Below are 72,089 nucleotides of genomic sequence, written 5' to 3' on the forward strand. Positions count from 1 at the left end.
TCTTATCCCAAAGAGAATGAACAAAAATGCCTTCCTCTCATATCCTTGCCCATCTCTTCGTGTCCCTGAGTAAGCCGCAAACCCCATCCCCCTTCTTTCCTGCTCCAAACCTGACACAACACCTGTTGGGCCTGTGCATCTGGATCGTGGACATCCCGTTGGCTGAATAATAAATTCAACATGCAGCCGAGGATCCTACAGCCCTACAGAAGCACCACTGAGAGCAGCCTGACACATCACTGCCTGGCATGGAACTGCACTGCCCTCAACCACAAAGCATTGGGAGGTACGGATAGCCCAGAGCATCATGTAAGCTTCTCATCCATCCAATAGTGTATGTTATGTTTCGGACAGTGTATGAGCAAAGCCCGCACGATTAAGAAAGACCCCAGTCACTTCGTATGCACATGAGAGATCAGAGGGAAACATGGAATGCGATATCTACACAAATATCCAGGCCCGTGTTCATATACATACAGTACATCCTCAGTGGATTCTAGGAAACCGGACAACATCAAACCACTTGCAAGCAGCGAGAGAACGTTCTGACAGCTCATTATAGCACTGCGGTGCAAAAGGTAGTTCTGACCGGTGGAGATTCTCAGCCAACCTGCATGCAGAACTTATACTGTATGCATGTACTTCATACATATACTGTATGAAGTAATGTATGTCACTGGGTAAAATCTTACAAAGACAAAAGGCAAATAATCAAATGAATTGCAGTCAGTGTCAATTAGTCGTCATCCCAAAAGAATGAAAAACGGATATAAAGATTTGAAAGTGATGAAAATATTGTGGGAAAAGTGGAATATATAATTTAGGCTGGTTGTAACTGACAGCAGCTTACTCAAGAAAGCATCCGCTAAATTTACAGGACTATAAAGTCTTAAAATGAATAATAAATCATCATACTTTTCCAGCATCAAACGACAGCAAGTACTGACACATAAAAGCACACTTTTGAGAGTTGTTGTAGATCTGCCATATTATTTAGCATTTTGAAGTGGTGTTTTTCTTCGTATTTAAAATGATTTTGTTGCTGTGATAAAGGAGATTTCCCGATAACAATTTCTCTGAACAAGCAAGTGCCTTCTCTTACATTTTAATCTGACATAGGATGTACCGGTATATGATCTGACCTCTTATTTTACATTGACAAATAACAGTGTCCTCAAAGTGCTTTCCAAAATGGCACTGGTAGGGTAGTTATCAAGGGACACATTTCCTGGGGTCGGATAAGGAGGCTCCATTAACTTCCCAGCATGCACCGCCATGCACATAAAGAGAGAGACAGTCAAAACCCACGCTGCGCTGTGCACATTGAATAATCCAACAGCAGGTAAATGCGGCAAGGACATGTGCCCTTTTGCAGGACAACAAGGCTCAAGCATTCACTGCATGGCATGTTTACATCAGGGAATTAGACTGTATGTGTTAACCCCCAAAATAAAATGGCTGTGTTAGTAAGGATTATATAACTTGCTGATCGAACCTTTATTCTTATGTTGTTGCAGTTTGTAAGTAGTAGTAGACGTAGTAGACGTAGTAGATGTAGTAGTACTAGTATTAGTAGTAGTAGTAATTGGGTGAAAGCCACTGTTAAACGATGTTTTTTTCTATGACCGTTCTATGGAAATTCCCATATATGGAGGAAGACAGCTCATATCAGTGTGGCTGGTTCAGACAGGGATCTCCATGTATGAGCATAAAAGGGTACAATGTCAGATAGACATCATACTTTCACATAACAAATAACTGAGTAAGCATGTTTGGGCTCTCACAGCATATCTCCATATACAGTACATGGATCTCCATATATGGGTATCAGGGGTCTCCATATATGGGTAACTGGCCAGATGGCCAGTAAAGGGAGAGGTTGCAAGTCGCCCTGAGGCGTCTTACTAGTGGTGATGTATTAGGGGAAATGCTCTTATTCCGTAGTTCACCAACTATGGAAGACAAAACATGACACTTGAACAAAGCATTGCCACAGTGCTGAAGACTGGGAACTTTATTTGCACAAAAGCACTGAACCACAGTTGTTGACAGACCCGTCACCCGTCAACTCCTTGCAGACACAAACAGATTTTGGATGTGTGATTTATCATCACAATGTCATGTGGCTTAGTCGTGGATCTATGCAGGAATGTTTTTCTTTTAATCCTTGAGAACAGAAATGGACCCATTTCTGACAAGAGACTGAATGGAGGGAACTATGTGACCTTGCCTGGCTGACAGAGCCTGTATTTCAGGGGGATATTACAGGCCATTTGAATGCACTCATCACCAGCCTGCAAGGAACAAACACAGTGGTGATCCAGCAATAGACACACAGGGTTAGGGGGGACTGAGTTACTAGGGCCCAAGGTGTAGGGGCCTTAATTATGTTAATCTTTGAATGTGTATTTTTTAAGCAAACATTTGTAACTAAAATGTTGCTTCTGGGGGGTCCCTGGAACTAAATATTTTTAGATGGTCAAATACATATCATTTTGGGGGTTCTTCACATGAAAAGGTTTGAGCACCACTGACATAGAAACAGTTTAAAAAAAAAGGTTTGAAATATTCAGACTTTTTTTTCCAAGATAAAAAAAAAAATAGCAGATCTACAAGCTCGTAGCGCGGCACTCGGTGCCGCAGTGAATCCTTGTACATAGGGCCCCGAATTTGGTGCGACACCCCTGTAGACACACATACCAAAACCATTTTCTGACAAGCTTTGACTGTTTGACAGACATGCGACACATTCAATCCATTGTCACACGTCCCTGTCTTGCAAGAGGTAATGGACAGTTTTCTAGACAGAGAATGAGAAAACATTGCTGGGGAAATAGGGAAAATCACTGCACATTACTTTGGAGTTGTGTGATCAAGATGTACAGTATCAGTCAAATCTTTCATATTCCATTACAATTGATTAATATAGCTGATCTGCTAGCTCACAACTTGTCATAATATAGTTCGGCTAGTTCGGTTCTCGGGGAGACAAGCTTAAAGGTTTAGGAACCATTGCTCTATTGTTGCGAACGTCAGGTCGCAGTTACTATCAAAACCTCCGACGGCTGTCAGTCCGTCTGTCTGTCTGTCTGTCTGTCTGTCTGTCTGTCTGTCTGTCTGTCCGTCCGTCACATGATGTGACGTCACGCTTTTGCCCTACTCATTTCTCCGCCACTGTTGCCCCTATCCATGCCAAACTTTGCACACACACTCCTTGGCTGCCAAACCACAACCTCCACCCCTCATTTCTCACATGGCCCTCTTCTAGCGCCAACATGAGGCCGATTCTTGCAAACACATTTTTGGACACTACTCCTACAAATGTTGCCCTAAAATCACGCAAAGCGGTACACAGTATCTCTACAGTCATGTCATCAACATGGATCTGTCCCATTTCCCATATTCCCTCCTGATTGGCTACAATTGCCTGCCTTCGTATGTGTATGCGATCTGACGGTCGCTTATCTCTCGATTTAGGGAGTCTTACTGGTATTATATTGAGTGTGTGTTAACCAGTAAGACTCCGTAATCGGGAGATAAGCGACTGTCACTTCACATACAGTACACAAACCTTAGAAAGCAATTGTAGCCAATCAGGAGGGAATATGGGAAATGGGACAGATCCATGTTGATAACATGACTAGAGATACAGTGCACCACTTTGCGTGATTTTAGGCCAAAATCTGTAGGAGCAGTGTCCAAAAATGTGTTTTGCAAAAATCGGCCTGATGGTGGCGCTAGAAGAGGACCATGTGAGAAATCAGGGGCAGAGGTTGTGATTTGCCATCCAAGGAGTGTGTGTGTGTGCAAGTTTGACATTGATAGGGCCAACGGTGCCAGAGATAAGTGTAGGGGCAAAAGTGTGACGTGATGGACAGACGGAGGGACAGCCGGGGGAGCTGAACCATTGCTCTATTGTATTATATTGAGTGTGTGTTAATCATTCAACCTCGCTCATTATACTGTATCTGCAACCAGGATTCATTTGAAGCATGAGTTGTGTCTTTGACAACATTCTGTCAATTTATCAATTGATTTACTTGTGTGGTGTATGTTGAGGTTGTTAGCTTACATCAATAGGCCTACATAGAAATAGAAGATTCAGTAATTACCATAAGCTTGTGATTATAACACTGGCTGTATTCTGCCTTTTATTGTATTACTTGGTAGCCTATATGCTGCCAAGAAGATATCATTTAGCTAAGCAACTTTTTCAGTGCTATTATGCACGTCTGAAAGGACTTTGTTTATATGAAATACAGTACTTGGCATATAGATTGAGTCATTATTGCTTTTATCTGGAATTTGGCCAAGGACTATTGGGTGGAGAAGATGGAAGTCTCCTACATTTGTTTTTCTTTTCAGTTTTTCTATAAAGCACTTTGTGACGAATATGATCATCAAAATCACTTCATAAAAGGTTTTCGTGTCAAAGGTTAGTAGCTAGGGTTCATGTCATTTTCAATTCATTAGTTACAGGTAAACTTTATTGCCCACATGAAAGAATTATAGAAACAGTCTTGAAAAATGTTATGTTCCCTATAGATAGATTATAGCATTAGATAGAAACCTATCATAATAAATATGTATTAGAATTTGAAGCATAACTATGACTTTCAAACATCCTCACGCGTACATTTATTTGGCAGCCTAACTTTTGTGATACTGACAGCTTTTTCCTATCAATCTAGTTATATCCATAATGTATATTTGTATGGTGTATATTGATTGCTGATGTCTTGGCGAGATCTCCCTTGTCAAAGTCAGGTCTTCCTGTTTAAATATACGATAAATAAATCCATTGGTTTCTATCACTGGGAAATCGTTGCGCATGAACAAAACTATTGACTTACTGCAGCAGGACTATTTGTTATTATAAATATAAGAACTGATCATGTTAACAACTGAACGGCTAGACAATTATACACAAAAGCATCACATACAGTACTGTAAGGATTTCTGTTTTGGCATAAACATTTAATTTCATTTTGAGTTAAATAATATCTTGAATGCTAATTACAATGGCACACATGGGTGCGTATGCCCACAAACAAACACTAGAAAAGTGTGCTCCTCAGAGTGCAGATCCCGGCAGGCTGGGTTGCCTACCGTGGGCTGTGTTGCAAACTGTTTTAGCGCCACCATAAGGCTGATATGAAATATATATATATATATATATATATATATATATATATATATTTTTTTTTTCATGCTTATCAGTCCAGCTGTTCCCCAGATTAGCTGTTACTGTAACATGCCGCCAGCCAGATGCACAGACTCACAGGAGTGAAAACAACATAATCCCCGCCATCGGACGTTCTGGCCTGGCGGGGATGATTAAAAAAAAGAAGAAAAATAAAAGAATACTAACAATTATGATATTTTCTAGCAGTATTCTAACATTATTTAAACAATTGGAAAACACAAAAAGGTACAACAAAATGTACAACACTACTGTACTACTGTATATCCCATAATTAAACCATTGCACATACCATTCCAATGCTTCCAACCAAACGATAATTTTGCTTGCTTCTTAATAACTGATAAAAGAAAATCCTCTATGCAGAAAATGAATATTTCCGTCTCTATTTGAGTGAAGTTTGAATCAACACCTGAATCATAAACAACACATCCAGGTTCTAGTACTTCTAATATACACGGCTGATTTGAGTCATTCATTGCAGCGATAGTTAGAAGACTGACACATAATATTAACATGAAAACCAATGCGGGCAATCAAGCTGAAAGTGAATAAGTCGGCTACTTGTGCGGAGGCCGATAAAGCTCCCGACGGTGCTTGATTGATGAAATGATCAAATGAAATGTTGCATTATATATTGAACTTGCACCTGCAGCTATACATGCATGCACAATCACTAATTTCCCTCATTGTATACAAGAGATGCTGCTCAGTCTATCACCGGGTCATGATTGCCACCAAATTGAAAGCAAAGGTTGCCAGTGGGAAGAGTGGGGATTTGTGATGAATGAGCTGACTGCAGCCTGCAGCATGTAAACAAGTAAAGCCCACTTGCTATATCTCCAATCCATTAGCTCTGATCCACCTCTCTTCGTTGGACATGTTTGTTTGTTTTCTCTTCCCCTTCTTCCCTGGAACCCTCCAAGAATCGGCAGCTTTTTTCCCCCCCCTTCTTCTTTTTTAGTTTTTCCAATTTCAGCTGCTTCCTCTGGTGCGCGGTTTGATGAATGTCGCTCACGTCAGGGTGACCTCTGAGATAACCCCTCCTTTCTTCCCAGAGGAAATTCATCAGGCAGAGTCAGCCCAGCCCCGGGGATGGGTGATTCAGCACTCAAGGTGAGTGTTTGTCACGGAAGGCCTCAGATGGCCAGATATTAGTGCGGAGTGAGAAGGACAGAGATGCTGTTTCCGGGGGCCCCTAACCTAACAGACCAGCTCATGATACCTGCTCTGTGTAGTACATACAGTAACGGTGTATGTGCTGCATGCGGCTACTGCAGCCCAATTGATTCTACTACGAGAGGGGACTTCAACGTTTTCAGGCCAAGGACCCCTTAGCTGTGAGAGAGATGAAGCAGGGACCCCCACAACCTTGTCATAGATTCCATATGGTTTCATCGTTTGACAGCAAGATCATCAGTGTATTTTGGATTCATCAATCAATAGGTTCATCAATTTGTGTTTTCAGATATTTAACCACTTGAGCCGTCATTACCTAATAAACGTAACTTTTTCCCCTCTACACCAAACCTCTTTGCCGAAAATAGCCGATCTACAAGCTCACAACGCCTCGCAGCGTGAGGCGTTGTGAGCTTGTAGATCTGCTATTTTTGGCTACAGCTCTCAGAATATGGACACTAGGGTTCAAGTTGTTAATATAAAAAGGATTGGAAGATTTGGATGACCCTAGTAACTCTGAGGACCCCCTGGGGGTCCCGGACCCCCTGTTGAAGACCCCTATACTACGTCATACGCTCCAGAAATGTTGATTCTCGGGTAGTGCAGCCATTCCTCAGTGTTTTTACAATTTACAATATAGGCATTTAAGCAGACTCTCTTATCCAGCGCAACTTACCGGTACAAGCGCGAGATCAGAGTAAGCATGAGTAAGCATGAACCCTAGTCAACAAACAACAAGGTATAGTTTCATTGTACAAGTAGAGTGCAAAGAGAAAGATGTAGTGCCTCGTATAAACTATACCAGTCAAACGTCAAACTTACTGTAGCATCTAAACCAGGGGTTTTCAAAGTGGGTGACGGGGCACCCTGGGGTGCCGCGACGGCAGTCCAGGGGTGCCGCGAGATCATTTGATAATATTTGGAATTGAAAAAAATATTTAGTAGGCTATCATTTTAAGTACAAAGTTATTTTCAGTCAGTTCTTCTAACCAAAATGGCTATTATCTCAACGTTTTCCTCGCAACATACTAAAATATCGTTACTGTCGGGCAGAAACCTCGTATCTCCAAGTTTCAAATGTGTACGGCTTTTGGTAAAGCAAAGCCCTGCTTCATCGTACAAGGCTGTCGCACAAAACGAGTGAAAACAGCCGATCTACAAGCACACAACGCCTCGCGATGCGAGGCATTGTGTGCTTGTAGATCTGCTGTTTTCACTAGTTTAGAACATTTTATAGATGATAAATACAAAACATACGGTTTTGGACATACAAGGTTTCCACCCGACAACGACGATATGCTATAAATATAAGGTGCTAGGGGTGAAAATTATAATGTAGGGGTGCCTCGGATTTAAAAAATATTGATGGGGTGCCCTGAGACAAAAAGGTTTGGGAATCCCTGATCTAAACAACATACTGTATAGCCAATAATCGTATTTTGTCGTCAAGAAAATTAACTATTGAATTCATAAAATCATGTGAGCACGTAATCAACTTATCTGCATAGCTAAGTAGCATCTATTAAAAGGTAAAAGGGATACAAGGAGAGAGGAGTGCTACAGAGGGTTAGGTGGATGGTGAAATCTGTTTACATTCCACATTTTAGAAGGCAGCGGGGAGAAGAGCACCGTATGCAGTATAGGAGCATTAGGAGCGTTGGCCAGGATGGGAGGATCGAACAGCCTTCCTGTGGCAGATTTTGTCTGCTTTAACCAGTATAAGCCTATATACCGGTACATTGTTGAACGTCAAATACTGTAGATCAAATAGCCAATCTACAAGCTCACAACGAGTTGCTTAGTGAGTTGTAGATCTGCTATTTTTGGAGAATGTTCGCTTATTATTTCTGAATGTTTGACTATTATGACATGCCCAGAACAGGGACGCAAGAGTTCTTATGGTTAATGTTGCGGTGTTACATTATGATGTGAATAAGCCAGATGTGAGTGACGTTCCTGTAATCAGCAGATTCATACTAATATCTAGAAAACCTCGACCAGGCTGGGTAAGTCATGGGTAAGGCAAGGGCTGTGTAAGTCATGGGAAGCATTTGAAGCACCCCCCGGGCAGAAGTTCTTTTGGAGGTCAAAACATTAGAGGCCCCTGAACATGTGCTTTCAATTTGCGGTTGATTAGATGTTGCGTTCATGATATATGGTGTGTTTTTTTGTAAGATATAGTTCCCTACAGGGCATCCCATGGGTGCGAATGACCATTTATCTCTCTTGCTATGAAATAAAGGCATGAAATAAAATACAATAAATGAAAAAGAATTCATAAAAATAAGCCAATTACAGGTAAACTGTGGAAAAAAAACGTCTATTCGGCAGTGGCTCAGGGGCAGAGTGGCAACAGTGAGCCTGTGGCTCAGGGGTAGAGTGGCCGCTTGGCAACCAGAGGTTTCCCAGTTCGACCCCGGGCTCCCCAGAGTTTGTGTTGACGTGTCCTTACCTTGAGCAAGACACTAAACCCCTAATTGCTCCCGATGAGCAGGTTGGTGCCTTGCATCATTTCCTCCCAAATCGGTGTATGAATGTGTGTGTGAATGGGTGAATGTAATGAACAATCTCTGTAAAGTGGCTTGGATAAAGGTGCAATATAAATGCACCATTTACCATTTTGTTTCTGCAACAAACAGTGACATTTGTAATATTTGAGGTGACATCTACTGTATGATGTATATGTAAATCCCATTTGGCTCTGTGTTATTGAGTCCACTCAATGTGTGATTCAAATTAGGGTAAATTGGATACTGCATTTATGAGTTTTTGGCATTGTTTTGCAAACTTTGGAAGGCAATCATACTGTAGCTAATTGGAATGGAATTTAAAAAAAAAAGGTGGTGAAGGTGCATGTACCGAGGAAGCTGGAGGCCATCAGGGCCAACCACTCCCACCCCCTCCACATGGTGATCAAAGAGCGAGTGAGCAAGAGGAAAGACTTAAAGGTAGGGTAAGTGATTTCACCAAAGTTTCAGTTTTCATGTAGGTGACAGGCGGGGGCCTTCCTCCAATCATGATCAAGTGGGGGCAGGCTTTGGTGCACGTAAGGCCCGCCCCCACTTGACCATGATTGGAGGTAGGCCCCACTCTATCCTGATTAGAGGAAAACTTGTCACCCAACAGTTTTTGAAACTGCATTTTTCTCCTCACAGGAGATAAGGCTCCAAATATGGATCAAACACTCTAGTATAGCAATTATTACTACCAGTAAGACTCCCTAATCGGGAGATAAGCGACCGTAGGTCTCGCTAGAAGAGGGCCATGTGAGAAATGAGGGGTGGGGTCTCCGTGTTGCCTTGGCGGACGAATAGATACCGGCCCCGGCTCTCCCGGACGCTCCTAGGCCGAGTTAGGGCATTTTATGTGAGCTGCAGTGGAGGGGGTCCTCCACTGGGGGCGCCACCACTTTTGCATCCGTTCTGGAGTAGCAGGAGTGGGTGGTCCCCGGGAATTCCCCGTGAGCAGCCCCGTGGGGGTGGTCATTTGGTCATTTTTGCACATTTGGTATTTTTTTTACACCTGGGGGTCCCCCAGGGACCTGGGGGTCCCTGGAACTCCGGGGGTCCTTGGAGGTTGTAGTTTGGCAGGTAAGGAGTGTGTGTGCAAAATCTGGCATGGATCGGGGCAACGGTTGCGGAGATATGAGCAGGGCAAAAGTGTGACGTCTGACGTGTGACGGACGGACTGACGGACTGACTGACTGACTGACGCACGGACACCTGGTGGAGCTTTCTGTAGTAAGTGCGACCTACGGTCGCAATCAGAACATAGACCGATTTTGTTATTATTTGAATTAAATGAGATTACACTTACCCTACCTTTAAGTTATTCCTTCATCAGATTGAAGGGACTTTTCCAGTTCATTGTGCTGTTTGGGGGCAGCGGTGGCTCAGGGGTAGCGTGGCCGCTTGGCTGATCCCGGCTCCCCCAGAGTTAGTGTTTAACTGTCCTTGAGCAAGGCACTGAACCCCTAATTGCTCCCGATGAGCAGGTTGGTGCCTTGCATGGTTTCCTCTGCTATCGTTGTATGAATGTGTGTGTTAATGTAAAGCGCCTTGGATAAAGGCGCTATATAAATGCACCATTTACCATTTTTGCTATGAGAATGTATGACGAAGCACGCATGGGGAAATCAATCAATAGTAATACAAGTAGACGTGTACACCCTATACAAACATCCTGCCTGGTGCAAGTAAGACACCATCAATAATGATAAAATGTATACAAACGTATTCACCCTGTTCAATCATCCTGACTGATGCAGAACAAGAAGGGAGTAGCAAGGTTAAGCCTCGTAATGACATCAGCTCAAACCACAGGCAACGTTACAGATGAATCGGGTGGATGTTACTATCGTTGCATACCTCCCGGGATATCAGCCTGGTGGAGGCAATAATTGTAAAAAAGAAATGTGATTGATACAGTGCCTTTCCAGAGCTCAATGATGACTGCACTCTACACATGCAATTCACAAACAGATGATTCCTTTCTTATAGAGTTCTGCATCTACCACTCATGTCTGTGTTTTCTGCATGTGAGCACAGTACTGTACTGTATATGGCCTGCAGATATACAGTACTCAATCCCCCATGTGCATGTCTGATTGATCAACTGGGCTTGTTCACATTCAGCTAAAAACACTGAACACAGCACTAACTGCCAACCGGTCTTTTGCACTTGTTGCATTTTTTGTTTTATGAGACAGTCTCTTCTCTTCTCCTCTATTCGATATCTGTCTGGGCTCTCCTTGTTGCTGGATTATCTTACACTATGTCAAAGGAGGTTTTGAAAAAAAAAAAAAAAGAAAAAAATCTACAGTACATCCATGTGTTAAACTATAAACTGGAAGATCGATGGCTGACTTAGCAAATCTTTTGGCACAGTGCAGACAGTGCAAATGCGATTTGAGTCTTTCACCTCTACTGTGCAATGCTGTGTCATATCCAGGTTCACCAGATAAGAGAGTGCTTCTGCTGACGTAAAATAAGGATTATTCAGAACATGCACACATGCTCAAACCTTCCCTGGCCTTCTGCAAAATGCATCATTTAGACTAGTGTAACTAGACATGGGTAAAGCAATGGTTACAATTAGCAATTCAGAAATTAGAGATAGGCAAACACAATCTAATTACACAAATTTACATCTAATATTTCTTTTTTCTGAAAGATTTGCTCAATAAATAAATTGATCAACAAAATGTGATTGTGATCATTGTTTTGAAGCTACAGTACATGTATTGTTGTACATGTAAAATTAATGCCAGTACTGTATGTTTGTGGGTGTATTTGTAGCCAGGATACATATTTGTTTGAGAATATGTAATTATGGGTGTGTCAGCACGTGCTTATGCACAGCATGTATTGGCTCCATCTGTATAATGCTTTGCAAAAGAGGCTCATTAGGTCTCCATCTGCCGGATCGGATAAATGCTGCAACCAGAGCTGTTGCAAGGCCAATTGAGCAGTAAAAATATGGATGCTTTTTGGGAGTTCACAATAAATATATTCTCTGTAAACTGTATGCTGTCATCTACCTCTCTGCTTATTCAGTTGCCTCAAGTCATTGGGACCTCAGAGTCACAGGACATTCTTCAGCCAAGGCCAAGTGGGTGATATTTACAATATTTCCCTCATTTCCTACCGTATGTTGTACATTTCTCCCCTTGATGTTCCCTATCCTCCACAGCCACATACATCATCCAAACAGAACACAGACTATGTCTTGTCGCCTTTCAATTAAGTTGTCCATCATCATCTGTCACCCAGCATACAGTAAATAGGCTCTCTTTGCCTAATGCAGTTTGGGATGGATTTAATCACATTATGCAATCCAGTAAACAAACATCAATTAAACAAATAGAACTTTAGAAAGAAAACAATTTCGCTACACCTTTCCTTTCCTTTTTCTTCCTCTCTGCAGCCAGTGAAATGATGACCACGCAGACCCAAATTAAACATGTGCAAGGTTTCTTGACTTGACGAAAACTTGAAAATGAAGAAACCATTAAATGGTAACATACTCAGACAAACCTTGATAATATAATAATTCAATATTTTAATGAAACTCTAAAAATTGAAATAATTGTCCCAGCTTGGCCGAAGACAGGGGCAAAGTCTCTCTGTCTTCTAGTGTGCTTGCGTGCATGCGTGAGTATGTGTGTGTGGTGGTTAATCTCACAAACTACTACACCGGTCAGCATCAAACTTTTTTTGCACACTACCAGTTGGTTAAGGAACTCAACCCCTGACTTTTCTTTTACCATCCATCAAACTATGTTACTTTTATGAATGCATTATCTGATCTCACACCCACATCCCACCAGGCTATGGGATACGTTTCTGCAGGGCTATGGAGTGGAACCAGCCAATTGAGCACCATCTGTCTGACCAACGTATGGGATACTAGCGAGGGAGAGTGTGTGTAATCCAACTGTTTTGCAATTCCTTTGAGAGACACAAAGACAGACACTGCGTGCAACGCACACAGATAAAGAGAGATACACGCCGCACACAGAGACAGTGAGCGACAGAGATACACCTATATTATATAGTAGCTTACTGCAAGTCTCGCATGCACCCGCCCCCACAACACAAACAGAGAGAAAGACACACAGAGAGAGTGCAGCACCTATACGTATGACGCATGCAGGTGCACTGTTGGAATTATTAATAAAAACTTAAATAAATATGGATATGGATAAATCCATAACCAAAACTAGAAGCAGTGCTCTTCCGAGCACAGGTCTCCACCAGGCCAGGCGTCCTGGTGGTGCTATAATAGGCCAATGTAAAAAGGGTGGCATCTGTTCTTCGCCAATGTTAGACCTTTCATGGCAGTCGGACACTGCATGCATGATTTGAGGTATTTTGTTCAAAAACGGAGCAATCCTGCAAACTTTGGAAGCCAATATTAGCCAATTAGGATGGAATATGAAATATCAGACGGATCGGACTTGATCACATGACTATAGAGATACTGTGTACTGATTTGCATGATTGTTGGCGAAAATCTGATGGAGTAATAGCAAAGAATGTGTCTTACATAAGTCGGCCTCCTGGTGGCGCTATAAAAGGCTGATGTGAAAAATGCAAGGAAAGGGTTTTTCCTTGGCCTCTAGGGAGTGTGCTTACAAAGTTTGAAACTGATCGGTGGAGTTATAGGTAAAACCACAAATCAGCCTGTTATAGGGCCACCATGAAGCTGATTTAAAAAATTTGAAGTGGCATTTCTTCCTCGGCCTAGTGGGAACGTGTGTGCACGATTTCATGATAATTGCACTCTGCGTATGTGATTTGAGGCATTTTGTTAAAAACGACCCAATCCTACAAACTTTGGAAGCCAATCTTAGCCAATCAGGATGGAATATGGAAAATCAGACAGATCTGTGTCGATCACATGACTGTAGAGATACTGCCTACCGATTTGTAGGATTTTTAGTATCTCTAAGAGTAGTGTACAGAAATGTGTTTTGCAAACATCGGCCTCATGGTGTCGCTAGAACAGGGCCATTTGAAAAATGTGGGCAGAGGTTCTGAATTGGCATCCAGGGAGTGTTTGTGCTTATTTTGGCAGTGACCGGGCCAACGGCGCCGGAGATTAGCTGGTAACAAACTCGAAGGATGGACGGACGCACGAATGGGCGCACGCACGGACGGACAGGGGCGAAAACATACTCTCCTCCTGCATTCAGACAAAGAGACAAAACAGTGAGCGTACCATCCTAGTGGCAGCTTGCTAATTCTCTCTTCCAAAGATGGAAGTTAACATACAGTATATAAGGAATACAGATTATGACAGTTAGATCGTGGGACTCATTGATTCGTTCCCATTATCATAACAAGAAGACAGAGACACGTAGTGTTGGTAACTTTCCACTAGTGACATACAGTATAACCAAAACATGATCTCGTAGTCAGGGTAACCACAGTCACCATGACCTGTAATCCACTAGCCTGAACTTACAGTACAACCAAAACATGGTCTCCTATACTGTAAGTTCAGACAGTTCAGACAGTAGTTCACATAATATAACCTAATAAATGAATCATATAATTATGTATCATAATTCATATCTAACAATCAATATGAATTGATAAAAGGATGATATTAACCATAACACAATACCTATCATGCACACACAGTTTGGTATACGTTTGACATGACGTTGTTGCATCTGACATAATATTACTGGTGCATGTGTCCTGGCAGTTGACCATGCTGTGTGAATTATGTAACATTGTAAATTAGAACATTATGTAACATGTTACATGTAATAATGTAATTTCTGTCATCAAATGCTGCTATGAAATACAGTTGCATTTATTCTACCATTCTGCTTTGAGGGCCGTTACTCAAACAATGCCACTGTCATTATGTCGGCAGCTTTGCGCTCCAAGATTATCACATCCCATCGAATAACACAGTATCAAAACATGCTGTATAGTCTATACTGCCTAGTACACAATCCTGTCATGACATAGGCAACCCAGTCATTTTACTCATTGTTTACTATTTGTAATAATTGCATATCTTTGCTGCTGGGCAGAAACCTCTTGCATGTTTTACATTTTCGTATTTTCCCCCACATAAATGAAAGCCCTACTCCTATACTCCATCATACAGAAATAGACGATCTACAGTACGAGTTCAAAACGCATGTGTCGCATTGCAACATATTTTGAGCTTAGAATAGAATTTTTGAAATTGAATCCTGAAAGTAACAGTTTTGGACATAATGGTTTCTACTCTGCAACAACATTATGCAAGTGTATGCATGCATACCACAACATTATGATGTTTGGGTTGGTCCAGTGCCAGATATTGTCCCTGCCAAAGTCACATTCGTCTCTTACACAGTCTGGGGAAGTCACCCGGCTATTATGAAGAGCTTGCTACTTTTCACTGAACACAAAAGTAATCATCCAAAATCAGAAGACCGGTAATGCCACCATTGGTAATCTTCATGGTACATGTCCATGGCTCAGTACCAACTACTACACAGTTAAATCCTGAGTGTTAATGTATCCATTTGTATAATTGTACAAATGTAATGGATCCATTTTTTTGTACACTCTGTAACGATCAGGATTATAAAGTGTAGCATTGCTTTCCTTGTTTACTACTGTGTAGGCCTACAACCTGCCTATGTTAGTATCACCCAAAGTGTATAGTTGAAAGCAAAAGCCATTGTAGTCATTTCACAGATTTAGGATGTACTGTAGTGTTTAGAGAAATTGCATGTCTCTATCTGTCTAGACAACTGGTTCTCGAGGTGGGGTCTGGTGACCCCCACCCAGGCGTCCTTGAGGGGATTCCAAGGAGATCCTAACCATAGACTGTAAAAGATATGGAGAAGATTGGTTTCTACAGACCTGTTTGGAAGCCACTTTTTCAGAGAGGAAAAGGTCTTCGACCTTCTGGCGATAAATTAAAGGACATTGGTAGGTCGATTTCTTTTAGGCTTTAAAAAGCTATTGGTTTATATTTTGTGGGTTGGACAATTACCGATTATCTCTTTTATGTGGGTAAAAAAAAATTAGGTAGCAGAAATGAAGAAATGTTGAAAAAATATGAACTGTGTGAATTTGTTGATTTTTATTTTTCCTAGTTTATCTCGTTCCCACAAGGTAGGAACTCATTCCCAGGAACTCGTTAAGAGTCCCAGTGAATAATAAAAATAATCTTATCAAAATCGGGGTCCATGAAAAAGAGTAATCTAGAGTAATTTAATTGTAATCCTAAATGTGTTCAGTGGAGCCCCAAAAGTGCAACCCTATGGGCCAATCATCCCTCTTTCATGTTCTTCCAAAGACAGTTCCTCCAGGGCCAAATGTGGGAAGTGGGTCAGCACTTTTTGGTGCAGCTCTTTTCTGATGGTACAAAATTAATATTTGATGTGTACAGTACATTAAGTCCCCTAAGGATAGAGGCGAATACCAACCAGAGGGAGAGGACTGTACAGACTATGTAAACACAACCTTACCAGGCATAAACACTGTGACATGGTAATTAATATGATTACTTAAAATGGGAAGAAACAATATAGAAACTAAGGTTCTTACGTGGCAGACGTGACACAGTATAGTCCGCCAATTGCGATGCATTGTGAACATCCTCCCCAAATCCTCTCCCCCAAATGTAACTGATCGATTCACAGATTTACTCAAATAGAACCATATACTGAGATTGGAAAATAATGTGAAACAACCCAACAGTATTTCCTTTAGGGCAGGTAGTTTGTAAGGTACCAAAAAGCTTCTCTTAGAAGTGGAAGGGCTTTATCTTTGAGTTTCTATAGGCTGAAATCACAAGGAACACATGTCATCATGGCCGATATGGTTGAACTGCCTTGTGACTGGGGACTCATTATTTATTATATTAGCCTACTTTTATGCTTGGATATCCAGATTTGTAGCTCACATAACATAATCTGCATGAGCATTTGGATTTTTTAACTCATTTACGTCCATATTTTGCAGGCTTCTCTTCCTTTATTTATAGTTTAAAGTGGAGATAGACAGTAAACAGTTGGAGAGAGACAGGGATAGACGGAGGAAAGCAGGAAAGATTGCCGGGAACGGGACTATGTGCCTAGACCCAGGCCAGAAATTCTACTCCTTACCTGTATGTGGATGAAAAACATTTCCTCTAATAGCAGTATTACATTGAACAAAGTTACAACATTGCCAGCAGGCAGGTCAGATAAGATAAGAAGTTACAGTACATCAAATAACAATCAGCTTTTTAGCAAAGTATTTCTTATGTTTTCAGTGCTTTTATGCAAAGATAGGAGGATCCCTATAAAGGTGACTTGGATACTAGATAACATACTATAATGGCCACATTGACGATTTTGGAGTATCTCAATGAGGACATTTTGGCCAGTAAGCTTGTTCTTTTCATGCACATTTCTCATTCTCTGTAGACATTTTCATCATAACCTTTAGCACAGAAACAGAAAAGTCTGGTTCTTGTTTTTCAAAGGTGTTTTCAGTATTGCAAATTCTCTTAACCCCAAGTGACTATATTGTAACTAAGCCCCTCTTTAAACCTAGAGGGTGGTAACTAGGCAACTAAACAACATTCCCACTTGCACACACTGTAAAATATATACAAATCTAAAGGGCAGAATGCCATGAAACCTTCTGATGCTCCTGATGAACCATTTGAGTGACCTCATGACCTTAACTCCAGCAACACCCTAAGTCCAAAGTCAAACTGTGAAACATTCCTTTTTGTAGGCTTTTTTTTTGGGGCGACACCTCTGGTATAGCTCCACTAGCAATGTTAGTCAGTTCAAACCATTCTGATGGTTGTGTGTAAGGAGCAGCATACAGTAAACTCTGGGGACTGCTAGCAGAGCTTTTTGGCTCTAGGGCCGTATTCTGAGGAAACAGGTAAATGATGTGCAGTCAACGACGGCGGGTCATGGTGACTTAATTGTGATATTTTCAGGACCAGAAAAGAGCAGGATAGTGGTGCAGTGGTAAGATGAGTTGGATTAGAGTAAATACATACAGTATAAGTGGGTGGATCGCAGAGGAATTCAATCATTGCTAATGAAATGATCCCTTTTCATTACCTTTAAGACAGCAGATACTGGTAATTTCCAGGGTCCCAGAAGAAGAAATGCAATTTCTCCAGGAGCAAACTGATTTCCTTTCACAGACAGGAGTTCAGAGTCATCAATAACAAATCTGCATCTTCAACAGATACCATCAAGAGCATATCATGTATGTAGCTTGCCGCCGTTAATCCATCTGGCACTTGTACTACTTGACATTTTTCTCAATGTAAAACTCAATGTAAAACAGTGATAGTATACTATAAATACTGTACATAATATTGTAGGAGAAACCTATATGGGTACATGCCTTTAATATTCAGTTTTGTTGGATACAACATTGCCATGTGATCATTTGGAATCTCAATGCATATAACAAGGATGAGCACATACCGCTTATACAGTAGGCTATATGGCTTTGCTGGCCACTCCAGTTCACACTAGCCTCTATGCCAGTGTTTCTAAATTTCAAGGTCTTTAACTGTTTTACTGCTACGGACGTTACCGTTCGCCCCAATTCTGAACGTCGCTCGTCGCCAATACGGCCGTTCGTTCGTTTACCTAGTTGATGTCCGTAAGCTGATGAGGGGTCGCGCCGCCGTGTACAGTGAACACATCTGCCGCAATGATGCTCTAAAAAATCCATTATGCGTTAACATCAACGGAGACCAATTCCCTTCCTTGTTGATTTCTCTGGCCCTGTGGCTTTGTGGCGAGTGACTGGTCTCAATGGATGGCAACTCAGAACGGCCAAATTCACATTAATTCTTGCATGACGCCGCCCTCTGCTGCCAGGTCCGCCAAGTGCATGTTGCGCAATAAAAAAATAAAAAATAAAAATAAAAAACGTCTATCTATCTACTATAACATCGCAAAGGTAAGCCGCTTTTTGCTGGCAAAAGACCCAATAAATAAATAAAACATCTAGCAGTAAAACTGTTAACTCTGACAGTTTACAAATGGAACCAAACGAACCCGTTAGGGTTCATTTGGTTCCATTTGTACACTTTGCCAACCCCAGCCTTTGCTTTGCCGTTTGCTCTCTGGTTGAGCGATCAGTTAAAGAGGTGGTGCCATAGTTTTGTACTTTTTCTGGTTTTCATGTGTCTAGGAGATTGACAGTAGTTCATTAGACCCCCTGGTGTGGTTGTTATGAGCAATTATGCATTCTCTTTTTATTTGGGTTTTTAGCTGGAGGATGCCACCTGCTGGGTCAGACGTGCCGTTCCAAAAACACGCATCGAGGACCTTCCTAGGAAGGCACTCGGGGGGCATCCGTACTAGATGCCCGAACCACCTAAGCTGACTCCTTTCCAAGTGTAGGAGCAGCGGTTCTACTCCAAGTCTCTCTCGGGTGACTGAACTTCTCACCCTATCTCTAAGAGAGATACCAGCCACCCGTCTGAGGAAACCCATTTCGGCCACTTGCACCCACGACCTTATACTTTCGGTCATGACACACACTTCATGACCATAGGTGAGAGTAGGAACGAAGATTGCTCGGTAGACAGAGAGCTTTGCCTTCCGGCTCAACTCTTTTTTCTTCACAACAGGACTCGGGCGGCACCAAAGTTGTTCTGGAAGACCATACGACACCTCAGGAGGGGAAAGTGAGGAACCATCCAAGCTAGGACGGGGATCTGCTGACCTCAAATGAGGAAGTCCTAGGAACAGTCTGAGGAACTCCTAAACCCAATGGCATCAGACCCATCCTCCCTGACAGGAGCAGAGCCTGAGATGATGGAGGGTCGGTGTCGATCTCCCGGAAGGAGGCAACTCTTTTCACCCATTTTCCAATTTGGCTTAGCACTTAATAAAATCAATTAACACAACTTTGTTTTGTCTTTGGTTGTATAGCTGTTTTTTAAGTGTACCTAAGGGCAAAGAACACCACTTTATGATGCAACGTATTGGTAAACCCACGATTAATTTGTTTTTTAAATTCATTTATTTCTACCGGTATAAAATGTGTACATGATTAGTGAAGGCATACAGTCAGGGGCGTCACAAGGGGTAGGAAAGTGGGACTGAGTTACCAGGGCCCAAGGTGGAGGGGCCCTAGTAACTTTAGCTATTGAAAAATAGCAGATATACAAGCTCACGAGCTTGTAGATCTGCTATTTTTGAAAAGTCGTGAAAATGTGCGCAAATCTTTGAATATATGTATTTTTTAAGTGAACATTTGTAACTCAAATTTTGTTTCTGGGGGTTCCCTGGAACTAAATATTTTGAGATGGGGGGTCCTTCACATGAAAAAGTTTGAGCATCACTGACATGGAAACATAGATTTCTTGGCACACATTTTCACGATTTTTCAAAAACAGTAGATCTACAAGCTCGCAGCGCGGCACTCGGTGCCGCGCTGTGAGCTTGTATATCTGCTATTTTTCAATAGTTAACATTCATGGGGGACCCGCAGTGAATCCTTGTACCCAGGGCCCAGAATTTGGTGTGACGCCCACGCATACAGTGCCTGGGCCTCAGTTTTGTTCCATTCCCTTATGAGGGTTGAGAGAGTTGTGAAATTAGCAGGTTGATATAGGAAGCAGCTGCTTGAGGGAAACAGCGTGACCACATGGTTTACAATAGCAGCATAATCTTTCACCTCCACTGGAGGAGCAGCAGGTCGAGAGGGATGTGGTGTGGGATGGAAAGGTCGAGGGTCGAGAGTTACACTTACCCCGACACGTCCCATCCACACCTCAGCTGATCCCCAGATTGATTCCTGCTCTGAGATGTACGATAACGCTGTTGTCGGGGTGGAAATCTTGTATGTCCAAAACCGTTTTCTATTCATCATTTTAAAACATTATGAATAGTGAAAATAGCCGATCTACAAGCACACAACGCCTCGCGATGTGCTTGTAGATCTGCTGCTGCTGCAAAACTGTGCCCTAAAGGGTGAGGTCACGCCATGTCTTGACCGTCTGGCCATTGATGTATCGGACCAGTTACCCATATGGAGACCCCTGTACCCATATGGAGATCCATGTACTGTATATGGAGATATGCTGTGAGACCCCAAATATGCTGAATATATGCTGAAATATGTGAAAATCCCATGACGTCTATCACATGTCTGACATAGATATGGGCTTAATATTGATGACATCAGGGATCTCCATGTATGGGCATAAAAGAGATTCTGTTAGAGTGACATCACAACATACAATCCCTTTTATGCCCATACATGGAGATCCCTGTCTGAACCAGCCACACAGATATGGGCAGTCTCAGGCATGTGCACACATAGACATCTCTAAAAATGGTGAAAGAAATGCAAATGCCTTCTTTCCATGCCATACCAGAGGGCAGCATTCAAGAGAATTGCCTTGTCCTAACTCTCCTGAACTTGAATGCAGCATCTTAGGTTGAAATAATTCATGGGTTGCAACTGTGACCAACACAGGTTTTTCAATTTGTCTGTGAACTAATATTCTATGCCAATCAGAACACCTGTGTTGGTCCTCAACATGGATGTAGGACTACAGATGCAACCCATGAATAGAGGGTATGCGCGTGACATCACTGTTGCTGGAAGTTATGTGGGAACGCCTACTTCCCCAAAATGCTTATTTGAGCATTAACAAAGTAATTATAGTATATCGTTCAGCTTTATTTAATAGCTTTAATGTATTCATGCTTGTGAAACACATCTGGAAAGTGCTCCACACCTCCCACATTGTCCCTATATTTTAGTGAGGTCCTACTTCTAGTGTTGTTTTCTCAGTTTACATGGAGATCCCTGTCTGAACCAGCCACACAGATATGGGCAGTCTCAGGCATGTGCACACATAGACATCAAAAGGGGGCTTGAGCCCCTGCCCTTTTATCCACCTCTAAAAAGTGCCCTCTCAAGACCATGAATGCAGTTTTTGACATGGTGAAAGAAATGCAAATGCCTTCTTTCCATGCGATACCAGAGGGCAGCATTCAAGAGAATTGCCTTGTCCAAACTCTCCTGAACTTGAATGCAGCATCTTAGGTTGAACGAATTCATGGGTTGCATTGTAGTCCTAAACGGCCATGTTGAGGACCAACACAGGTTTTTCAATTTGTCTGAACTAATATTCTATGCCAATCAGAACACCTGTGTTGGTCCTCAACATGGCTGGTGTAGGACTACAAATGCAACCCATGAATAGAGGGTATGCGCGTGACATCACTGTTGCTGGAAGTTATGTGGGAATGCCTACTTCCCCAAAATGCTTATTTGAGCATTAACAAAGTAATTATAGTATATCGTTCAGCTTTATTTAATAGCTTTAATGTATTCATGCTTGTGAAACACATCTGGAAAGTGCTCCACACCTCCCACATTGTCCCTATATTTTAGTGAGGTCCTACTTCTAGTGTTGTTTTCTCAGTTTCTCCATGCGTTTCATTATTATTCTGTCAGGAGTCGGACAGAGAACATACTGTACATGATACAGATGGGAGGTAAGTCAAACTTCCTTTAAGGTGATGCTTGCACTTAGTCTGAACTTACAATAGCTTGTTTAATTTCTTCAGAACCTCCTATACAGGTTCAAGGATGCTTTGATCTGGCAGGTGGAGTCGAGGTGGCACTTTACTGCAAGTGGAAGCAACTGACTTCATTTTGGTGTTCATGAAGCCACAAAAAAAAAATGAGAGTTGTGTATGGAGGCATTTTCGTAGGAAAGCAGGGCCCGCACATTTTGGAAGTAAATCATAGTCATTCGGATTGGAATAGGCTATGTAGGAGTAGAAGCAAAATGGTTGACAATCTTGTCAGGTGAAAATAAGCATTGGCTTGGATGGTGAGTTGCGTCATGATTGCGGAAAATTTACTTTTGAATGCTTTTGAATCTACAGCTCAAGAGTTATAGGCCAAAACATTCTAGGCTTGTTAGAGCGCCACCATGAGCCCGATTCGGAAAAAGAATATTGGGACAGAGGTTCTTCCTTGGCCTACTGGGAGTGTGCGTGCAAAGTTTCACGCCGATCGGTCCAACCGCCCCATATTTGTCTCCTTCTGGCTGCCTGGCCTTTGGCCACCCAGCCTGGCTGAGGCAAATATGAGATGATCATTAGGGAACAGTATTTATTCTGCAGTATATGGTGCATCTACTTATCCTGCAAAATGTCCTTGCATAATTCCCAGGCCATTATACGCAAACATTTAGAGCAATCATTAGACCAACCACTTTGTGTTGTGTTGCAGGCTGCGTCACGCTCTCTCTCTCTCTCTCTCTGCGTGCGTGCGTGCGTGTGTGCGTGTGTGCATGCGTGCGTGCGTGCGTGCGTGCGTAGTGTACTGTATACGCATATATTTCATGTGGTGTTCATTATCCAGCCCCTGTATTGGACCCATGACAAACATGGATAGTGTGATGGTATAATGTAGAATGTAAATGTAAGAATAAAACAAACTATTTAAATATGCAACTTAGAAAGACTACATTATGAAACAGGAACCTTGACTGGGCACAGTAAACAACCCAAAACTTAGGAAAGCCTTGACAGCCTCACAGCCTTGCAGTAGAGAAAGGCCGACACAGACAGACCCCGCTCCCAAGGGAAGATAGACTATGCACCCACTGCACACAAAATGTGGTAGAAACAGAGCTACACTTTCTAACCACCTGCCCACTATACCAAGACATCAGAGACACATACGGTACTTCCCACAGATTACACACACCCGAAGTGAATTTGAAAACTCGACCAATGATGAAAAACTCCCATACCTACTGGGAGAAATACAACAATGTGCGTACACAGCAGCAAGATTTGTGAACTGTTGCGACAAAAGAAGGCTAGCTAAACACAACCACCCTAAGGACTACAAACCATGGATTGACATCTAGACCTACTGCACATACAGTATGAAACAGAGCTGATATCTTTGAATGCATTATGAGAAAAAAAAAAATGCTGCTATTTGTACCCTGTATAATATAAAATGTCACAATGCTACATAGCTCTGTTTACACAATGCTGTACCCCCTCCAACTGTATATACCGGTATGTTATTAATATTTGGCTGCATTTCATGTCAGGGAGTATTTAACTAAACAAGGGTAGTGTCTGCCAAGTTGCTGTGGCATTGGTCGTTTCTGAAATTATCATCCATAGAAATGAGAAAACAACCTGTCCCTAACCACTAGTAACTCAAATCTATGTTTTGACCAAGCTAGTACCATAGATTCCATGCTGATTTTTTTTTATAGGAACTGTCTTTTTTTAGGGGCTAGCCAATACAGTTTCCTGTCCCTATACTCCCCATTGTTGAAACATACATGCATGAGTTATCTGTTCCCTGCTGCATACAGTATGTTTCTTCAACTTACTTTTCCATATGGGTATAGTTCAGACTGATAGTGATGGTTGGCTGGTTTACCTGACAATGAACTAGCCAATCGCAGATCAATCGTCCTCCAGTCTATGGGATGTAGTCTAGACTGAGAGCAGCTTGTCTGGAAATTATCCGTATTTCACAGTATAAATAATAATAATAATAAAAAAATCCATGCAGTTGATCCAATTTTATTAATTTCACTTCTAATCAACAGCAGTCTGATTGGATCGCCCTGTATTAAAATATCTCCAGTGTTTCATAGGGTTAGGGCTGTTCAACTATTAAGAAAGGTTTAAACCAGAAATGGAAATGAATCAGTGTTGAGCCATTTTTTTAAGATATGTTTTTTGGGCTGTTATGCCTTTATTTTATTTCATTGCATTTGATGCCTTATAAGAGGATAATTATGCAGAGCCTGCTTTCACTTATTGTACAGTACACCACTGTGTCATTGGAATAAAGGGTGTTTCTTATATTATAATATTACATGTATTATAATAATTTTCTATTTCGGTACTGTTATAGTGAGCAACGACAAGCACATTTAGCTGTGCACACATGTTGGTGTTATACACGTCAATTCATCAATGTTTAACATGGATCTGTGTAACGTATGGTCAGAAATACTGTAGTCTTTATTCTTTATATGGAGAAATGATTTTGAATAGTAGGATGAAAACAGTATGATGTTCTATAATGTATTCTTTTTTGGTTGTCTGCTGTACACCACGACAGTCGGTGACTTAAGTCAGTCAACAACATCCCTCATAATGGTTGGTCATTTTCAAAATGATTAGATTACTTTAATGAGGTATGGTACTGGAGAAATGCAAAGATAAAACACCATTATTATCAATCATGAGTTCGTTCATGGTTCCATTTTTGGATTCAGAGAGACTCAAATTCCTAATGTACAGTAAGGAAATCTAGAAAGAGCAGCCTTTAATAATTCAGTGTAAGAGCTCCTTTAGGCGTATTGCAGCCCAGTAACCCTGAACACATCTCTGGGCCATACGGCCATTCATCAATTACTGTGGAGCTTTTCAGGAGTCTAACATTAACCCCTAAGAATAATAGCACTCATCCATGAGAAATCCCAGTCACCCATTTAGAACATTAGCCCCGTCTACTTTAGTTCATTGCAATGGCAAGGAAGCCATTTTAGTCTCATTAATAACATGGGGAATAGATTGAGGAGAATATAATAGATAAAGATCCCTTTTGTTTGATTATGTAGAATAATCACACTGGGATTGATATACAAAATGTAATGATAACATTTATAAATGCTATTCATGCATACAGAAGCATCGGTACAAAAATGTCAAACAAAATGCAGAACACCAAACCCTTGGAGGACCAAAAGTGCATTGGTCTTTAAAGTAATGTGCTGTGGAGAATCTTTAAAGCGCTTAGTGTCATGAGCAGACACTAATCCCTCCATCGTCTTGCTTCCTGCAAATACAGATTTTAATAAGACAACACTTGGAGAAGTTGCAAAAATGTACTGCAGTGGAAAGATGAACCCTTTACCTCAGCACAACAAGCTCGCACACACACACACACACACACCAGGAATAACCACATTATCACCTGAAGTTACTGACTAGGCCAGTGCCAGCTGGGAATGATGCCCACTGGGAACGATGCCCGTTGGGGATGTGCCCCTCCGGTTATTGAATATGTATTGTACCCATTGTACCAGTATTTGTCAGAATACTTAGTGCAGCACCCCTTATCATAAGAGTTTGAGTCTATGACGTCAGTACTACAGAATGTTGACATGAGATATTGATGACATATGCTCTACGTGAGCATAAAAGGGACACAGACAGACATACAGACAGACAGACAGACAGACAGACAGACAGACAGACAGACAGACAGACAGACAGACAGACAGACAGACAGACAGACGATGTGCAGTGTGTGGGTTATGGGATGTGCACTGTGCACACAGTATATGAGGGATGGAAAGTAACTTTAACTGGTGCTTGCATGATAATATGTAGGAGCATCAATGTAAGAAATACCCGTTTCGTTTAATGGCTACAGAGATACTGTGTACCGATCTGCATGATTTTGGACAAAATCTGTAACAGGGCCAGACAACCGCGGCCCCCCCCCCCCCCACCCCACCCCACACACACACACACACACACACACACACACACACACACACACTGGTTAAACATGGAGGGACAGCGAATGCATTTCCCGGCAGCGGCGTCTGCCGCGGCGTCGTCGGACTTGCCGACAACAGCCGCGGCAATGATTCCTATGCCGTGGCAATTATACCTAATCCGTGGCAACGCCGGACAGACCGTCAATGTGCAGCAATGGAACTGCATCTGCCGCTGTTGCCGAAACCCCCCCCCCCCCCCCCCCCACACACACACACACACACACACACACACACACACACACGCACGCAGGCACGCACACGCACGAATGCACACCCACGCACACAAGCACCATGATCAGCATGCTCATATCAATAATGTAGGCTATAAATAAATGAATAAAGTATTAAAACAGTCACGTCTGCTCCGGTGGTCGCCTCCGCCTCCGCCGGCCGCCGGACCAGCCGCCGGAGGCCACCGGTGCCTCCGCCGCCGCCGCCGCCGCCTCCGCCTCCGCCGGCCGCCGGACCAGCCACCGGAGGCCGCCGGTACCTTCTGCCGCCGCCGTGCCTCCGCCGCCGCCGGTGCCTCCGCCGGAGCCTCCGCCGCCTCCGCCGGTGCCTCCGCCGCCGCCGGTGCCGCCGCCGGAGCCGGTGCCTCCGCCGGAGCCTCCGCCGCCGCCGGTGACTCCTGACCCACCGCCGGTTCAGAACCGGAGCCGCCGCCGACAGTGTTGCGCTGACGGAGATGGATCTGTCTGTCTGTTTTGCGTGCTGCTGGCATCTACCCCCCCCCTCCCCCTCACGGCCCGGCCTGGCCGTTTAATTATCCATTTCCTTCTCATATCAGTCATATTCCATTTTACCCCCTCACCCCGAATATATATAACCTTCATTTTTCTTTGCAGCTAAATTAACTAAAGGTTCTCCTTAATCGAATTCATCATATGTTTGTTTCAACACATGTTCTTCATTATTATTATTTAAGCATATGGTTTCTCTGCGCTTGTCATGCGTAAATCTTTGGATTCAGGGTTCAGGGCTGACCATGCAGCATTGTTCTACCTGGAAGGCTTATCACCAGCTACTAGCGACGTTTACTTTAAGCTTCATGGTTTGATGGAGGGACAATTAAAACATGATTTATATACAGTACACTGAATGAATACAGACACTTCACAGATATACAGTACTTAAAATTAGAACAATCCTTTGAGAATTGACCGACCTATAAGGCTTTGAGCGCCCACCGAGGCAGCGCCGTATGTTGCTGGCTTAATTTATTAATTATTAGGATCAATAAATATAGTCTATATGTCCATAACGGCTATTTTTCGCTGTTTGTGACCAATCCCGATCCTCCGCGGGTCGTTCTGGCTGCAGGGGGTCTGTCATGTTATCAAATGATATCGCCGGCCCAAAACTAAAGTACATGGAATATATAGGCTACTGACAAGGCGCACATTCGCACAACGCTATAGGCTCTTATTAATCAGAGGACATAATAGAGAAAGGTGCGTGTGGGGACTGAACTGGACCCTCCTGTCTATATACTTTCCTGTGCGTCTTTGACCTACTGTACCAACCACAACAGCACCGCACCAGTGCTTATTACTGCCAATTTTGCTTATTTACGCACGCACGCACGCACCATGATCAGCAGTGGACCAGCGTGCTCATATAGTCGATAATGTACAAATTGGCGGCGGCCGCAGTGTTGCAGCTGCCGGAGATGGGTCTGTCTGTCTGTCTGTCTGTCTGTCTGTCTGTCTGTCTGTCTGTCTGTCTGTCTGTCTGTCTGTCTGCCTGTCTGTCTGTCTGTCTGTCTGTCTGTCTGTCTGTCTGTACAACCCTTTCCTTAGTAGCCTAGTAGTAGACCTATTTTACGCACACCTGTTTTGCGCGCTGCGCGCGTCTAACCCGCCCCACAAACACTCTATCTCTCTCTCACACACACACACACACACACACACACACACACACACACACACACACACACACACACACAGACAAGCGCTCTGGGATTACTTGATTATTTTTACACCAACACCACTTTCTATGGGTTATCTGTTCTTTTGTTACAACTTTTCCCCCCAATGCCCATATTTTCCCTTCGTTTTTATCCCCCCCAGCCTAGTCCCAAATATACAGTATAGGCCTATGCCTTATTGTATTCATTTTAATTGTAGGCTATAATAGTTTACGGACGGACAGATCGCGAGGCGGGCAACAGAGTGTCTCCTTTATAAAATAAATGTAAAGTTTTCATCTGTCTCATATGTGCAGGCCTATTCGAAACCAAACAGCACTGCTTTCTTTTTTTGTCTCCAATTAATTATGTGCATTTGGATTCGGTTTTAACCCAGTCCCAGCACTCAAGCAATTTCAATAGTTCAACTAGAAGTTATGATTTGATAACCCACTCAATAAAATGCTATAACTTATGCTGAAATGTGGTATGTACTTCTCACTTCTACAATCTATCTATCTATCTATCTATCTATCTATCTATCTATCTATCTATCTATCTATCTATCTATCTATCTCTTCTGCCTTGATCTATCGCAAAAAAATAAGAAAAACAAATGGAGAGTGCTGTCCATGGTGCTGAAACGCTTTGGTCAATGTAAAGGGCCCATTTGGGTTAAATGAACGTTGATTTTGATATGGATTACAGGTCCCAGAGATAGAAATGCCATTAAATTGGGGTCCGTAGCTTCATGCATGTCAAACTGGGGGTCCTAGAAATGAAAACGTTTGCTATAGCAAATGGTGGTTCCTGGCATAAGCACTGTTCTACAGAATGGAAACATATGCAGTAACGACTCAACACTCAACAACAGAGGCTTAAGATCCAGACAAAAACGATCTGATCATTTAATTGACAGCGCCAGCATCACATTTTGTTAACTGCTGCTGCTTATTTATTTAGGAAATAGAAACAAATGAGAGAGAGAGAGAGAGAGAGAGAGAGAGAGAGAGAGAGAGAGAGAGAGAGAGAGAGAGAGAGAGAGAGAGAGAGAGTGTTTGTGGGGCGGGTTAGACGCGCGCAGCGCGCAAAACAGGTGTGCGTAAAATGGATAGATAGAAGTGGAGAGAGGCGAGGTTGAGGGAGGGACATTGATTATTATTATTATTAGGTCTACTACTAGGCTACTAAGGAAAGGGTTGTACAGACAGACAGACAGACAGACAGACAGACAGACAGACAGACAGACAGACAGACAGACAGACAGACAGACAGACAGACAGACAGACAGACAGACAGAGTGGCCAAATTGGCCACTTAATTATCTGCGGTGGATCCCGTCATGCACTCCTTTGAAGTCAAAATTGGGCCATTATAGGTTTTTGTAACCTAATTGTTTGTTTGAACGCCCAGCAGGGAGTCCTTGCAGCTGTCAATGGTGATATAGGCAGACAATAGCCTACCCTTCATATTCACTTTATATATTTATTTTATTAACTGTAGGCCTGGTCCTATAGAGCTAGTAGGCTATTGTATGTCTTATTAAACATAAAAAAAAAAACGCGGAGGCGCCGTGGGCCGCTAAAAAAAGAATACGAAATAGATAGATAGATCCAGTCAGCATCATGTCCCAATCCTATACCTAGTAGCAGACATGTCAGTGTTTTGGCCAGGTCAGACGATTGCCTGGAATATAATGGACCCTTATGGACATTTTAATTCTTGTGCGGGTAGGCCTAAAATGAAACCAAATGGACCCGTAAGGGGGGGAACGTTTGGTTTCATTTTACACTCTCTCACTGTGGAAAACACTGCGGGGGGTCGGCCAAAACATAGGCTGCACGACACGCGCGCGCGCACGCACACACACACACACACACACACACACACACACACACACACACACACACACACACACACACACACACACACACACACACACACACACACACACACACACACACACAGAATGAATCCAAATATTTTACGCATGACAAGCGCGGAGAAACCGTATGCCTAAATAATAATAATGAAGAACATGTGTTGAAACACAAACATATCTATGATGAATTCGATTAAGGAGAACCTTTAGTTAATTTAGCTGCAAAGAAAAATGAAGGTTATATTTATATTCGGGGTGAGGGGGTCGGTAAAATGTGCGTACAATGGAATATGGCTGATATGAGAAGGTAGAAATGGATAATTAAACGGCCAGGCCGGGCGAAAGAAATACAAATAACAGACTATTAAGCTATGGTCAATAACTATTATAGCCTACAATAAAATGAATAGCCTACAATAAGGCATAAGCCACAATAAGGCATAAGCCTATATACAGTATATAATATACTGTATATTTGGGACTAGGGAGGGGTAAAAACGAAGGGGAAAATGGGCACAGGTAATCCCACAGCGCTTGTCAGTGTGTGTGTGTGTTGTGTGTGTGTGTGTGTGTGTGTGTGTGTGTGTGTGTGTGTGTGTGTGTGTGTGTGTGTGTGTGTGTGTGTGTGTGTGTGTGTGTGTGTGAGAGAGAGATAGAGTGTTTGTGGGGCGGGTTAGACGCGCGCAGCGCGCAAAACAGGTGTGCGTAAAATAGGTCTACTACTAGGCTACTAAGGAAAGGGTTGTACAGACAGACAGACAGACAGACAGACAGACAGACAGACAGACAGACAGACAGACAGACAGACAGACAGGCAGGCAGACAGACAGACAGACAGACAGACAGACAGACAGACAGACAGACAGACCCATCTCCGGCAGCTGCAACACTGCGGCCGCCGCCAATTTGTACATTATCGACTATATGAGCACGCTGGTCCACTGCTGATCATGGTGCGTGCGTGCGTGCGTAAATAAGCAAAATTGGCAGTAATAAGCACTGGTGCGGTGCTGTTGTGGTTGGTACAGTAGGTCAAAGACGCACAGGAAAGTATATAGACAGGAGGGTCCAGTTCAGTCCCCACACGCACCTTTCTCTATTATGTCCTCTGATTAATAAGAGCCTATAGCGTTGTGCGAATGTGCGCCTTGTCAGTAGCCTATATATTCCATGTACTTTAGTTTTGGGCCGGCGATATCATTTGATAACATGACAGACCCCCTGCAGCCAGAACGACCCGCGGAGGATCGGGATTGGTCACAAACAGCGAAAAATAGCCGTTATGGACATATAGACTATATTTATTGATCCTAATAATTAATAAATTAAGCCAGCAACATACGGCGCTGCCTCGGTGGGCGCTCAAAGCCTTATAGGTCGGTCAATTCTCAAAGGATTGTTCTAATTTTAAGTACTGTATATCTGTGAAGTGTCTGTATTCATTCAGTGTACTGTAGGCCTATATAAATCATGTTTTAATTGTCCCTCCATCAATCCATGAAGCTTAAAGTAAACGTCGCTAGTAGCTGGTGATAAGCCTTCCAGGTAGAACAATGCTGCATGGTCAGCCCTGAACCCTGAATCCAAAGATTTACGCATGACAAGCGCAGAGAAACCATATGCTTAAATAATAATAATGAAGAACATGTGTTGAAACAAACATATGATGAATTCGATTAAGGAGAACCTTTAGTTAATTTAGCTGCAAAGAAAAATGAAGGTTATATATATTCGGGGTGAGGGGGTAAAATGGAATATGACTGATATGAGAAGGAAATGGATAATTAAACGGCCAGGCCGGGCCGTGAGGGGGAGGGGGGGGGGGGGGTAGATGCCAGCAGCACGCAAAACAGACAGACAGATCCATCTCCGTCAGCGCAACACTGTCGGCGGCGGCTCCGGTTCTGAACCGGCGGTGGGTCAGGAGTCACCGGCGGCGGCGGAGGCTCCGGCGGAGGCACCGGCTCCGGCGGCGGCACCGGCGGCGGCGGAGGCACCGGCGGAGGCGGCGGAGGCTCCGGCGGAGGCACCGGCGGCGGCGGAGGCACCGGCGGCGGCAGAGGTACCGGCGGCCTCCGGTGGCTGGTCCGGCGGCCGGCGGAGGCGGAGGCGGCGGCGGCGGCGGCGGAGGCACCGGTGGCCTCCGGCGGCTGGTCCGGCGGCCGGCGGAGGCGGAGGCGACCACCGGAGCAGACGTGACTGTTTTAATACTTTATTCATTTATTTATAGCCTACATTATTGATATGAGCATGCTGATCATGGTGCTTGTGTGCGTGGGTGTGCATTCGTGCGTGTGCGTGCCTGCGTGCGTGTGTGTGTGTGTGTGTGTGTGTGTGTGTGTGTGGGGGGGGGGGGGGGGGTTCGGCAACAGCGGCAGATGCAGTTCCATTGCTGCACATTGACGGTCTGTCCGGCGTTGCCACGGATTAGGTATAATTGCCACGGCATAGGAATCATTGCCGCGGCTGTTGTCGGCAAGTCCGACGACGCCGCGGCAGACGCCGCTGCCGGGAAGTGTATTCGCTCCTTCTGTAAACATGTTGCCTCATGCTAGATGCATATATGCCTCAAGCTAGATGCAGAATAGATAATAGATACACCATAAAAATGCTAATATACAGCATACGATTTGTGAAAGTGACAAACGGGCTTCACAGTTATGTCAGGTGTGTTCATATGCTGATGGTGATGCGATTTCAGATCAATTGCTCCAGCCACTGAGGAGAAACGCTGTGACAGACAGACAGACAATCACTCACTCACTCACTCACTCACTCAGACATTCGCAAAATTATAGTATAGATAGCGTGTGCCATATAGCTTAGAACGACCATACACCTTTCTTCCAAGTGCATGTCAATAAATGATGAATGAAGATACATGGGAAATGGCGAGCGAAAAAGACGACAAAAAGCCTGAATGCGCTTCTGCTTTGACAGCAACATTTCCCATGTTCATATCACATCAATGAGAGGGCATTCAAACTGACCCCCTTTGGCTTCATGTCAATGTGCTCCTTTTACATTGTAAATAGATGGTTCCAGCACAGCTACAGTAGGCAGCAGAACGCGTACTCTTTGCAGCATATCTCGGATGCATCTTTCTAGTCCGAGTCAGACGTGTACTTGAGGTCACACGATCATGCACTGAAGCTCGCTGCTCTATAGCTGACTCTCATCAGGCAGAGCTGGTTAGCGTGCGTGTTCCAGTAAAAGCAGTTTTGCCACCTGAATGTGCGCACGTACACCCAGTAATGTTGTAAACAACAACTAACATGTTTATTAGCATTCCACCACACCTTAGAATCCGCATTCTGGGCATGTCATAGGCATGTCATAATAGGCGAATATTTGGGCGAAAATAGCCATTCTATAAGCTCATGAATCATTGCGTTGTGGTGCTTGGTGAGCTCGTGGAGCGGCTAATTTCGGCAAACAGATTTGGTGTACAGGGAAAAAAAAGGAGGGGCCCACGGTTCATGTTCATATCAGATCACATCAATGAGAGGGCATTCAAACTGACCACTTTGGCTTCATGTCAATGTGCTCCTTTTACATTGTAAATAGATGGGGTTCTGCACACCGTCCGTCCGTCCGTCCGTCCGTCCGTCCGTGCGTGCGTGCGTGTCCGTCCATGACTAATCTGAGAACCCACTACACCAAGCATTGCCAAATAACTTGTGCAGGCTACCAGTAGGCCAAGGAAGTCCATCCCTGAATATTTTAGGGATTAATCTCGCAGGTCTGTATTGTAGGTGACCATCTTTCAGTAGCTGTAACAGGCTTGGTTCTGGAGCCTATAGGAAATATTCTACCTCATTTATGGGTTCAAATGTGGTTATTTTGAGACACACAGAACACATATCGTGTAACATTTTTCTTGTATGTATAAACTGGCTTTATATTTGACGTAAATATTGCCCCATCACAAGTATAGGGCAAATAATCATATAAAGCTACAGATTTAGAATTGAGACTACAATGCCTGCCTATTTTGCATGTAAAGTACCGGTACATGTAAAGTAGGGCTGTGGCAAACTTGTGCGTAAATGCAGGCGATCATCCATTTGCAGTTTCAATAAAGCTCGTTGAAAACAACTATTAACACATTTATCTTTAACCAACTAGGCAGTCCCTCAGTCCATCCCCTTGTGACGCCCCTGATGATGAGTATTGACCGATGAAACGTGACCACGTGGTTGGGTGCCTGCATAGGACCTATGTGATCTCATAGCTGGTTATGGACATAATGCTCTCTCTCTCTCTCTCTCTCTCTCTCTCTCTCTCTCTCTCTCTCTCTCTCTCTCTCTCTCTCTCTCTCTCTCTCTCTCTCATACACTTTCATTGTCTACCTCTCTTTATCTTTTTCAATGCTTTGCCGATTGTCTTTTTTCTCCTGTATAGTAAAGTTAATGGGACACCGACTCTAGCGGCTGATAACATCAATTTAGCTGTGACTCAGAAAGGGTTATCAAACCAAAATGTAATCTACAGATATAGAGCTTTTCAAAAATGCATGGTAACCTTTGCCACCTTTTGGAGACCGACATCTCGTATGGCCCATGCATAGACTATAAACTCTGTAAAGAAGGGCTAGAGACTGAGTTAAGATAATTCGTCTGCAAGAAAAGCATCCCCTGTTATTTCAACCTGGGTCATTATTGACCTGATATTCACACACAGTAGTCGAGCCAAAATGGCACAGAAATGTTATGCTGCAAGCTATTTCATAGGGTTAGACAAGACCAGTGAGTGAAATTCTCAATGTCAAGTCAAAACAACCCAGAAAATGACCTGGTAACAATGTTTGACCCCAAAGTGTCTGAAAAGAAATGTAAGAGTTGGATTCATTATTTGGCAAAACCATATTTGCATCCCTGTTTTTTGTTTTCTACTCCAGCCTAGATGCATGAAATTCATATTGTTTTGTCAAAACAACCTGCAAAAAGAGCTGGCATTCTTCTTTGACCCCAAAGTGTCTGAAAACAAACTTTAGGGATTGGATTAATTATTCGCCAGAACAGATTTTAGAGCTGCCAACATTTGCATCCCCCTCCTTTCTAAGACCAGGTGAGTGTTGCATGTATGAAAATTTCAAGTTGAAACAGACCAAAATATTATCTGGTAACAGTGTTTGATAGTGTCTTTGCTAGGCTAGAAACATAATGACACCAGCCAGCTGACTGTGCTTTGGTTGAGAAGAGTGGATGACGGTGAGACAGGGAAGCGTTCATAATGCTTACGTGATGCTGAAAAATAAATATAACTGATCGATTAAATGCAATCTCTGCGCTTATTTGTCAACAAAGAGAGGCACAATCGTAGTAATAGCCTATAGGCCTACTATGGCCTACACCTACTGACCAAGAAAAGTGGCCTTACTTTTTGACTGTTCGAAAAGCCAAATGAAATGTAGCCTATATTTATTTGGTTATTTGATTGTTTTGAACATAGTTAAACTCAACAGACTCAACTGGTAATATTGACCCCAGTGTGCTAAAACCGAACAATTTCGGTTCTTTTTTTCAATCCAATAAAAAAAATTTTTTGTTGCTATTTTACTTACCCTGAGCTGCTTGTAGAGACGTGGGTGATCCTGGCTCGTCCATCGCTTTCCAACGAGCCATTCTACATGTAGCGACGATTTATTCCATTGAAAATGGTTTAGAATAAAGTTTAGAGCCCCCCCAAAAAAACTCTATTTTTGCGCGACGTATCCGAGGTACCAAAACCGAACAATTCCGGTTTCTTTAATAAAATGAATTAAATAATCGGAGGCCTCGACGAAGCCCCTGTCTAAATTTTGATCCAGGCTGAAAACCGCGAGCTCTTTCCACCGGCCCGTAATCGGGTAACGCCGCCGCATCGCGCCGCCAATCCAATACATTCTCACATCTTTAGAGACCTTTTTCTCTGAACTGTGTTCCTATGGCAGCGAAAAAGTTTTTTTTGCGGCTAAATAGTCTCAAATCGGGCTTCTAAAAAAAAAAAAAGCTGATAGCTAACTGTTAGCTCTCTTCATCCGGTTCACGTTCATAACACTGTTCACACTCACAGTAGGGCTTTCACTTCAAGCATTTTTTACAGATCGACTAGTTGAAGCCACTGGTAGTCGACTAGTCGACTAGTTGTTAACATATTATGTCATAATAAAGAGCGCTGTGGCACGGCTTTCACAGCAGCCAAGTTACCATGACAACGGATACTCACACACAAACCCCACGTGTGCAAGTCAGTGCAACAACAAGACCAGCATTTCACAATCGCCACATCCATTTGAGCTGCTACAGTAATAGAAAGCCATGCTTACTCACTAATAGCTGCTGTCTCTCGTAAACAAAGGACATATATCCATTTCCATGGTCGGCTAGCCAGGCTAGCTGGCTAGCTCGCTACACAACACAAACACTCCTCTGTCTTTTAATTACTTCTAATCAAACGAACGTGCGGAACGTCTGTCGGTCTGTTCGTTGTAGCAAGAACTGGCCTGTCCTCACTTGCTGCTATGATCGCGCTACGATGTTATACTGTTAAACAACTATATTCTGACTGTAGGACTAGTCTCACAACTCACTGCTGTGTGCAGACGCGACACGGAGCACTTTAGGTGAACTCTGGGTGAACTCCACTCCACTGTCTTTGGGAATATTAACCCCTCGGTGGGGAGATGCAGCAAGGTGTGTGTGACTGGATAATAATATTCCATTTGTAATGGTTGTTAGACATAAAACAACTATAATCGAATTGAAATGAGTTTGCTAGGTCTTCATAAAAATAAAAATAAAACGAAAATATTTTTTTTTTATTATTTTTTTTTCGACTTTTCGACTAGTACCTACAAGATCGACTAGTGGTTATACTAGTCGACTAGTCAACTAGTCGACTAGTCGGTGAAAGCCCTAGTTCACAGTGAAATCCCAATTAGTAAGGGGATTTTATAAGACATTTGACCAATCTGCGAAGTAAATCGTTACCAAGAAATTTCTTCACCAATGTGTTTCTAAAGGTGTGTAATGTACTAAAAGGTTGAAATTCAACACAAATCTTTTTTTTTGTTTTTGTTTCCCCCGGGAGTTGAATTTCAACCTTTTAGTACATATTATTACACACCTTTAGAAACACATTGGTGAAGAAATTTCTTGGTAACGATTTACTTCGCAGATTTTCTTATGTTCCCCTTACTAAATGCACTTCTGCCTGGGTACCCGGATGTTATAGCGAAGGCCTATGGAGAAATGTCTGGCACTTTAGCGGCCTCTTGTGGCCCCTGGCAGTCATCGTGTTAAAAGAAACTGCAGTGGATGCATTAGCATAAACGCCTTTAACACTCAGTATGGACACTTTACTTCAAACTGTGAGAGGAATATAAATTAAAAAAAGGGTTTATGCTTTAGTTTATTCATCGAGTATGGCAGAGTTAGTTATGTTTCTGGGTTTAATAATATAAACAGCATGCTCTCTCAGAAATATTGATATGCATTTTTAGGCCAGTCAAAGGAAATTCGACTTTTATTGAATCTAATTAAACATTTATTAGACATCAGATCATTTCTCTTCATTGAAGAACACTCACAAAGAATATTATATCAACAGAATGTTGCCATATAATATTATTAGAATGTCTAGTTGTAGTACAATGTCTCCTGTTTGTGGTCCCGCGAGGTACAGTTCATACAGTTCTCGTTGTGCAGGCTGAACTAACATCACTGTCGGGCAGACCAGTTTCAAAATTGTATGTTTTTTTTTTTGTAAAGTTAAGCCCTGCTTCATCATACAAGCCTGTCGCACAACACTTTGGAAAACTATAGGCGTTGTGTGATCAGCTATTTTCACTACTTTGAATGATTTAATGTTAAAGGGATATTCCACTTTCAAATAAACTTTTGGTCATTTTATCGTCTAATCATGCTTTTATGAACACCCTGAACAGTTTTTAATTTGCTTGATTCAATATTTAGATATTTGTTGTAAATGTTACCAGGCCCTCCAGGCCCAGGGCCTCTCCCCACACACACCCACTGTAACTTCAAATTTCATTTTAACCATGATAGATTCATTAAAAACACCCATTATTCTTTCTGGTGACTCATATTACTCTCCTAATACTTGAGCAGGCCGTGTTTTATCCATAACCTTTTTCATTTATTTGTAATAATTATTTGGGAAAATGGAAAAAATGAAATACAAAAAATAATTATTAAAAATAAATGAAAACATGAAGTTACAATGGGTGTGTGTGGGGAGAAAAGCCCATAAGGTGTTTCCCTGTTGAAAGTGGAATATCCCTTTAAATACAAAACAAACGGTTTTGGACATACAAGGTTTCCACCTGACAACAACGATAATGGTCATGTACAAGTGATGAAACTGTTGCTTTGTGCATGTCATAAACAGTCTTGATCTAAACAAGACATCTTATCTCATCATTTTATTTTGCATTCACCCACACAGATCGTCGGATTAATTTAATTCAGATTCAGATGAGTGTTGGGTTACAGTGTACCTCTGATGATGTAAATGACTGCAGTTACATATTGCTCCCAGTCCTAATTTAAATGAGATTTCACGACCACCTTGTTTGTATTTGTTATCAATGGCCCACTCAAATGTGTATTTATTTATTTTCACAACTGGTCACATTGTTTATTGGCAGGCACTACCCTCACGATTCAATTCGATTACGATTCACCAGATAACAATTCGATTTTACAATGCATCGCAATGTATCAAACTTTTCTATATTACTGCAAAAAAAAATCAGTCAATACATGCAGGCAGATATACTGGACTACATATTTTATTTAGAATTATATCATTAAGCTTCGATTATCGATTATGTCACGTTGCTACATCGATGCATTGTTGAATTGATTATTTTTAGTTTATTCTAAACTGCTTTCTCTCTGAACAAAGTTTTAAATAAATATAAATACATATTTCCTGTATGGGCCTGTGCTGTTACTCTCCACTGCCACCTAAAAACAACATACTGTAGCTACACCCAACTGGACAACTTTGGTTTTAACTCATACAGTGCCGCCGGCCACAAGGGGCGCTAGAGTGCCAGAAATGTCTCCATAGACCTTCGCTCTAGCTTCCGTCGACACTGTCCCAAGTGCCTTGGGATTTCACTCCAGCCTATGGGTGACGATAGGAGGAAGCTAGCTGACACGTAGCCAAAATGCTAACCCATTTAGAAGCCCGATCTAAAGCTATTTCAGTCGCAAAAAATTTTTTCTTTGGGTCTGGGAACACAATCCGGAGAAAATCCTGTCTAAAGATGTGATTTATCATTGGAGTGGGCGGCGCGATGCGGCCGCGTTGCCCGATTACGGGCCGGGGGAAAGGGCTTTCGGTCGGCCGCCTAGATTTTAAATTTAGAGCCAGGCTTGGTGCGGCCTCGGATTATTTTATTCATTTTATTAAAAAAGCCGGACTAGTTCGGGATAGGCACACTGGAATACGTCGCGCCGCCTACAGTGAACATTCGGTGAACATTGGGGGGGGGGGGGGGGGGGGGGTCTAAACTTTATTTTAAACCATTTTCAATGGAATAAATCGTCGGACCATCTAGCGTCTCTCGTTGGCTAGCGCTGGACGAGCCGGGACCACCCACGTTGCTCCAAGCAGCTCGGGGTAAGTAAAATAGCAAATAAAATATTGGATTGGATTGAAATAAAGCCGAACTTGTTCGGGATAGGCACTGTAAGGGTTAAGTGGTCAACCTTGCCATCTTCAGAGCCTCATTCTCTCACTGCTGTGGATAACATTTAAATTCAATTACCATATTATTGTACTGGGGTTGTGGTGTTTTACATATTCACAGAAGGATCAACACATATTGTAATCAACAGCAAAAGCTTCAAATTGTGTGTGTGTGTGTGTGTGTGTGTGTGTGTGTGTGTGTGTGTGTGCGTGCGTGCGTGCGTGCGTGCGTGCGTGCGTGCGTGCGTGCGTGTGTGTGCGCACGCTCGCATGCCTCATGGAGATTAGAATCCTGGCCAACAAAGGTAGCAGCCCAAGGTTGCAGACATAAAATAAACAACAATTTAAAGTAAAAAACACTATACATAATCATAAAACATTGATCAACATTTGTCACAAGAAGTCATCGACATCAAACAGGGACAATATGAATCAGTAAAAACAAAACAAAAATAATTTCACATTTAAAGCCAAACGTGACTACCTCCAAGTCATTTAGTGAGGTTTTAAAGTGAGATCAGCTTCCAAAGATTCAGGTAAATTTGCAACTGATTCCAATTAGAATTACTTAAACACTTTTTCCCCCCAATTCAGGGACGGATAACGAATATTCTGGTAACGAATATTTTGGCAGTAGACTTGACTAATGTACTTGTGCAACTGGAGTTTTTGACACACAGCGTATACTCAAGACACCTGCAGCCACAACCAGGCCATCTAGGCCACTGTTTCCCAAGTCCTGGGTCATTTAGGACACTTGCTCATAGAGACCTTTAAATCTTTGTGTTGAGTGTGAGTCGCATACTGTCTGAACGTAATAGAAGACTGAGTTGAGTTCATTGCAGTTCATTTGTACTACAGTATGATGCATAATTGCAACAAAAGCTGTTTGTGTCAAATCGCTGATACCAGAAACCAACATTTCACAGCCAACACATGTTTGGGGATGTGACAAATAAAATATTTTCAATAACATTCCACTGGAGTGAAACACAATTTCGAAAGAATGAGTAAAACATTATTGGTTTTCATTTTTTTCAGATGGGAGTGTTCTGTCAGACTGTGGAAAACATTGAATTAACAAAAGTTTAAAAAAGATACGTGAGTTTGGTGTTGATTATTCTCATCACTTGCAAGTGTTGACTTGGTACTGCACATGCATGCTTGTGCGTACACACATCATTTATATGCGTCAGAGTCTGAACAAAAACAAGGCAGCAGATGGGCCACCACAAGACAGGTGTTACAGAGAAGAATGGGATGAATTCTTTAGATGGCTTCAAACTAACCTTTGAAACATATTCTACGCACTTTGGATTAAAAACACTAACCACTTAAACTTCATTGTCCAGGGTCCCACACATTTAATAATGAAACAATACATGACAGTAAAACATATTACTGAAGGACTTTATGGATTGTGCCATTTTGTGCAAAACTTCCCCCTCCCACAAACTTTAAAAGCCTATCGGAATGGAATCTGAAAAGATATTTAATAAATCTGACAAATAGGCCTACAGTACATGTTGAACATGTGACTACACAGATAATGTGTACCGATTTGCGAGAGATTTTAAAATGTGACTATTAAAACAAAAAGTTCTCTTGTATTGTTATTCACTGATATGTTCTGAATATTCTTATCGCTTCAATAAAAAAAATCTAATTGTTGGAAGCATGTAGGCCTGAATAAAAAAAAGGTTGGTTAGCCAGTTGCAAATTAAAATGACACCTAAATCTCCATATATGGAGCTGGTCAATACCTCTACATCTGACCTCACGGACTCCATATGGATATAGCTGACATGTTCTGACATCACAGTGATGACTTGACCAGCTCAGCAGAAGGGTATACATGCCAAAGCGCCCATGTGCACGCGCCCATGTGCACGTACCCATGTGCGTGACCTTGCCTTTTAGGGCGAGGTCGCTTCTCGCCCTTAGGGTGTCTTACTGGTCAATATAATATTTCCCAGTTAGTGTGTGTGTGTGTGTGTGTGTGTGTGTGTGTGTGTGTGTGTGTGTGTGTGTGTGTGTGTGTGTGTGTGTGTGTGTGTGTTTGTGCATGCATACAGATTTTAAGAGTATAGTTTCTTTAATAGAAAGATTGTTAGTAATGTGAAATTACACTATAATGTAGACAAGTACCATTCATTTCTACAATTATCTCACTGAGTATATGGTAGTGAGTCTAGCCCAGTGGGTTCTTTCTGTGGGTGTGCACGAGCGCAAGAGAATGTCATTCCAGAAGCTATTTCCTTTTCATCTGGGGTTAGCACATTCTTATTTCCCTTCATTAACTCACAAAGAAATGTGGGGAACAATTTGCATACATACTGGCACGATTGAAAATAAAAGAGAAGCAATACACTGGGGGGGCTTTGATGGCTTTCTGAATGAAAGAGGGGTTCACTGACCCGTCATTGTCAATGACTGTGGAATGAAGCAGCAGGTGTGATCCACTCAATGTGTGTTTCCTTTCAAATCAACAGTGTTGGATACTGTATGTTTAATATTTGCAATAGATTACGTATTACTTGTTACCTTCATTTTAAAGTAATACATTCCGTTACATATCCTCGTTGTCGGGTGGAAACTATATGTCCAGAACCGTTCGTTTGGTATTTATCATCTAAAAGATAATACTAAACTAGTGAAAACAGCAGATCTACAAGCACACAACACCTCGCGTGCGGTCGTTAATGATGAAGCAGGGCTTTGCTTTACCAAAAGACGTACACATCTGAAACTTGGAGATACGAGGTTTCTGCCCGACAGTGACGATATACTGTCTGAGCAAGAGTAATATTAATATCTAACTATTAATTTACAGAATGTCTGTTCGTACACCGTCCGTCCGTCCGTCCGTCCGTCCGTCCATCCGTCCGTTCGTCCGACCGTCCGACCGTCTGTCTGCATGCTGACATCACTGATACTACACAGTGTTGCCACCATGGTAACAGCCGCTTGCTGAAACAATGCCAAAATTTGGAGATGAGCATGCTGACATTACTGATACTAAACAGTGTCGCCACCATGATAACATCCGCAAGCTGAAACAATGCCTACTGTACATCACAGACAGGTATTGCACAACTGGTCTGGACGTCAGTGGTGACTGTTCCGCCCAACGGGCACCGGTCTGGTTACTTATTTTTTCTAAGTTACTTCTACCAAAATACCCAAATTGAACAATTAAGTCTAAAATAAAATGTCTTCTTTTTTTTTAAACAAATATCAATAAATAAAGTAATTATATAATATGCTCAGAGTTGTTCTTTATATGGGCACTACTGTACAGTATACAGTATAATATGCCAATTGATTCATTTATTAAATAGGCTACATATTATTATTATTATTTATTCTACTTAAAAAAGAGTAAACAGATCCCATCATGTAGAAAATGTATTTCTTAACATTTAGGACAAAAAGAACCAATTTTACATCAAGCTTCCCAGATGTTCCGTATCCCTAGTAGGCTTAAGCATTGACACCTTTGCTATTACATACACAACGAAAATTATCAGATTGATCAGATTAAGAACAACAATAGATGTTCCATACCATATTGGGAGATGCTTTGGGTACAGCCACCTGTGTGACACTGCTGCTGGGGTGTTTCTGACATGATGTGATGTTACGTTACGGGACTGTTTGTTTTGGACATGCTGTTTGATCTGACCGACTGTGCGCCAGAGAAAACATCCACCAAAGCTACAGTTTGCGGCTATTAATGATGCTGTGTGTCAAACCAAGTGTTTGATAGTTCACTAACACATACATTTTAGCGTGCGCTTTCAGTTCTGGAAATGTAGTGGAGTTAGTAGGCTTACTAGGCTTAGCTACTAGAAGGCTTTCCACTCCAACCGACAGTGGCAGTGTGTGTGCAGGGCAGCAATGTTGTCCATATCGTTCAGCCCTAATATCTATCTATCTAGTATCCATCCATCCACCCATCCTGAATGTTTCATTGAAATGGTGATAAATTGCTTGAATCTGCAAATGTAAAAAATATACATATATTTAATTGGACTCATTGTTCGTTGTTGGTCTTTGAAATACATTTGATGAACCCTCTGTGTGTTGTTCTCAATATCTAGCAGTAAGCCTGGGATCACAACAGTCTGAAGACTGTGAAGAGGATTATTGTAGTACAAGTAAGCAAGTTTTATGTTTGACCGTCCTTCGTTCAGTGAGTTTGGATTAGTTAGTGTGGAATAGATATTGTGTAAATAAATGTGCAGTGTCATTTCCTTTCCACGAATCAGCTATTCCACACAACACCTACTAAATGGGATATTTGGACCTAGTCATGGGTCTGTGCAATACGGACCTTTCTCAACGGGTTGTCAATTCTTGAATACATTATCCTAAAATGGCCTTGCAGACTTGGCTATAAAGGCCCAGGTCTCTAAACGTCACTTTACAAAATCTTCCAATACTTTATGTGTCGATCATTGGTTAAAAACGTCCTCACAGCAAGACGGTCCTGGTTTTCAACACATCTGGCGCCTTTCTGTGGAGTTTTTATGTTCACCCCGTGTTCACATGGGTATCCTCAGGATGCTCTAGTTTAAAACACACAGTAGGCCTAACATTCCCCTGCCAGTGCCCTTGTTCAAGGCAGTGGCCTTAGAGCTGGTCACCAGGTTGGGGTCAGTGACTGCCCACTGCTCCTATATATTTAGGATTGTTCAAATGCAGAAGATTTCCCCATATAGTGATCAATAAAGTATAACAACTCTCTCTTTCTCTCTTCTCTGAATTTGTATCACACCTTTTTGTCTTTCTGTGTAGATCTTTCTCATATATGTTATTATTTTAACATGTAAGTCTGTCTGTCTGTCTGTCTGTCTGTCTGTCTGTCTGTCCGTCCGTCCGTCCGTCCGTCCGTCCGTCCGTCCGTCCGTCCGTCCGTCCGTCCGTCCGTCCGTCCGTCCGTCCGTCTTCTGTCTGTCTCCCTTTTATGCCCATACTGTATGGTGATTTCTGTATCTGTCTGTCTGTGTCTCTTTTATGCCCATATGAGATCCCTGATCCCTACATCACTGGCCTCCACGTTCTATGGGTGTAGCACTAAGTACTCTGACAATGGCTACAATGGGTAAAAGGGGTCATGCATACCCGGAGGGTCATGCGTTCCTAATGGGCATTGTTGGCATTGTTTCCAATGGGCATCCATCAACCTAGTACTAACTAAATGTTAGATATACAGCCATACACATAAACAAATGCAAAATCTTACGTATTCTTAAATTGCTTCAGCTTAAAATGTCTGCCTGCTCATTGCCTGTGCCGTGCTTCTTTTAATCTTGTATGCAATGACTTACATTTCAAAGCAGCTAATTTTCAGCCCAAAACAAACTGTAAATAATGGATTACTGGCACTCTCTTCCCTCTAAAGTCATGGTGTAATAACCTGTCAAGTTTTTTTTATGTATTTATTTTTTTGCTTTATTTACTTATTTACCGTCTTAGTGACATCCTCGCTTGGAGCGTTCAAGTATTTGTCTGGGTCTCAAGACGAGTGCAAATAATCTCTCTGAGGAAAATTAAGAAGACCAGTGACACTGCTTTGCCAAGGGCCAAACATGCACATATGTTGAGACTGATTAATAGTATGGAATTTCACAGACAGCTACTTATTATATGTTGATATCAAAGCACAAAGGCTTTTTGGAAAGTCTCCTGCTAAGCTTCTCTGGGTTTAATATGGGCTACTGTATATCATAATAAAGTTTTAAGTATGTCATTTCATTTGTGGAGAAAGCTATATTTCTCAACTGGTTTTATTTGTTGATCATTATACAGTATGATTTGACCAGAGGACTACTTGAAACTACTGCACTGCTTTAAATTATTATGAATAATGATACAGTAAAAAACATCAAGTCAAATGCAATCTAATCATGGGGCCAAACCAGACAAATGTTATAAAGCATTTAAAGTTTTAAACATTTCCTTGGTGGCAAAAGGAATATAAAGCTCAGGCTGAATGCAACATGCTTTATGCCAGGGGTCTTCAACGTTTTCAGGCCAAGGACCCCTTAGTTGAGAGAGAGATATAGTTTAATCGTTTGACAGCAAAATCATCGGTGTATTTTGGATTCATGTCAATTTGTGTTTTCAGATATCAAACATATAATTTTCCAAAAATCTGTCTGTCTGTCTGTCTGTCTGAGTGTCTGAAACTGGCCCTGTTACAGATGTTGTTCAAAAATCATGCAGATCAGTACACAGTATCTCTGTAGCCATTAAACGAAACAGGTATTTCTTACATTGACGCTCCTACATATTATCATGTAAGCACCAGTTAAAGTTACTTTCCATCCCTCATATACTGTGTGCACAGTGCACACCCCATAACCCACACACTACACATAATTTCAGAGCTCATATCTTTGAACGGGTAAGGGCTAGTTTAATTAACCACTTGAATCGTCAATACATAATAAACTTGACCTTTCACTCAGTAATTAGTGTGCTCTTTTCCCCCCTCTACACCAAACAAAGATTTGAAGGACCCCCTGTAGTAACTCTGAAGACCCCCTAGGGGTCCCAGACCCCCCTGTTGAAGACCCCCTGTTGTCAAGTGGTCACTTCCTAATGACAGATGTGGAATTAGTCTCATGACACTTCCATTAGGTTCAACAAGTAAATGAATATCAGCATCCTAAAAGCAGCCCTTTCAACACCCCCGCTAAACACTGATCAGACGGTGACCTTCCGTAGTATCCTCTCACTTTATGCATGCGACTACTACATTACTCCAAACGTTGTGGATCCATAAAGCATTTAGTCCAGAACACCTAACGACCTTAGCATTGATCCCAGCAAGAAGCTAATGGGACAGCTAACCGTGGGGGCGGGACCGACGGGAAGGAGAACTGAGAGGGGTGGGAGTGGCTCGTCAGAATAATGAGGTGCACCTATATTCTTAATCCGTTAGGTGTTACGTGTGTCTGCCAGTGCTCTCTCCCTCTCTCTTTCTCTCTCTCTCTCGCACACACGCACGCACACACACATGATGAGCTCATAGAATAAGCTCAGCTTAGTTCAGTTCAGCTGAGTGGGCAGAGTTGAATTCTATTTGGCAGCCATGTAAGATAATACTACCTACCCATTTCTAAAAACCTACTGACTGGTTTACTAGGAGGTGCGTACACAGTAAAATCCTCTGTGTTCATTAACAAATGTACATTGTTCAGCCCACTTGTGTTTTGCCTTTGAACAGAAACCTATTGTTTTGCTATTTACTGACAGACTGATTGTATTCCTACTGTGTGTATGTAATGTTGGCATAGCCTAGTGCCATTATCCATGTCATGGTAAATGCACTGTAAATGAATTTATAGGCCTACTCCCCTCTGTTATTGTGAAATGATGCAGCAAATCACTTTTATTTGGAAGACAGATTTTTGCATTGTGTGTGTGTGTGTGTGTGTGTGTGTGTGCGTGTGTGCGTGCGTGCGTGCGTGCGTGCGTGCGTGCGTGCGTGCGTGCGTGTTGTGTGTGTGTGTGTGTGTGTGTGTGTGTGTGTGTGTGTGTGTGTGTGTTGTGTCGTTTTTCACAATCGTGTTTGTTTGCGAAGGAGGTTATTCAATACATATTGTAAAGACAATACTGTAGGCCTATATATGTGCTGTGTTGGTGAGCTGGTATTATTAACAGGTTAAAGAAAGTTGACCTGGCATTGTTCAGAGCTCTGATAGACAGGGCCTTAGTTGACTCTGGTGAGGGATTTTCTCAATTCCAACTCATGAAAACTTCCTTGTGGTCAAATGTCTTAAGACTCTCTGAATGGACTGGCCTGAAGAAAATTGCAATTGAGCACCAAGTACAGTATCTCGCCGATTGGATTACTCCTAGAAAATTGAAGCGTTTGCGGCAGCCACATGAAAACGGTCCACTTCTAAAGGAGGTGAGTCAAACTATTATTCGATTATGGATGGGATAGGCTTGCCTACGGTAGGTGTGCGCGACTGCACGCGTGCGTGTGTGTACGCATGCGCGTGTGCACACACACACACACAGAGAGAGAGAGAGAGAGAGAGAGAGAGAGAGAGAGAGAGAGAGAGAGAGAGAGAGAGAGAGAGAGAGAGAGAGAGAGAGAGAGACTTGCACCGACTTACCGGCCTAGTACTTCATAATTATTGGTTCACTCACAGTCTGTTGACAGGTACATATGTATTATAATTGTCTTAGATGCAAGACATTATAATTTATAATGCATTATAATCACTGTTATATTGCATTATAGTGTTATTATAAGTCACCATATTATGTGGTCTTTGTGTGCAAAGTGGGAGAAAAAACAATTGTGGGTTTTGAAGGCTGCATGCATATGACAGTTTTCTAAATACAAGCGTTGGGTCAACTTACCCACTGAGTCATCTTACCACACTCACAGTAGCTGTTCTCATTCTCATACATTTGTGCTGCATGTGAGTTTGCCTAATTCCAACAGCACAGATTTTCAACACTATTGACATCTCACACCAAAATACCAAAATGAGTGTCAGTGTTGGGCGGCATGGGCGGCAGTGGAAGATTGAGCCTGAGCCTTGCATCACTAGCAGGGAGAGTGGTTGCCAGACCGATATAGCCCGACGAAGCAAGTCTGTGAGCACACAGCTGTCAAAAGGAGCCTTGGAGAAGAAAAGGAGCCAGGGTATGAAGCTACTCATACAGTACTTTGTGTTTTCCTATTTCATAAACGGAGTCATCTTCAGTACAATCCCTTTGTAATACAGTATACGGCCATTTTGTTCAAATTGTGATTTTGCTTTGATTTATTGCGCTAATTAGTGTTGGAGACCATGTGATGGGTAACGTTACTGAATGCACATTACAGCAGTGGCAAGGCCAGAAAATGGAACAGGAGGGGGCGGGGCCTTAGCCAGACAGGGTGGGTATAATTAGTCATCTTCCCCCAAAAGAATTTGATTAACCAACATTTAAAGTCATGGTTTATTAAGCAAGATGAGACAATAACATTATGTTAATGAAAACCTGTAAACCTGTAAACCTGTGATGTGACAATGAGGCTGATTCTGATGTGTATTTCTTCTTATCGTGAAGAATATTTCCTCCACAGCCATCATTGTGAATAGTTAAAGGGTTTTCAATTGTTTTTTATTTTTTTTATTTTTTTTTATATCTTTCGGCAGGGCCATTGTATAGCACATACAAATAAATCAATAACAAGGCAAGTGTTTTACAAAACATTAAGGCACATTAAGAGAGTGCAAAATAAATACATTACTAAAGGGATAATTTAACTGAATGCGATAAAAAATACAAACATAAATATATTTAAATAATTAAATTCCAGTGCATAAGCAATTCAGTTTGCACTATATTAGTAGCTTTGATACAAAACAACTGAGAGTTGTTCAGATATGTGCATAAAACCACAATGCTGCCTCTCTATGTTTAGTTGCGGAAGTTGAACAGTCTCTGCCTGATATTGTCACCAGGCTTTTCTTTTCGCCGATGAGTAAAGTCTGGCTACGCGAGGCTACTATAAATACAACGTTACAGAAGTCAACTGAAGATGAATGCATGGACATATCATGGTCTATCCCATAGATAGACGATACATTATCGTACTAATCATAGATATTTGGCCTTTGCCTGAACTCCATATATTATGGGCATGAAAGGGACACAGACAGAGAGATACAGAAATCTCCATAAACGGGTATAAAAGAGACACATATTACAGAGGGGAACAATGGGTCCTCTGTCAACACGTACAATGAGTAGTGCATAACTGGGCGTTAACTTGCATCGTTCCGAGTAGTGAAATGAATGTTTATAAAACATGTGTACAGACCAAGACATTTGCAAAATTAGACAGTCACAAAGACTTATAGAGAGTTAGCCTCCAATACAGCCACAGCGTAAAAAAGGGTGATAGTTGTCATTTCAACTCAGTCTACAGTTATTGACCAATATCAATAATGTGTTTACCAGATTCTCTCGGTGTGTACATGCCATATCAAGATTCTCTTGGTGTGTACATGCCATATCAATAACAACGTTCAAACCCAGTCCTACCGTATATTCAATCTACCATCAATCACAAATGGAAAATGGATCAGGCAAGCCTTCTTCTGTAGCAGAACGAGCAGTTTTGTCAGGGAAGGGACTTGAGAGCTTACAGCCCCGGGCACTCTGCAAAATCTGGCTCATACTAAATGATGGACTGAGACACCGACTGAATTTGTGACATTCAGCTAATTCAGGTTACATTTTACATACAGAGACCAGACCACCACATGTACTGTATTTAGTATATGATTTCAGACATATTCAGGTTTGATAATATACAAAATACAGATACATAATCGACAGGTAACCTATACTGTATATTATGCATTCATATTCAGATATTTACATATATGCAGGTTGCAATAGCGATTTTGCTTAATACATATTATTTATTAAGTTGTATTAATATGTATAAGTTGCGATCTACTATCGCTTTAAGAAAAGGACCTTACACACAGGGAGTGTGATTTATAAATGCCGTTCCTGTGTCGAAAATGAAGTATGGCTTTATCGCAGTGTAATGTTTGCAGTCTGTGTGGATGAACTCAAGACACAAACAGTAAACTAATGCAAAGAAATATATAGGCTATATATAAATTAATTGCATGAAATAAACATTCCCGGTGTGTAAGGACATTAATAGTCAAAATGGGTTACAGGTCAGTTAGAACCAGACTTGTAAAGAGATCAGAGCACTAGCATGATGAACACATCTGTTGATGTTTTCCACAAGTGATGTAAAACCAAGAACATAATAAAGTTGCCTGTGGAAGTTTTAACATTCTAGGGTTGGTATTTCAAGGCTGCACCATGTTGCACTACAATAGGCTTTAATTAAACAATAACAGATTCCTTGGTGGTCTGGTCCATTTTCACACCTGTTGGATGGCAGGTGGCTGCTACTTTTAGTACAGTTACACTCTGTAACTTACAGTGCAACTTTTTTGTTGCTTTCATACACTTCTTGGTCGAGTGATTTTACAATAGGCCTATCCTTGTAAGGACCCCCGGAGCCCCAGGGACCCCCAGGTCCCTGGGGGACCCCCAGATGTAAAAAATGACCAAATGTGCTCACACGTCACACGTCACACTTTTTCCCTGCTTATATCTCCGCACCCGTTGACCCGATCCATGCCAGATTTTACACACACACTCCTTGCCTGCCAAACTACAACCTCCAAGGACCCCCGGAGCCCCAGGGGGACCCCCAGATGTAAAAAATGACCAAATGTGCAAAAATGACCAAATGACCACCCCAACGGGGCTGCTCACGGGGAATTCCCGGGGACCACCGACTCCTGGTGCTCCAGAACGGATGCAAAAGTGGTGGCGCCCCCAGTGGAGGACCCCCTGCCACTGCAGCGCACATAAAATGCCGTAACTCGGGCTAGGAGCGTCCGGGAGAGCCGGGGCCGGTACCTATTCGTCCGCCAAGGCAACGCGGACACCCTACCCCTCATTTCTCACATGGCCCTATTCTAGCGCCACCTTCAGGCCGATTTTTAAAACACATTTTTGGACACTGCTCCTACAGTTTTTGCCCTAAAATCACGAATATCACTACACAGCATGTCTACACTCATGTCATCAACATGGAACAGGAAGATTTTGGAAAAAAAAAATTGCCCTATTTGTGGAGATAAGCCACCTACGGTCGCTTATCTCCCGATTAGGGAGTCTTACTGGTAAAATGCTACTCTAGTGCTTCCTAGCAATTTCACTCAATGCTAGTTAACAGTACAGTTCTTTAGGTTTGTTGTACAAAATGTACATTGATTGCGACCGTAGGTCGCAGTTACTTCTATACTATCCAAACCTCCACAGGCCGTCAGTCCGTCAGTCAGTCAGTCAGTCAGTCAGTCAGTCTGTCTGTCCCTCCGTCACGTCACACTTTCCCCCTACTCATATCTCCGCCACCGTTGGCCCGATCTCCGCCACCGTTGGCCCGATCCATGCCAAAATTTCCACACAAACTCCTTGCCTGCCAAACTACAACCTCCAAGGACCCCCGGAGCTCCAGGGACCCCCAGGTCCCTGAGGGACCCCCAGGTGTAAAAAATGACCAAATGTGCAAAAAAGACCAAATGACCACCCCAACGGGGCTGCACACGGGGAATTCCCGGGGACCACCGACACCTGGTGCTCCAGAACGGATGCAAAAGTGGTGGCGCCCCCAGTGGAGGACCCCCTCCACTGCAGCGCACATAAAATGCCGTAACTCGGGCTAGGAGCGACCGGGAGAGCCGGGGCCGGTACCTATTCGTCCGCTTCGGCGGCGCGGAGACACCACCCCTCACTTCTCACATGGCCCTCTTCTAGCGCCACCATGAGGCCGATTCTTGCAAAACACATTCTTGGACACTGCTCCTACAATTTTTGCCCTAAAATCACGCAAATCGGTACACAGTATGTCTACACTCATGTCATCAACTTGGATCTGTCCCATATATGCCTATTTGTGGAGATAAGCGACCAACGGTCGCTTATCTCCCAATTAGGGAGTCTTACTGGTACCTTTCTTCACATTTAATACAGTGTCTCTCCACTTAAGCTGCCTGCTCTCCTGCACCATTTCTTGCTGTTGCCCTAGATATTATTTGGTTATAAAAACTCTGCTCTGCCTCTGACTTTATTCCTTTTTTTCATGAACTCCAAACAAATCACTCCAGTGCGTTCTGCATTGCCATACTGTTTAGTGTTCCCTATTGAGTCACGTGTGTGCCCCATCCTTTGTGCTATGGCAGACTGACTTTTCAGATAGCTTCCTCCTCAGTAACAGGGATGATATCCTGTTGAGCTCCATGGCTTGCATCCTGTCACTGGACATCACCTGACTGACCCCTGATTAATTACTGATCAGTGGGGGAGCCCAGCAGTCAAACACCTTTGAAAGTTGCTACCCTAAGTTAAGTTCCAGCCAAAGGGGAAAAACATGATGGAATATATTGTATCTGTAATCTCGCTGCTAATACTCATGCCACTGTTTGTTTTCTGCCCGAGAGTCTTGGAGTCATCTTCAACCCTGCTCTCACAGATGCAAGGCATCATTCTCATCTATCTTTTCATAGTTTTTAGGGGTGGAACGTGCTGAGCTAGCCTCAGAAACTCCTGCCATGGGCTGTTATCCCAATGCCAGCCGCAGTTGGGATCCATTCCCAAATGCCGGCTGTCTTTCTGGGCTCCCATAAGGCCTGTTGTCATGTGTTTTCTTCACAGCAGCCACATGGTAAACTTCTGATTTAGACAGCACACTTTGGGGTAGATTATACATTTTTCCCCCTTTCTATAAGCACATCTGTGAATTAATTCCTTCCCTCTATTTACACTGTTGGGTTTAGTGAATTTCGTCTCACTTATCTCATCTTGTCCCTTCCATTTGGAGATTGAGTGGATAGGAACACTTCCCAGTAACATTATTGTGTGTTTATTTAAGCGTTGCCAAGATGAGCTTGGACTGCTACCAGAGAAGGGATATGGGAATTCTTCCAGAAACTTTCGGAGGAGTTTTGTAAACCCAGCATAAAGCGACAAACGACTGTAAGCCTATCATGCCAAGCACAGTAACTTTGCAGAGGTGTTGTGATATTTATGTGGACATAATGAAAAGGTTTAGAATATGTGTTTTAATTTGTGCCATTAATTACCGCTGCAGCTTAAAGTAATTATATGGTATTACCAAATGTTTTATACATGAGCAATTTTCTCCTCCCACATGCTTTGGAGGCTTGTAATTGCTTTGTCTTCGGTTATTGTTGTGTACTGTACAGTGAATTTATGGATATGAGAATGATAAAAATCAATACCGTGTTGATGAAATAAACCACTTTAAAAGTTTTGTAGGCAAAGGGTCTCATAATTCAGGCTGCAGCATCAGTTGAATCCTACAAACCTGCTATTGTGTGAAAGAGGAATGCAGAGGCCTAGAAATAAATGGTAAATGGTGTGTTTACGTATAGCACCTTTCTCCAAAGCACTTTACAGTGTGCATCTCATTTCACACACACACATTCATTCACATGCCGACGGTGGAGGCAACCATGCAAGGCACCAACCAACCTGCTCATCGGGAGAAGTCAGAGGTTAAGTGCTCAAGGACACTTCGACACGCAGCCAATTTGAAGACGGACGCCGCTCCTCCCGAGAAACCGCCGCCCATGATGATAGCACAGACCATTTATTAGCATCTATTAACTTAAAGAGTACTTGTCCCTGATCCCGTGGAAGGCGTATTCGACCTGTAGCTTTTATATTGTTGCTTAAAAAGCAGAGTGCTAAAATAAAATAAAGCAGCTATAAAGTGAAATAGCTGGCGATGGAAACAGAAGAGCTAAATAGCACTGAGGCCAAAGGTTAAATTAAATGCAACAAAGGCTGCAGGGCGTTGTTAGTGTGTTGCCTTTGAATTCATCCTGTACTATAGCTGTAAAGGTATGGATTTGTATACTTACTGTGGTGAAAAGAGTAGCATGTTCAGGCGGCTCGCCAGTTGACCTGAAAAATAAAAGATACAATAAGATAAGATGAAATAAAATAATTGTGATGATGAGCTCAACCCTGTGGCGTGCATCACATAATAAATGTAATGCTGTTTTTTTTTTGTTTTTTTTGTATTTATCATTTAAAATAGTGAAAATAGATGATCTACAAGCACACAACGCCTCGCACTGTGAGGCGTTGTGTGCTTGTAGATCTGTTATTTTCACTAGTTTTATGTGAGTCTTGTATGATGAAGCAGAGCTTCACTTTACAAAAAAAATACACATTTTAAACTTGGTAAAGGGTACGAGCTTTCAATGTTTATTTTAATACTAAATCAATTGATTGCGTTCCAGTTTGGATTGACTAACCTGGTAATACTTTAATTCCCCAGTAAAATTTACAATTTCAATTTAGGCATTTGGCAGACGTTCTTAATCCAGAGCAATTTACAATAAGCAAGGTAATACATCAATACATCAACATCAATGGATCGTGCACGATCTGCGTGCACACCGCCACACGTGGCCGATCTCAAAAGATTGCACGTTGATGTGTCGAAACGTCCCAAAGCTACGAGCTACTAGAAGCAGCACAGGATCAAGGAAGTTAAAATATAAGGAAGGGAAACCACGTGACCGCCGGGACCGGCCATGAATGATGGAGCCGGCTATATCAGCTCATGAACATGAAGAAACACTATTTATGAACGACTGAGACCTTTGTCATATAATTGGTTCAGGAATATAAAGGAAAATATATCAAAGGTATTTTTACAATCACTTGCTTTTCAATGTGCACAGTGCATAATTAAATAATAATAATAATAACAGTAAATAATAATCGTTTCTGTCTCTCTGCGAAGTATCGCGAGATTTGGTTCCCAGACAGGAAACGGTCGATAGTCTCGCGATACTGGCACCCATGGTGAGCTTCATGGCTGGACATGGCACATCCCCGTTGTCACGTGATTGTTGTGCCCTGCCTTTTCCCCCTCTCTTTCCCACTGACTGTGAATTGACTGTCTCCTCCCAGGCTACTCAGCTGCCTGCGTTTTGTGATTATTGACTCCTCTATTTAATGCACCTGTGCGAGTTGGACCTCGCTTGTTCATTGCCACTGTTTGGCTGAGACACACGTTACCTCCTTGGGTCGTTTGCTCCTGTTCGTTTATGTTTCTTATTCTGCCCTGTGTGGTGTACCTAGTTCTATTCCTGCGACCCCTAAAGTGAGTCCTGTGATGTTTTATCCTGTGAATTACAGTAAAGTTTAAGTTTGTTTCTCAACCCCACTCTCTCCGCATCATGATTCCACCTTCCTGGTTTTCTGGGCTCCATGCTTAACAGTGATGTCCCTACCTCCTATTTACCTTGCACAGGATCAAGAAAAGGAGAAATGGCTGTTTTCCTGCAAACTCTTACATGGGAGCCAATGGAGATATGTTTTTTTTATGTCCGGTTTGAACCTGTTTCCGGATGCGTTACTTTTCGAGCAGATCGGCACGATTAAATGAAACAAAACAAATATCTCTGGAATCTCGGGCGCGGCAGCCTGGACCAACGGGACGAATTTGGGTTGGGGCAGTCAATGAGTAAAATTAATGTTATATTTTCATTCAAATCATAGCACGTTTTGCCAATTATTTGGGGGTGTGCACTTTCATTATGCTAGCCACAGGTTGGGAATCAATGCCTTGGGTCCAACGTGCGTGCCTGCGTGCCTGCGTGCCTGCGTGCGTGTGCTTGATCACATAAATGTCATATAAACATCACGTTCTTGTGCCTTGTGTATTGCTCATACCTTTACACTTGATGCTTTTTTTTGTACTCTTTCTTTACGTATCGTTATTACAGCAATCGTTGGAAGCTTGCACAAAATAATTTCATCCCATCCTACAGTATACCTGGTATACTTGTGATGTGACAATACACTTGAAGTTGATGTGTGTGTGTGTGTGTGTGTATGTGTATGTGTTGCATTTATATAGCGCCTTTCTAGTCTTTCCAACCGCTCAAAGAGCTTTACAGTGTCCAGCACACACTCACACGGAGGCAACCATGGAAGCCACCAATTGGAGGGGTTCAGTGTCTTGCTCACTTCGACACACACAGCAAGTTGGACACGGGGATCGAACCAGGGAGCCTCTCACAGAATTCCTCCTGAACAACTGCTGTTCCCTGTGTGTGTGTGTGTGTGTGTGTGTGTGTGTGTGTGTGTGTGTGTGTGTGTGTGTGTGTGTGTGTGTGTGTGTGTGTGTGTGTGTGTGTGTGTGTGTGTGAGTGAGCGTGTGTGTGAGCGTGTGTGCAAGCGTGTGAGTGTGTGTTTTAGAAGGGAAGATAAGGAGAGCAAATTTTAATGTAATGCAGTTTATCAGACAGCTCCTACAGTTTGTGCACATTTGTCATTTTAAAAGGGACACTGTCATGCTTTTGGTGTGCATTTCAGTTCATTGTTGATGGTTATTAGAAACAACAATGTTTACGATACAATCCACATCGACGGAAATATTGCCCCTTCCTCTCTGTTTCAGCCGTTGTTGTTTCTTGACCATGTTGATGCATTTTCTAGGCAATGAATGGCCTGGTATGTTCCTATGGTCTATAGCCGGTATTACAGCTACTATTCTATCTATTAATATTTTATGAAGTCAAGATGACTATTTTGCTTTAGTGATTAAGTGCAATATGTCACAGCCACCAAGAGCAGTGTCCAAAAATCAGTAAGTAATAGTTCTCACATTAACAAAATCAGTGTTTTGTAGATTGTGATAAGTAGATTTACTTTACAATTTTGAGTTGTTTGTACTTTACTTGAGTATTTCCAGTTTCCAATACTTTTACTTCTACTCATCTCGGATCCAAATATTGTACTTTTTTCTCCACTACATGTAGGCCTATTTGAAAACTTTAGTTGCTAGTTACTTTGCAGGTATAAATTATAATATTATAAAACATACATAAACCACTTTAGCCCTATTTTATATCGTGGCTTATTTGAAAATAGACGATCTACAAGCTCACAACGCGCCATGATGTGACGCGTTGTGAGCTTGTAGATCTGCTATTTTCAAACATTTTGTACTTTTACTTTTGGTACATTTTGATGGCAACACTTTCATACTTTTACTCAAGTACATTTTGAATTCCAGACTTTTACTTGTAATAGAGTATTTCTATATTGCAGTATTGATGCTTTTACTTAAGTAAAACATGTGAGTACTTTTTTCCACCACTGCACAAAATGTACTACAGTAACACCAAAGCAAATGTTTCAGAGACACATAGATGACAGCTGGATTCTATTCTATTCTATTCTATTCTATATTATATTCTATTCAACTCGCCACAAATCATCATGGTTCCCTTTATGAACAAGTTGTTTATGAAATGTACCAGATGTTATAGTAGCAGCATTAAGAAATGGGAATTTGACTGGTAGAAACTTTCAGGGTTTGATATGTAGTTCTGGGCAAGATTGTTGGCATGCAACAATTTATGTAGTAACAGGCTTTATTCTCTTAAAAGCAACTTCTGGCCACCACTTTCTTAAGATTTTCACCATGATTGAACAAAATGTGCAGGTTAAACCTGAATGTTGTTTTCTCAGTTAAAAATAAGACATTGATGACATTGCTACAACTCGATCTCTACTACAGAATTGCACAGCCTTCGGCAAAGATGACTACTTCTAAATATCTCTTGTAACCTTAAATAATCTTTCAGCAGCTTTCTGCATGCAGCTTTCTCCCACTCATAAAATGAATTCTTTACTAAAACTTGCTTTTTGTTCTTTAAAGTATAAATGATTCATATTTGACCTGCTGTACTGTAGATGCCAGGTCTCACCCCAAGTCCTTAAAGGAAAATTCCAGAATAAAACATATTAATCCTTAATCAGCCTTTTATCACGTCTGTACATACCTGGTATGATGGATTTTTATCATAGTCCTTCCAGTTTTTACTTCTCCTGGACTCCTCAGATCTCTCTCCCACAGCCAAAACGGCGGTCAATTGAGGTCCTCCCAAAGCGCTAATTTTCACCGCTGCAAAGTTACTTTTTTCTTCATAAACCTGCTATTTATAGTTCCAAGAGAGCCAGTAATCCACTGTTTTATCGCGGGTTGAGGGAAATGGCCGTTGTTGACATGATCCCAATAGTACTCACAGAAGAAGAATGAAGTCTCGCGTCTCGCGTGATTACCGCGTTTCCTTTAGCTTTTTCTTTAGCGCAAAAGAAAGCTTTCTCCTGGAGTTATTACAGCCAGTGACCACCACAGAAACGTGTCTTTCATGAGGTACTTTTTACCTAACGTTTATTTGGTGAGGCATTGCAGAATGTCTTGAGGAAAATACGATTATTTTGTGATTATATTGTAGCCTACATTGTTTACAAATAATAATACACGTCAAAGTTATTTTATAAGTAATTCCATAAATAAATAATAAATAAAATCGAAGAAATGTATTGAGGAAAAAATAAAATAAATAAAGGTAATAGAATTACCTTATGACTACAGGAAGTCCGTTAAAATGCTTTGTTATGAATCCTTCTCAGTCATATTACTAGATTCTAGCGATCAATAGACTAACTAGATTATATTCTTCTGCTTTCTTATTTTTTATATATATACCACGATGCCTTGTTGTGTACATACTGGCTGTAATAACTCCAGGAGAAAGCTTTATTTTGCGCTAAAGAAAAAGCTAAAGGAAACGCGGTAATCACGCGAGACGCGAGACTTCATTCTTCTTCTGTGAGTACTATTGGGATCATGTCAACAACGGCCATTTCCCTCAACCCGCGATAAAACAATGGATTACTGGCTCTCTTGGAACTATAAATAGCAGATTTATGAAGAAAAAAGTAACTTTGCAGCGGTGAAAATTAGCGCTTTTGGAGGACCTCAATTGACCGCCGTTTTGGCTGTGGGAGAGAGATCTGAGGAGTCCAGGAGAAGTAAAAACTGGAAGGACTATGATAAAAATCCATCATACCAGGTATGTACAGACGTGATAAAAGGCTGATTAAGGATTAATATGTTTTATTCTGGAATTTTCCTTTAAAGGGACTACACCATTAATTTATATTTCTGACCATTGTGTCTTTCTCAGTTTATGAGCAGATCTATGTAAGCAGGTCTCAGAACGGGCTGTCTGATTTTAGGTCCGATTGTGACATCACAATCGGGACCTAGACCTACTGCTACTGCTGTGCTGAGTAGGGGTTGGGGAGGGGTGGGCAGGCCTGAGAAGGAGGCAGGAGGAGCTGGGAGAGGGTTGGGGAGGGGTGGGCAGGCCTGCTGAGCAGGAGGTGGGGAGGAGTGTGGGGCCAAAACTGGCTCAATAGAGGGTATGCGCATGCATAAAGTGAATGGCAATTCGAGTGGCACATCGAGTGGCAAAGTGAGTTTAACGTCATTTAACATTGTTTAATGCAATCAGATAGGACTTTTCTGTTTGGTGTATGGGCTGTCAAGACCAGAAAGTATTTTTTTGCCACTCAGCAGGCGTTCCCGCATAACTCCCTGGTATGATGATGATGTCACGCGCATACCCTCTATAGCGCAGTCCTCCCACTCAGGACAAGGTGCGGTACTGCAGCTGGAAATGCTCTGAAAGCCAGGCAGAAATGACAGGGGCTCTGTATTCAGGATTGGTCATTTAGCCTTAAACCTTTTGAAAAAACATTTTTGTGACACAAACAATGTAAACTATTTTTAAATGCATAGTGTAGAACCTTTAAAGGGATTGAGATCAAGACTTAATTATTTATCTATCATTAGCCTTCCATGCAATACTGTATGTATTGCATGGAATGAGGAGAGATATTGAGATTCCCTACCCCCCGGCTCCACCGAGCGCGTTGAGCGTCACGTCAACGGCAACGCTGGGAACGCTCCGGTTTTAATCAATGAAGGGTGCTCCTCTGCCGACGGCAACGTCGGACGCTCCGGTGACGGCGTCCAAACTAAAAAAAACGCCCTGGTTCAATTTTTTTACGACGTCCACAACGTCCAGTCATGTATAAATTATGATTAAATGTAATTGCATTGCATTTAAATGTATATACGTGTGTGCGTGTGTGTGTGTGTGCTTTTCTGCTTTTTGCTTTTTCCCGTCACTTTAACACTTTGAGTGCCAGCCCCCCCTGCCCCCCGTCCCTTACCAGTGCCACCATTAGGTCCCATTCATTTCTGCCCCAATTCCAGGGAATAAATTGGAAATGATCCGATATTCACATCGGAACAAAAATGGGAGGTTTGGTAAAAGAGGATTTTTTTTTTTACCAAAAAAATTTTGGAGTGATTTCGGTGAGCGGTTTTGGAGATAGGTGCTCGAGAGTGCGCACTGCGCAAACCAGTCAATAACCTCAGAAATCTAGATTCTGAGATATTTGAGTTCAAAGAAAAAAAACTTTAGGAAGCCATAGCAACAAATTGGTAAATGGTAACGGAACACAAGTACCCTTGACAGAAAGAATGACATGCCTACTTTCATTATGTGCAAAAAAAGTTAAAAAAATATTGTACCATCGTCTAGTTTCAAGGGGGCAAAGTGAAAAAGTATGAAATGACTCAGAAGGTAGAAATTGCCTTACATTTTGATAGAACTATGCACTGTGAATTCACTGTGTTTTTACCTGGTCTAGAAGGTCAGGAAGACAAAAAGTCAGAAAAGCGATGTCAACCTTTTATTTTATGGCAACATCGAACCCTAACCCTGGTGAGTACCTCACACATCCAGCATGAACATATTTATGTTCAACAATATTTACAAATATTTCCAAAAAAAAAGAAATCACAAATATGACTTCACAAAAATAAAATATAACTGGATAAAAGTAAAATAAAATAAATGTGCAGCAAGTAAAGAATAAATAAAATAATATAAAAGTCAGTACTGTACTGTACTGTATTCTCAAAAAAAGGCATTCAACAAGCCAACATTCAGGAGTCAAAGGCACCACAAATAAAGGTCAAAGATGGTACTGTTCACCGTGTGTGTGTGTGTGTGTGTGTGTGTGTGTGTGTGTGTGTGTGTGTGTGTGTGTGTGTGTGTGTGTGTGTGTGTGTGTGTGTGTGTGTGTGTGTGTGTGTGTGTGTGTGTGTGTGTGTGTGTGTGTTTGTGCGCCTCAGGTACCTCAAAATGGCCTGGTACCTGTTTCTTGCCATTGTTCTGGGAAAGTACGGCATGCAATGACAGGGTTTTTTGACCAGTGCATGGCAATCTCCGCCTTGTGAACGATAGCTGTGAGGAAGAGAAGTCCCAGAAAGTTCTTCAGCTCCCCTAGAGTGACATTGGTCCAGGCAGCGAACCTACAGTGTGTATGACCTATGCCTGACTCCTCCGCTCTCGCTATCTCAGCCATCATACTGTCCTCTCCATCCTTCCTCCATCCAGTCAGACTCCACGGGCCCTGTATATGATAGAAATAAATAAAAAATACTAAATGATCGTGCTTCTGTATAATTTGTATGTTCTTTAGCAAAGGCTGTCGCACAAAAGTAGTGAAAACAGCAGATCTACAAGCACATAACGCCTCACGGTGCGAGGCGTTGTGTGCTTGTAGATTGCACATACAGTATGAAACAGAGCCGATACCTTTATGTAGGAAAATAATGCTGCTATGTGTACCCTGTATATATATAAAATGTCACAATGCGACATAGCTCTGTAAAATGAACAATGCTGTACCCCCTCCAACTGTATATATGTTCCCCATTTTCAACTGATTTTTATATTGTATTTGTTATACTTGCTTTGGCAATGTAAACATATGTTTTCTCATGCCAATAAAGCTCCTTTGAATTGAATTGAATTGTATAATATGGACCCAAAAAAATGCACAAAAAAAAAAAAAAAACAATAGCAGGTCAGGCTTATTGATTGATTGAAGAATGTATTAGAAAGAGGTGGTAAAAAAAAGAACCTAGCCCCACCCTACCCTCCCCTTCTTTGTATATACTGTTTGTTTAGACTTACTGTCTTTTTTTGTTTTTCTTTACATATCTACTGCATAGTACTGTGTTCTATCTGTCTGTCATTCAATGTTATATGAGATACTTCAATGGTTTCCACTTTCCAGTGGAAATAAGCTTAGTCTTTTCATGGATCTCCTTTTAGTAGACCTTGTACCAGTGAACTGTACCGTCATGAAACTGTACCTTTTCCTATGCAAACTTCTAATAAAGTCTTCAATCAATCAATCAAAGTAGGCTACAGATGCATGGCTCATTTCAACAGGAACCACACTTTATGCAGCTCATACAGTGGTGTGTTCTAGACTCATATTTTATTGTTAGTTACTAGTTAGTGCCTAAAAAGGAGATCGGCTGTTGTTGTAGATCGGCTGTTTTCACTAGTCTAAATAATTTCAAATGATAAATGCAAAACGAGCGGTTTTGGACATAAAAAGTTTTCACTCCCTCCATCACGGAGGTATAGAGGCCGACGCCGAGCGGCGCCATGCCCAGGAGGGTCTCCCAAATCGGGCTTGAGTTGTGGAGGGTGGTCGCTAGTGCTTTGGAGGTTCCAGGGCGAGCGCCCCCACCCCGGGGCTCGCGATCAAACCTTTTGGGAACCACTGTTCTATACTAGGCTGTGATGTGATGTCCTTGGCTCATTATCGCCAAAATAAACAATGTTCTACTTCTAACGTGAGTGGCACGTAGTATGCAGTGAAGAATATAGCCTAAAATCAGCGTTTCTGAATGTCGACTTTACAATGAAATGGATGCTTCTCTCGTTTGGGTCGGGACCCATTTGTGAGTTGCGGAGACAGTTTTATGGTTTATGGGCCATATATTTCATACATTTTGATACATTATACAGCACTTATCTCATATAACATTGAAAGACAGACGTATAACAAAGTGAAACGTATAGAACATACCGCAGCACAGCTCAGCAGTGCATCCTACAGGGCGCGCGGAGAAACCGTAGCAATCGGTGGTCTGTCCCTGGCAGCATGCATGCCTCGCCGTAGAAGGAGCCCTTCTGGCCGCCAGAACCAAAATCGAGGCCGTGGATGTACCAGCGGAGGTCCTCGCTGATGAACCGATCGCCCGTAGAAGGAGCTCTTCTGGCCGCCAGAACCAAAATCGAGGCCGTGGATGTACCAGCGGAGGTCCTCGCTGATGAACCGATCGCCCGTAGAAGGAGCTCTTCTGGCCGCCAGAACCAAAATCGAGGCCGTGGATGTTCCAGCCGAGGCCTTCGCTGATGAACTGATCGCCCGTAGAAGGAGCTTTTCTGGCCGCCAGAACCAAAATCGAGGCCGTGGCCCGTGGGTGTAGCAGCCGAGTACCTCCGTGATATCTCTATCTCTCTAAATAATACTAAATCTAATGATTTTATAACTAATTCTAGCTCATTCTCTCAATATATCTCTCTCTCCCTCTGATTGCTGTGTCCCCGGTACGATAAAAGTCACTGAACTCTTTGAGACTCTTGTTTCTGGGGGGAACCGGCCAACCAGCATGCTTGAATTTGGTCACATAAGCGTGTGATGTCATGCAGGGGCGTCAATTGGGTATGGCAGGGGTATGCAGCTGCCATACCTTGACAGGGGGAAATAATAAAAATTTACTTTTCATCGTGCCTGTTGCTAAGGTATGGCAACATGACTGGTGTCTTCACCAGACACCAGTCATGTTGCCATACCTTAGCTTGTTCTGAACTGACGCCACTGAATTGTCATGCATGACGACCGTCCCATCGTCCAAAAGGGCTGTATCTTGGTTACCGCATAGATCCAACACTGTACTACTGTAATATGAAAAAAAAGCATCTGGCGTCATATGACGCCAATATTATTTTCTGGCATCATTGCCAAGGTCGTGTCGGACGTCATATGACGCCCTGGCACTGAAAGTGTTAACACAGCATACATTATAATTTTTTAGGCATAACACTATAGTTGATAATGCTCATATCCTCATCTGATCTTTGATTGAAATATCAACAAATTCACGTTCAGTGGAGCCAGTCGGACGTCAACGTGACGGCGTCAATGACGGCGTCCGACGCCGGCACAACACCGTCTTTATAGTGGAGCCCTAGCCTTACACTTCAAGTCATGACCAGTTTAGCAGTAGGGCATCAGCAATTAACAGAAGTCAAATATTGAAATGTAAACATTGTTTTCACGTCACAATGATTGTGACAAACTGGCAAATGACAGCAACAAGTCGAGGTTTAAATAGGCACAGGACTAACAAGACACAGGCTAACCTCGCATGACCGCAGACTTTACAACGCGGGGGAAAGACTAGTATTCGAAACTGGTAAAAAGACAAAGCCAAATCATTTGTTCTAAACTGAGCCGTCTGATCCTGTTTAAATAATGTATATATGTATATTCTAAACTAGGAGAATCGTTTGAGGGTGCACGGCACTGGTGGTTCTGGATATTTATGCAATGTGTATACATGTGAATATCTTTTTACACCTGTAAACGTGCAATATGTGATATGTCAATAAAAATGATTCAGCCCCTGATGAATCCACCCCTGATTACATTAATGACTATGGAATTACATTTACCTATTGTACCTATGATCACATGACATAACCACTGAACCTTTGAGTTCTCCAAAAGTCTGAATAATGCTTGTAATAAACCAAAAGTCTATTGCAATACTCTTTATAGCTTATATCGTGTGACAATCTTAAGATTAATGTTAAAAGAAGCAAGGGAATAATGCCTACATTTCACACTAACCTTGCTTGGTTTGATGGCAGAGGGGAAAAGGCTTCTTAACTTTAATGATGAAGCGAACACAACAAAAGATTTGTTATCTGAACGAAGACCATGATATAGGGTGAAGTGGGACAAGTGAGAATTGGATGTCTACGTTGCCTCGCAAACAATGTTATCTAGTTTGACGGTCAAGATAGTATATTTCGCTGTTCTCGTTCGTCTTCTTTTTTGTGACTCTGGAGAATAATCCATTTCCCTCAATTTCAGGTCTTGAGGCAAGCCACTGAGGGCCACAGGATCAATATTTGCCAACTTTAAACCACAGGATTATCCGTCTGTCAGGGCTCCCAACAGAAGCTCTCAACTGTGACATAAATCTTGGACTGTCCTCCACCATTTGAGAAGGTCACACCTCCAAACAGCTTTTGTTATATTGTACACATAAAGGATGGACTAAGTAGTCGATAATGTCACTCCACATACACTATACAATGGTCAGAATTATAAGCCGTAAAGCTATGATTTAAAATGTATTTGTGCACAATTCTAGTACCGTATGCGCTGCATAAGCAAGTTATACATAAAGATTATCTGCTCCCAGTTCTGTCATGTACAGTTTTCCTTTATTTGTATTTTTCAGAAGAGGATATACATCCAAAAAACACATGTAGGCCTATTCATGTAGGTTGGTGTCATGTATAGTGCCCTGGTTCAGAATGAATAGTTTGGCTATATCTATGTACTATACTGTAATTCCTCACGCATGAACAGGCAGAAAGGTATGACAGATTAAACAGTACATCACATGGCAAAGAAAAGCTATATTCAGCCTGTGTGTGTGTGTGTGTGTGTGGGGGGGGGGGGCATCCCATGATCCTTACATCCAACCAGAACAAAGTGGTTTATCCGAGCAGCAATGGCAAATTTAGACCCCTGTGCACTCTCAGCAGTGGGACAAAAAAATTAAAGAGTTGCATTATAAGTGAAGGAAGCACTATAGAACAGTGGTTCTCATCCTGTGGGTCGGGACCCCCAGAGGGGTCCCCAAATTATTTTGGGGGGTCCCCAGATGTTTAGCTAAATGTTAACATTGTTTGTAGATCTGGGGGATTATTTTGGGGGTCACGGCCTGAAAAGGTTGAGAACCACTGCACTAAAAGAGTCACAATAGAGTTCATCCTCCGGGGAGCATGACGTTGAATTCCATTCTATTGCACATTTAATGGAAATCCAGATGGTTTTCAAGGTATCAACCAACAACATGATATAAAGCACTGGTTCCCAAACAGTGGGTCGGGAGTCTCGGGACCCATTTGTGGGTCACGGACACATTGTTATGGGTCCTTTCATTTTTCTCCCCTACATTTTTAAATCATTATTTCAAAACATTTTCAAAAAACATTCCCATGAATGCTAAGATTGATGAATTAAAAATGTCATCAATAAAATCTAAGAAATTCCATAAATTAGGAAAAAATAATCTTTAAAGTAATGTAAACAGCCGATCTACAAGCTCGCAACGCGGCATGAATGAAGCGACACATTGTGATCATGTAGATCTGCTGTTTTCACTATTTTGGCTCACAAGCTAAAACGTTTGGAACCACTGATATAAAGCACACTATTAATGCAAAATATAAATGAACATCCGTATCCACCACTGGATTCAGTCCATGGCAAAATGGCTCCTCTTCATCTCTGGTCTATCACTGTCTTAGGAATCCTCAAAAAACATCTTCATGGCTTTCTGGACTGTGTATTGTTTCTTGCTTTCACATTTAGGCATTTAAACAACAGAAAATGCAGTGGAACACGCAGAAAATGTGCAGCATGTTTTACAAAACTAGATTTTTGCTTTATAAAATCAGTGGGTGGGCTGAATCTAGGGTCCAGCTGAACTTGATTGCCCGTTGTGTGCATAATTTTTTTAGAAGCTTGGCTGCCCAATGACACAGCTGTTTTTGTTTAAAGCCCCTGGCTTTTGACCAGAGGTAGTCACGTATGTGACAGCCCTGTTAAAAAAACATAGTGTGTCTGTACAGAGTGTCTGTACAGGCTCTGAGCTTGTTTTTGTAGCATATTTTTCACTCTGTTCTGCTTTATCTCCTTACGAATATATTATTTACAAGCTACCAGTTATCTCTACACTTAGTTGCATTGGTGTTGATAGGTGTAAATACTGTATATCCAGAGGCTGAGCTATGAGGAGTGTTTCTGTTCTAATATGAAGGGCAGGATTAGAAAGTGAATAGATGGCAGAGAAGAAAATACAGCACGACTCCAAGAAGATTTCAGAACAGACAGGAATGAAACGAAGCAAAGAAGAGCAAATTGTCCCCATTACAACTCTGACTTCACAGTTCAGGTGGGAGAATACTGTATGTCAGCGCTATTCAACCTGCGGCCCGTGGGCCGCATGCGGCCCATGCAGCATGTCTATGCGGCTCGTCATGGTCATACTAATACAAATATATTTTGATATTTTTTTAGTTACTCTCCAAAACCACTAAGAAACTATGTTTGTCTTGTTTTATACTAGACCTTTGTTGCTATATGTTGCTTGTTCCAAAAGAAGAAACTTCATCATTCATTAACCATGACATGACATGACATGACATGACATGACATGACATGACATGACATGACATGACATGACATGACATGACAATCTTTTTGTTCAATGAGGTTTGGCCTCATAGATGGAAATGTGTCTGTTTTCTGTGTGTTTCCTTAATTTTTAGACTGCTCATGCAGTTTGTTACAAAATCATTGTCTAAACATCCAACATAGGACCATCATTTTTATCTTGAGGCCCTCTGACTTTTGGTATTTTAAGTTGAGTAGCCCTGCTGTATGTCAATCATATTCTGAATGGCTGAATGGTTCTCCAGTCACTGCAGGCATAAACAAGTTCTTAAAGTTTTTCATGTCAAGGATCCCCAAATAGCCGATGTATGGGGTTAAAGAGTTTAACTGATTTTGAAGCTATACTGTATACAATTTACAATTTAAGCATTTAGCAGACGCTCTTAACCCAGAGCGACTTACAATGCAGGGTAATACACCAGTACATCAACATCAATACACCAAATGGAAAGAAATAGTAAGCAAATCTAAGAAAAACAGGTAGACCAAGCACCTATTAAGTAAAAACTTCATAACAAATTATAACATAATAATCAAGAATGATATCTAAATTACATGGTCATTTGAGGGTAGGCGAGTGCTACGGTAAGTGCTATGGGCTAAGGTGGAGTGTGTAACAAATTATGAGCGACACTGTCATACGATAAACGTAGGCGTAGGGCATTGATTTATATTAAAAAATAAAAATAATGTTGAAATATGGAGATACAGGTTTCTGCCTGACATCAACAATATAATATAATTGATTTTGGATAGAAGCCCAGGTCAAGTTCATGTGGTGAAAGTACACAATAAAATCCCCAGTGTTAGTTTTAGAGCATACATGCATGGGCAACTGCGGCCCTCACCTTCACTTAATGCGGCCCGCAGGTTAATATCTGAATACTGAGATATTATTGATTTCAGCTGTTACAATTCCAAACATGCAGACATGACCCGCTTTAATTACTTCAGTCTATATTAGTAGCTTAATGACTAGTACTAGTCTTGTTTATGCACAATGTATTTGTATTTAAGTTCATAAAGTTAACATAAGAACATATAAATGCATTGGAAATTAAATGAAAATTTTACTTTTCATGATTCCAATTCAAAAATAGCTAAAAAAAAAAATTCAGGATTCCAATTCAAAAATAGCAAAAATAGCAGATCTACAACTTTGTAGATCAGATATTTTTGCTATTTTTGACTGTATACAGTATACATTGTGGCCCTCTGGAGTGAGTGTGAAAATATAGTGGCCCTCTCCATCATCAAAGTTGCCCACCCCTGGTTTAGAGTGTACAAATGTAAAGGGTCTATCTGGATTTGCCAACACTCCTGGAGTTAAATGAGCACGAAGGATTTTACTGTGTATTCCTCCCCTTCACCATTCATCCTGGCTGTCTCTCCAGCATTAGTTCCACAGTGGGATACCCAAGAGATGCCCTCTATGGTGTGACGGAAAAGGCATACATGGATGGGAAGCTTTTCTATAAATGGTTTGCGCCATTTTGTGAAGCACACACCAGCAGAGAGCCACTATTCCTCACCAGGGACCAACGTTAAAAATCCCATATGTCCAGGGACATCTTCAGATCCTTCAGCAAGAGCAGCAATAAAGTATGAAATCACCATGCTGCTCAGAGTGCTTACATCTTGAAGACCCAGAACATTAGAGTGATCAACCCCTCGGGGAGGATTTCCATTGGTTGGGTCATAAAGAAGGGAATGGAGTACAGTATGCCATGACCGTGACACCAAAAATATAGAAGCCGGATGCAGGAAACTAGACATTTACATTCTGCACTGGGATGCTGGGGATGCAGCTAGGGCTGCAAGCGAACGTTCGGGGATTCGAACGTTCGTTCGTTACATTGGCAATCGAAGTTCGAAATTAATGGGTTCCGTTTTTTTTTCTTATTTTTTCTTATTTTTTTTACACGAAAAATAATTCTCAGAATGTGATAGGCCTATTCAGAATATCACAGTAGTAGAGATAGCCAAATACGAAATAAGTTAGGCCTACCGGTAAACACTAACAGTTAATGGTGACCGTTAAAGTAGTTATAAAATGCGCCAGAACAGCATGGAGCAATCAAGGACCGTTCTCCGCTCCAATTCCGCTCCTGCATGTTGGGGCCGCGAACCAGCCTCGCTGACACACGCTTGATCACAGAGCACTCTGAGCTGGGCAGAGACTGACTTGTTGGTGCTCCGAACAGCAAACACCCATCCACGCACCCAAAGATTAAACAGCCTTTCTCCTAAGCATGAGCAAAGATGGATTTCATTGCAAACCCCTAAAGGATCTATAAGAAGATATAAAAAAAACATGTGTGTATGGATGAAGCAACAGACAGTGATAACTAAAAGGGCATGCACATTTCATGCAAGGCTGTACATAATTTGGCATTATATAGGCTTTACAACTTGCACAGTACAATCCTGAGTGTTAATTTGTCCTGCATAATGCAAGCTTTTTTGGAGGGTTGTTTACTATTGTTCTTTTGTGTGTGATATTTTTTTCCTAGTCCTAGAATGGCTGTGATATTGCATACATTTCCTGTATACAGTATTTATGTATTCCATAGATACGCCTATGCCCGCCCGCCCGCATAGCAAAATCATTCAAAGTTGTGGCGCTGTGTGTGTACTCACTCAATAATTAATTGCTGCGACTTGGAGTCAAATAGTGTACTCTGGTTTCATATCCATTTGAAAGTTCTGCCAGAAAATGTGTAAAGTAATAACTTACTGATTGAACTCAAATAAAATCACTAGGCCAAAACTTATCAGACCTGCGCTGAGTAAGACAAATCATTATGAAATAGTTGATGCAAGAAATTGTCAAAGAGTCCCAATGTCCCAATGGGATTATTAAAGTGATCCCTGACTAATACGACAAATATGCCTTAATACATTATAATTGTCCTCTATAACTACAATGTAAAATTAAAAACACCTCAATTATTTTATTTCTTCTAGAAATAGCTAATCTTTCACTCAATAGGGGAAATGCCCGTCGCAAGTTGATGATGTCATAAATGTCAAGTGTGATCTATCCCTATGGAATTAATGGCATGCATGTGAAAATAAAAACAAACTTAATACTTCCTATGGTTAATATGAGCATCAAATCAATATTTCAAATGTGTTTGTGTTTTGTTTTTTTGCACATGCATGCTATAAAAATGACACATGACATCTATGACATCATCAACTTGCGACAGGCATTTCCCCTACTGAGTGAAAGATTAGCTATTTCTAGAAGAAATAAAATATTTAAGGTGTTTTTAATTTTACATTGTAGTTATAGAGGACAATTATAATGTTTTAAGACGTATTTGTCGTATTAGTCAGGGATCACTTTAAGAAAATGGTGCTCAGGTGGCGCAGTGGTAAAGTCCCCGGTTACCACCACAGAGGTTGTGGGTTTGAATCCACCAATCATCCACCAAGGTTTGAGAACCACTGTGCTACATGAAATGGAACAGAGCTTTCATTAGTATCATTGGCAACACCTTTGAATGAAGTGAGAAGAGACCCAACTTCGCTCCAATATGGCTGCTGTGCATACGTATAGCTTAAAGCTGGGCGGGGAGGATGATATTTGTCATGCACATACTCCTTCCGGCTGGGGTGGTACCTGTCAGCGGGGGGAGTGTTGGTCGGGAGGAGTAGGCTGGTGGGGGCTCCTCACTGGCAGGTGAATCAGTAGGATACAACACAGAAATGTGTGCGTGGAGGAATCAGTTGATATAACAACTAAATCGGGGGGTAAAAATATTTGGGGTATTGCTAATAAAATGAGCCACCATGAGAAGATTATTACTTCAAGTAATAATCAAGTTTGATATTTCTTTGACCATAGCCTATCCACACGGCCATTCAAGAAATCACAGCCGTTAAGGGAGGGTGAGCCATGGCCTCGGGCTTGATAAAAGTCTGCTTTAGGAGGAACCATTGCAGCAGGGCCTCTCAACAGTGACCACATTTCAGTTACACAGTCACGTGCAGCTACCATCTATCATTTATAGTGCTATGACTTTCCAATATTGTCTGCTCTGTCTGCCAGAGGCGTCATTTGGGGTCCCACGAGACGGTAACCTCCCCCCAGCGTTCGCATTTAACCTCAAAATGTTGGCAGAATAATCTCCTTTTAGATAGTGTGTGTGTGGGTTTGTGTTTATTCATTTGTTTCATAAGTACGCGTCCCGATGCGACGCGTTGTGAGCTTTAGATGGGCCATTTTCACTCATTTTGAAATTGTGCTT

Source organism: Nannobrachium achirus, assembly GCF_963921795.1.
Source record: "Nannobrachium achirus genome assembly, chromosome: 7".
NCBI classification, from domain to species: domain Eukaryota; kingdom Metazoa; phylum Chordata; class Actinopteri; order Myctophiformes; family Myctophidae; genus Nannobrachium; species Nannobrachium achirus.